The sequence below is a fragment of the Trichosurus vulpecula genome, chromosome 6 (genome assembly GCF_011100635.1).
Source record: "Trichosurus vulpecula isolate mTriVul1 chromosome 6, mTriVul1.pri, whole genome shotgun sequence".
NCBI classification, from domain to species: domain Eukaryota; kingdom Metazoa; phylum Chordata; class Mammalia; order Diprotodontia; family Phalangeridae; genus Trichosurus; species Trichosurus vulpecula.
In genome coordinates this window covers 270,712,628-270,783,350 of record NC_050578.1, presented here as the reverse complement: position 1 = coordinate 270,783,350, position 70,723 = coordinate 270,712,628, and the positions used below count along the sequence as shown (strand labels likewise).

Sequence of the window (70,723 nt, the reverse complement as noted above, 5' to 3'; positions counted from 1 at the left end):
GATCTTGGGAGCTTTCAAAGATTAGGAGAGTGAACCACCAGAAGCAAAGGAACATCTCCAAGCCCGCCTTCGGCCCGTGAGGCCACCCACCGGCCTCCAGATTTAGAGCTGGAAGGAACCTCAAAGGCTCCCCCAGTGCAACCAAGGTGAGGAACCACGGTGGGGAGATTAAGCTTCTTGCCCAAGGGCACACAGGTATTCTTTGGTCAGGAACATGTTTCTGTGGTCTGTGAGTCTGCTCACTAAGCCTTGGGAGCCCTCTGCTCTAAGCCCCTAAGGCTGGGGTGAAGGGGAGGAGTCCTTAGCCTGGGAGACAATCCATAGAGTTCCTGGAGTTCTCCAGCATCCCCTTCCTGCCTAATCATGAGGATCCAAGCAGCATCATTCCCACATGGAGCCGTCCAAATCGCTATCATAGTTTATTATTCCTCTTTTTCAGAGAAGGAAACTGGGTTAAATTCAAGACACTCCCTGTCCACTATCTCTTAATGGGCAACACTATCCCAAGCTTACACCCACAGTCTACACTCTTTCCCATTAAATGCTAGTTACACCACAGAGCAGCACAAATAGTGAATGGTGAGAAAATCCATCTATTTGAACAGGTAATGAATGGAAATAAAGTAATTTTTCTGATGGAGGGAAGGCTCCAGAAGCTGTAGGGGAGGGATTGGGGTAGTGTTGTATAGAAGGTGGTCCTCGATCTGAGCTTTGAGGTGAGAGGCAGGAGTGAGAAAAGAGGGTCTTCCATTGAAGAACTCTAAATCCTCCCTCAACTTCCATAAGACAGGAAGCTCCTTGAGGGCAGGGACTGGCGGTTAACACGGTGCTTGGCACATACTTAATACATGTTGACTGGTTGACTGTTGAAGGCACGACCATGCCTCCAGTCTCCCAGGTTTGTGATTTGGCAGTGTGAGAGTACCTCCAGGATTAATATGTCTGTTTTCTATGAGTTCCCTTGCCAGGCAGGTTTACTGAACACCCAATAACCCTGTTTGCCAAAGGAGCCAATGAGGAGCCCGCAGTGAGCCCAAGTCTTGCTCACTCCCAGATGCCTTTGCTGGTGTCTGCTGGCCAACCGTGTTGAGCTGTGCACCCCAAACGGGCCTCCACCAGCTTTGCGGGCCAGCTGTTCCTGCAGAACATCCTGCTTCTGTGTCCCACCTGGTCCTGGGAAAGGCTGCTGATTCTTTTTCCTGACTCCTCTCCAACCTCTGGGTTGTTGTTTTCTAGCATAAATCTCCTCTGCTTCCCCTGGGCTCCTTTGTACTTTGTACCGGGGGCGTTGGCACTAGTGTCTGGTTTTCCTCCTAATAAAACTCTTCTGCTTTCACCCCAGCTTGGACTCCTCAGTATTTCCGGCGGCTGGCTTCTCCGGCTGACAGCAGTATCCACAGTGCATCACTCTCTTATACCAGGAATTCAATCGCTTTTGCTCCTTTTGTTCTATCCCATCGGACGCCTTCTCTTCGTTGGTACAACCATGCCCTCATCCCTCTTCACCTAGATGGTTTGTAGCAGCCTCCTGAATGGCCTCCCTGCCTCATCTCTCCCCACTCCAGTCCCTCCTTCACACTTGTGGTGGGTGGGCTGCCCCACTTCCCCCCATCCTCTGAGGGTGGTCAGCATAGTGAGAATTTAACAAAGTGAGAGCAGGTGAACCATGTAGTAAAACAGAGGAGAGGGGAAGAGGGGCCAGGAAAACACAAGGCTGTTAAATGAGCGTGCCTCAAGCTCCCCAGGTCCTGTTGTGAGTGTTGTACAGACCCAGGCTGATGTAGCAGCCAGCATTTGATGAAAACAGCCTTGCTCTTCTGCCCACGGGAGACCCTCGCTTTGAGCTGGTGGCTGTGAGAATAGGACCAGGGAGGGGTCTTACTGGGAGAGAACAGAGAGGGCAAAGGGGGAGTCTGGCCACTGTCTGCTCCTGCCACCGGTGTCCTTGTTCTGCGTCCTTACCAGCTACGTTGACATAGCTCTTGCTAGTGCCTCATTGTATCATCTGACCCACACGTATAAGGTGGTCCTTGGGCTGGGCTTTGAGGGAAACGAGGGCTGAACTCCCTAGCGTGGGGATGCTGCCAAGGGGGGTTCCTTAACTGGAGGCATGACCGTGTGACTCCCCTGCTCAGCCAGCTCCACATTGTCTCTGGGATTAATTTACAAGCTATTTAGATTTCAAAGCTCTCCGCAGCCTCGTCCCAACCTAGTGCCTAGCCTCTTTGGACATTGCTCCCAGTCCCCAGCTCTGCGATCCAGCCAAACCTGTATTCTTGCTGTTTGTCACTCCCAACATGTCATCTCGCACCTCTCTTTGCATGGGCCATCTCCTATGCCTGGAATGGGCGCCTTCCTTTCCTCTGCATCATAGAGCCCCTTGCTTCCTTTAAGGTGAAGCTTAGGCACCATCTTCTAAGTGAAACCTTTAGTGACCCCCCACTCCACTCCCCCCCCATACTCTTTCTCTCAAACTACTTGTATTTAGCTATTTTTTAAAGTATTTGTTAACTTTATATTTATGCTGCATGTATTTCTATATGTACTTGTCTCTGCCCAACCCACCTCTCCCCACTCCTGGCCAGTAGGGATTGTGTTACTTTTTGGACTTGTATCTCTCCCACCTAGCACAGAGCCTGGCACTTAACAAAGGCATTATCTGCTGCTGGAGCCGATTGTTAAATTTTCAATGGGAGCTTATTTTACACCTTGACAAGTGCTACAAATCAGGGCTTAATTTGTTGTTTCACTGCTTGTCTAAAGTTAAAGTGATGGAAAAATGTTAATAAAGTATTTTAACTTAAAAAAAGCATATTTTTTGTTGTTTGGTTGTTTCAGTCATATCTGATGCTTTGTGACCCCCCATTTGGGATTTTCTTGGCAGAGACACTGGAGTGGTTTGTTGCCATTTCCTTCTCCAGCTTATCTTGCAGATGAGGAAACTGAGGCAACCAGGGTGAAGCGACTTGCCCAGGGTCACACAGCTAGGAAGTGTTCTAAGGTCAGATTTAAACTCAGAAAGATGAGTCCTCCTGACTTCATGCCAGGCACTCTATCCACTGCGCCACCTTGCTGCCTGAATAGCATTGGTTGGCACTTAAAGACTTGTTTATTGATTGAGTCTAGGCATAGGTTAGTCTGGGATAGAGGTGGAGGATAGAGTCCTCTGCGTAAATATAACTACCTTTTGGGTATGAAATAAAGATACAGACAAAGGAAGCTGGAGAGAACCGCCAGGCCTGGAGTCACAAAGACTCCTCTTTCTGAGTTCGAATGTGACCTCAGACACTTCCTAGCTCTGTGACCCTGGGCAAGCCACTTAACCCTGTTTGCCTCAGTTTCCTCATCTGTAAAATAAGCTGGAGAAGGAAATGGCGGAACGCTCCAGTATCTTTGCTGAGAAAATCTCAAACGGGTGTGACTGAGAGACAACTGAACAACAAAGGTACAGATATTCAATTTAAGCCTTCATGGTCATGCCGTTATTGTTGTTTTAAATATCAAGATAAAGGAAACAGCTTAGATGAAAAAAAAAACCCAGCAACAACAGGAAGAATATATAACAGTATCTTTAATAAATAGATGTGGGGGAGGGAAAGTGGGGAAAGAATAAAACTTTTGGAACTTCCCTCAATCCTTGAAGAGGTGTGAGTTCTATGTTCCAGACCACTGTGCTTTCTCCCCATCTCAGCTCTTTCTTTCCTTTTCCTTTTTCGTTTTCCTTCCTTCCTTCCTTCCTTCCTTCCTTCCTTCCTTCCTTCCTTCCTTCCTTCCTTCCTTCCTTCCTCCCTTCCTTCCTTTCTTCCCTCTCTCCCTCCCTTCCTTTCTTCCTTCCTTCCTTCTTTTCCTCCTTCCCCCCCTTCTTCCTTCCCTCCCTCCCTCCTTCCCTCTATCCTTCCCTCCTTTCCTTCCTTTCCTTTGCTCATCCTCATCCTCATCTTCGTTCTCCTTCTTCTTCTTGTTCTCGGTCTTCTCTCTCTGTCCCTCCTCTTCCCTCCTCCCTCCCCATCCGCTGCTATTTCTCTTGCCCTGAGCTCATTTAGTCCTGGCTGGGGTTGAGGATGCTTTGCCAATGTTGCTGTGACTTCTGTACTCCCAGTATTTTCCTCTCACTTTGCTCTCTCATAAACTGTGTAAATGTTTGTCACAATCCTTGGGCATGACTTCCTGGGCCTACCTCCTGGCTCTGCACAAAGCAGGCAGTGAATTTCCCCTTACTAAGGGTCTTTGAGCAAAACCTAGATGACCACTTGTTACGGATGTTGGAGAGGGGTGCTTGGCCAGGTGTGGGCTCTGAGACCCCTCTGGGCTCCAGGATTCTCTCTCTTCCCCCATCTCTTCCATCTCTCCCTCGCTCCTCTCTCTCCTCCCCCATCTTATCTCACTGTCCCCCTCCCTCTCTCCTTTCTTTTTCATTCCCATCTCTCTCTGTCTCTCTTTGTGTCTCTGTCTGTCTCTCTCTCTCTGTCTCTGTCTCTCTCTCTCTCTGTCTGTCTTTCTCTTTGTCTCTGTCTCTCTGTCTTTCTGTCTCTGTCTCTCTCTGTCTCTCTGTCTCTGTCTCTCTCTGTCTTTGACTCTGTCTCTTTCTGTGTCTCTGTGTCTCTCTCTGTCTCTGTCTCTCTGTCTCTCTCTCTCTCTGTCTGTCTGTCTCTCTCTCTCTCTCTCTCTGTCTCTGTCTCTCTCCTCCCCCCAATTCTGTAAGCCTCGTTGAGGGCAGGAACTAAGTCATAGCTTTGTGGTGTCTCTCCTGCTGCTGGTGGTATAGTAGCTGCCCAACAGACTTGCTGATTAATTAATCAATATTCAATCAATCCATATGATACCATGCCCTCCCTGATTCTCTCTCTTAATGCTGTAACTGGAGAAGCCCTACAAAGACTCAAGGACCAGGCTAAAGAAATCCTAGGAATTAAAGCAGAAAAGAATGTTAGAGTTCATCTAGTTCGACACCATACTTTTTGAAGCTGAGGCCAAGAAAGGCGGAGGGCCTCACTGAAGGTAAAACAAGGAGCTAGCAGCAGAGATACAGAAATAGGAGCAGGGTCCCCGTGTCTGTGGTGAGGTGAACGGTTGGTTTACCACTTGGCTAATTGGGCCAACCACATCCTTGTTTATGGCTTTCATGGAGACAAAAAGGTGACCTTCCAAAGTTTGAGAAGGGTTTGGCTGCGTAGGGGCTTTGTGGGTTAAACAGATTATATTTGTAGGTAGAGACAAGACACTCATAAATATTCTACCTGGGTTAAGAATGATGTATGACAGGCTAGCAACCAGCTCCATCTTGGTCGAACATGCAACTTCGGCCACATGCTGCACTTTTCAGCTGGCTCCTCACTAATTGGTTTCAGTAAAAACTGTATAAATGGCTTAAGAACAAAGCCATAGCACAGACATATCCCCCCCCCCACCAACTTGCTGTCTCACAAGATGCTATTACTGGGGGCTCCTGTATGTGAATCCCTTAATAAAGCTTGGACTGATCAACCAGGCTCTGTTTGCCTTTTCCCTTGGAATTTCTGCATTGCAAGTAGATATGATTGGGTACTTTGGTGTCCTTGTCCACAGCCCCCCTCCTCTTGTGAGCTCCACAGCAATGTGGGGGTCAGAGGCTCACTTTCGGTTGAGACCAAGGCTCATCCCTTGTGTTCTTGGTTCCTTGGGTTCTTGGTCGTGTTTGGTAGCTTCACCAGTGGTCATGGTGAGATAGATTCATGGGAAGTCTCTCCATAAGAGTTGACTTGGAGTAAAAATCCACCTGGGCTGCATCTTTGGAGTTGTTCTGAAGTGCTGCCATCGGTACACATCTGAGAACTCCAGACACAGCATTCTGATTTTGTTGCCAACTTGGGAATTGTGAGGACTCCCAGATGGGTCGTTAGAATCTGTCAGGTTGTTCTGCCAGCTGGGTTGGCTTCGGAGAGGACCGCATTTAGACTGAATGAAGAAACCAACAAAGAAAGTGGTTGATTACTATCTCTTCTTCTGTAGGCACGGTTTCCTTGGGCAGGTTACCCATTAATTACATAAAAGGATGTTCCTGGCTTACAGATTTGCTAGTGATTGAGGGGCCTGGTGTACCATATAGGGACACAATCCACCCTGGGCTTATCTTACCATCACTTTTCTGAGCTGGCTGTGCATGATGGGGTGGGGAAGTGGAGAATGAATTGCTAGATTATCTGGCAGCTGTGGCTTTCTCATGGGTAGGCAGGTCTGGCCTCTTTCGTAGTCAGAACAGGTGGAGGCTTAAAGGTATGACTTGAGGGATGTGTGAAAGGTCTCCTTGCCCAAAGGGGTGTGTGTGTGTGTGTGTGTGTGTGTGTGTAGGTACTGGTGATTCTTACATTACCCTGCTGGTATAGTGACTTTGGACTCAGAGGATCTTAAGACAGTGGGGCAGAGCTGATGACCTTGGTCTCAGGTCCTTCAGCTGAATCTAAACCAACTTCAGTGTTTTAAGATCTCATCAATATGGACCCTTCCCCCAATGGGGCAGATCCCATCCAATCTCCAAAAGGAATATACCCAACAATCTTTTAAAAAATACCTATTTTTAAAATAATATTTTAAAACCTCTAGGTCTTTTAGAATTTAGAGGCCTTCACTCTCCATATTTGGCACACTCATTTTCTTTGATGATAATCTATTTTTTACTCTCATGGGCAAATCCTTGTTGGTGATCTGCCATAGTTTCCATCCAAGTTGGCAGGGAAGGACAGCGATGGCTTAACGCAATAGTGTCAAACAACTAGGAACAGGGGCCACTGATCCATATATGAGAATACCGATGGGATGCTGACTTAATTTTAAAATGTAACGTTATATATGTTGTACTTTTATTTATTTTGTCAAATATTTCCCAGTTGCATTTTTATCTGGTTCCAGCATACTCCACAGAGTGTAGAGCCACCTCCGGTTTACCTTACAAACCCAATCACAAAGCATTATAGTGGATGATAGTGAATGACCATAAAGCTTATCTCCCTCGGAACCAGAAAACAGTGGAAGTGAAAGGGAGTCGGCAGAAAGTTTGTAGTGATGCCCAGCTAAGCCAGATCTCTCCAGAATCATTTCTTCTCTCTTCAAAAAAGTATAACTATACAAGCATTCAAATCTATAAGAAAGAGCTAAAAAGACATTACGTGACATTACAAGCTTCTATTATTTACAGCGTGTTTAGGGAAAAATGTGTCTATTAGCTTCAGCAAAGGCGCTCATGAAGCATCCTGTTTCCATCTGTGGCCCTTCTTCGTTGTTTTTCTTCTGTGAATTTTAGCCCCAGGTTTTGTTACTATTTTTGTTTACAGAGTTGAAGTCGGTGTGTCAGTTTTAGTTCCTCTTTCTCCGCTTTGCATCCCTTCATGTAAATCTCCTTTTTGTTGTCTTAATGATGTTTATAATTTGTTATGTGATTTTAATATTCTATTGTGTCCGTATGCCACAATGTCAGCCATTTTCCCAAGCATTAGGCGAATGGGGCTATCAGAGTTTTGATTTTTAATGAATAACACCGGCAGGAATGTTTTTGTACAGAGAGGTCTTATTTTCCTGTCAATAACATCCTCACGACATACACAGAAATGTAGAGAAGATGGTGGCAAGTCCGGGTGACAGATGATGGGTAGGAGAGGTGTAGAACCCCATGAACACAGCACCGATGATGCTGAGGCTGAGAATGATCTGAGGCTGATGAGGGAAAGTCTCTATTAGAAGAAAGGGGAGAGTCAGGGAAGGAATAAGCCTTCTGCTTGAGGCCCAGGGGACAAGGATAACGGACGGGAGGGAGAAGGAAGAGCTGCTCATTTTTCTTTGGCTTCCTTTCTTGTTTGTCAAGGAAAATAGAGGACTGAAGAGAATGACTGATAGGGATGTCATAGCCAAGCTGAGTGAGGGGAGAGAGAGGAAGCCCTTGGCCGCCAGTGAGGAGTCAAATCCCTCGGCCCATCTTGGGCTCCTGAAAGAACAGGCAGATGTTTGGCTGAGATGCTGCCAGTGATACTTGCAAGGTAACCGGAGAGGTTTGGACACAAGATTGGGGAAGAGCAGACGTTCCCCTGACTTTTTGGTGGGAGGGTGTTATAAGACTAGGCCTGGTGGTCTTGAGACCATCGTGACAATTTCCCCTTAAGGGAGGTTGTAGCTGGCAGAAATCTATGTACGGAGTACACTATTATAAGATTAGGCCTGATGGTTTTGAAGCCATCATGACAGTTTCTCCTTAAGGGAGGCTGTAAACTTATGGAACATACTCTTGTAAAACTACTAAACATACCATTTTTTGAAGGTTAGTACTGTGGTGTCCCCAAATAATATTTTGTCTACCGCCAATTTGTTTTCTCTCTGATGATAACTTCCCCAAATAATATTTTACCCAAATAAGCAATTTAGCCAGCTCCAGGGAGGCTAAAATCATAGTTTAAGAACTTCACTCTCAGAAGAGCACTTTGGAGACCCTTTCCCCTCCAGCGGGAGCACCCCTTCCTGCTGGAGCATCCCCTCCCCTCCAGCAGGAGTACCCCTTCCTGCTGAATGGACCCTTGTCTCTCTGCTCCCCAATGCAGGTCTGCCCTTATGTGAGTTACACTCTATGCTAGTGTGTACACCTGAGGTATATGTTGGGTGCCCTTTCCCTCTCTCCCCTTCCTCCTCTTCCCCATGGCTTGCAATAAAGCTTTGCCTCGAATTGGTTCCCATTGTCTTACATGTTATTCTCAGCACCCAAACTCATTTCAGGGTTGTTTCTCCTGACAGCCCACAGGCCTTTGTTAGACATAAACTGGGGACTCAGACAAGAACTTAACCTATTGTCAGCTGAACCTACCTTGGGGGAATGACATTATGTGCCCAGGTGTAGAAAGCAAGAATAGATAGGGAGACCCTGTGTCCTCCCAAGAGGCCTTCCCTTGTGCCAGAACATTGTCAACATCAAATAATTGGTGCAGGAAGCAGAGTTTTACAACAGGAGAAGGAAGAAAAGCAGAGTTTGCAGCTACAAGCTAGTGACTTTGGCTTAGATCGTGGTGGAAATTCTGAAATAACTCACTAAAGAGACTGTGAACTGCTGGAAAGGGAAGCCAGGATTACAGTGGCCCAGCACAGCTTTCTCGAGAACAGGTTCTACCGAGCTTTTCTTTTTTGACAGGATTATTAATCTAGTACGTGAGGAGAATCTGTGGACACTGTTTTCGTAGATTTTAACAAAGTTTCTGATGAAGTCTCTCAAAGTATTTTTGTGGATAAGATGGAGAAACATGGATTGGATGGTCCCAAGATTTTATGGTTTCAAAGCTGGTGCATAGGGCAGTTGTTAATGGTTTTGTTAATAGTTCAGTGTCATTGCGTCAGACTGGGTTCAGGGGTGGACCACAGGAATCTGGGCTTGGTCTGATGCGGTTTACTATTTTTATCAAGGACTTGAACTGAGGGACAGATGGAATGCTCGTAGTATTTCTAAGTGACACAAAGCTGGGAGGGGTAGCGAACGCAGGTCATCTGTGATGGAGTCATTTGCTGCTGCTACTATGGAGGCAAGAATGAGTAAGGAACTGATATCCCTTATTTAAGGAAAGTAGATAACCGCAGACTGTCTACACGAACCCTGACACCTCAAGATACTGCGCTGCGGAGGCACTCCTTCCAACTTTTCCCATACAGAATGGGGAGTGGGTTCTTATTCTGTTACTGCTGCTGCTGTCACCATCTCCCTAAATAGGCTATAAGCTTCCGGAGGACAGGGGCTGTTTCCTTTCATCTCCAGCATGTACCCCTGCATCTAGAATATCATAGAGGCTTCATAATGCTTGCTGAATGATTAGTGTACTAATTTAATCGTCCCTCTTACACTAGATATCTGACTAGGGGCACGTCTTTTAACCTCTCTAAACCTCAGTTTCCTCATCTGAAAAATGGGCCTCATGCCATGCGTGTCCTAGGACTGTTGTGAGGCTTCAACGAGAACATGGTGCTGGAGTGCCTTGTAACTTTCCGAGCACCTGCTGGCGTTCTGGGTGGGTGGCTGATGGGGCGCAGTTCCATGGAGATCTACATTCCCACCCAAACCTGTAGTCCAGATGATTCTCAGTTCCTCTATAAACTGGTTTATTTCAAGTTCTTGCCTTCTTTGTTGATTCTACCCTTGATTTTTTGGAAAAGAATGAGGAAACTGAGATTCTGAGCAGGAAAGTACCTGTTTCCTTTACTGGCACGACTGTTGTCTTACTTCAGGTGCTCATCAGCTCTTACTGAGGTCATCGCTAGAGGTCTCCCTGCCTTAGGCCTCCTGTCCATCCAACCCAGAGCTGCCCAAACCATTTTCCAATAGCACAGATCTGACTCCCTGTTCAATAAGCTGTGACTCCCTATTGTCAACAAAAGCTCCCCTGTTTGGCTTTTAAAGCCTTTCATAACCTACCTTTCATTGCTGGTCTGCATGGGTGGCATTCACCTCCCACCTCCGTGCCTTTTCCACCCTGTCCCTCCTGCCTGGAATGCCCTCCCTCCTCACCTCTCATAGAATCCTTCAGGATTCTGCTCTAGTACCACTTTTGACTTGAATGCTCTCCTGATCTACCCCCACCCCAATTGATGATGTCCTCTGTGCTTCAACTGCCTTGTGTTTATCTGCATGTATGAGCATGGCTCCTCTGATAGACTCTAAGCCCCCTGAGATCAGGGCTGTTTCTTTGTTGTTGTACCCTCAGTACTAGATACAGTGTAGTTGATTAGGAATAAATGCTTGCCGATGAATTGATGACTAAAGAGACTCGCTCACAGTCACTCAGGCAGTAGGGGTCTGAGCCAGGATTGGGATCCGGATCCTCTGACTAACTTCCTTGTAGCAGCCCATCAGCCGATAGTCATTTATTAAGAGCTGACTATGTGCCAGGCCCTGTGCTAAGTGCTAGGGATGAAAAAAGAGGCAAAAGACATTCCCTGCCCTCAGGGAGATTACAGTCTAATGGAGGAGACAAATACATACAAAGCAAGTTAAGTGTAGGATAAATGGGAAATGATGAACAGGGAAATGTGCCAGAATTCAGAGAGGCTGGGGAAGACTTCCCATTGAAAGTGAGATTTCATCTGGGATTTAGAAGAAGCCGGGGAGGTCAGTAGTCAGAACCGAGGAAGGAGAACAACCTTGTGAGTGATCCAGCAGAGAGATGATCACTGCATCGAAGAGGACACGTCAGGCAGTAAGGTGGAAGGATGCTAGAAGAGACTTCTTTAGATTAATAAATTTATTTTTAGTTTTCAACTTTCATTTCCACAAGATTTTGAGTTACAAATTTTCTCCCCATCCCTCCCTTCCCCCCCACCCCAGATGACATGCATTCTGATGAAGAGACTTCTTAAAGGAAAATACTGACCCTGGATGGCAGTCTCCATTGGCCTCCTCACAGTCAGAACATTGAGCTGGATGGACCTCCGGTCATGCCCGGGGCTGCTTAAGCCATGTTGGTGAGGCTGGCTGCTTGCTTGGACCTAGTGCCACAGTGCTGCTTGCTGACCTCCTCAGTGTTCCTAGTGTCTTGCGTGGGCTGGGGGAGTGGGAGTGACTGCCTTCATTTCAAGCTTATTGGACTGTTTGTGACCCCACTGGGGGTTTTTTTGGCAGAGATAGTAGAGTGGTTTGTCATTTCCTCCTCCAGTTCATTTTACAGATGAGGAAACTGAGACAAGCAAGGTGAAATGACTTGCCCAGGGTTACACAGCTGGGACGAGTCTTGAGGTCAAACTTGAATCCAGGCCCAGTGTTTTATGCACTGTGGTGCCACCTAGCTGCCACGGGGAGCCCAGTTCAGGCTTCTCTAGGGATTCCTTTGAGGGTGTGGATTAGACTAGATGCCTGGTGAGGTCCATTTCAGTTCAGACCTTGTGTGATTCCTTTGCTTCCCGGCCCATCCTGGTGAAGTTGTCATTGGGCAAAGCCGTAGAACGGCAGACACGTAGGAAGGGTCAGCAGACGTTGTAAGGATCACAAGCTATGGAGCAGAGAGGAATCTCACAGGCTAGCTAGTCCAGCCCATTTGTAGGGGTGGAAACTGAGGCTCAGAGCAGGGAAAGAGCCTTGGTTTTGGTGTCGAGGACCCAAATCCAAATTCTGCCTCCATGGTTTCCTTTAGTACCCATTTGACCTTCGACATGGCATTCTCCTCCTGGGCCTCAGTTTACTCATCTGTCAGATGAAGGAGGCTGGACCAGAGGACCTCAGTCTCCTGCAGTTCTGGATCTAGGAAGTGTTTCCTGATCCCCACCCTCCACCTGTCAGTGTCTGCCTTTCCAAAGTACCTAGTTCATATCACCTTTGTAGATTTTGTGTGTGTACTTGCCTTGAGGGCAGGGCCTGTAGGTGCTTAATAAATTCTTGATTGATTGATGGTTGGTTGGGTGGGTGGGTCCTATGCCATTGACACTGACATTCAAGCCCATCTTTACGCCCGGAGCCGGAGCAGGAATCTCCCCTGGCCATCCCAGACCATGCTGTGAACTGTGGCCCCATCAGCCACTCGCCAAGAACCAGCGGGCACTTGGAAGGTTACAGTGCACTCCCAGCTTCTTACTGAGGCCTCACAACAGTCTTAGGAAATGGATGGCATTATCCCCATTTTACAGATGAGAAAACAGGTTATTAGAGAAGTTAAATGACATGCCCGTAGTCAGACATCTAGTGTCAGAGGCATGATTCACTTCAGTCCACCAGTCAATTAGCAAGCATTTGTGAAGCTCCTCCTCTATTCCAGTCGTGGGGGTAGATGCTGGAAATATCAAGATGAAAAGTGGAGACAGACAAAAACGAACCAGTTCCTGTCCTCAAGGAGCTTATATTCTCCTGGGGTAGACAACAGGTATGCATATAAGGATATACAAAACTCTGTACAAAATGAATTTGAAGTACATTTTGACAGGGGTGGGAACAGCTAGGGGTCCCAGAAAGGCTTCCTGTAGAAGGTGGTGCTAGATCTAAGCTTTGAAAGAAACTAGGGATTCTCAAAGGCAGAGATGAGGAGGGAGGGAGGGCATTCCAGGCATGGGGACCACCACTGCAAAGGTCTGGAGACCAGTTTAGTGACAAAGCACTTGAGATATAACATCTCCTTTGATCTTCAGAAGAGCCTGTTGTGATGCTCATTTTTAAATGAGGAAGCCAAGAAGTCAGTGACTTGCCCAAGGTCACAGAGGGAGCTCATGGCCAGCTCATACCTTGAATTGTATGGACCTGCAGAAGGTGGCTTGTCCAAATCATACCTAATGGATGTTCCCCAGCAAATTTGTTCCCCAGCAAATGGTCATCTGGAGCCAGGTGTTTGAACACTTCCTGCTACCCCCAAGGCAGCTCCTTCCACTTTGGATCAGTCCACATTGTTCTGATCTCTGGAGAGTTTGAATTTTTCTGACCTCTAAGATGCCAGTTCTCATCCTCTGACCTTTTAACTTTCCCAAGGTCCCAGTGCCAGAGATGGGCAGAGCTGGGATTCAGTTGAAATCCTGAACCTGTCACAGTATGAAAGAACTCTGGGTCTGGACTCAGGTTTAAATCCTGGCTCGGCCATTTTCTAACTTGTTTGTAAATTAGGGCAAGTCACCTACCTTCCCTTGGCCTCAGCTTCCTTATCTGTTCTCCAACACTAAGATTGTTTATTATAGTTACTCAGTTTGGCTTCATTTTAACTTTTAAAAAATAATTAGAGCTACTTAGCAGAACTTTGCAACACATGAAAATGATTCTATCTCAAGAGACAGGAAATTACTAGATACCTATGACTGTGTGTGTTAGAGTAAAGATCAAAATCAACACAAAATTAGAGGATTAAAAACAAGCAGAGATGTCATGCAATTAAAAGAACTCCAAATTGACTATTTACACAAGTTATTAATGTGGGGAAAAAAATGGAAATGGATAAAGGAACAGACGTTGATATGGACAACCTCCATGTTCTAAGGAAGTTTCACTGATGTTAATGTTCCATGTTTTAATAAAAGGAAACTCACAGAATCACAGGATTTCAGAGTTGGAAGGCACCTCGGAGACATCAGTCCAATTTGTACCTGAACAAAGATCCTTTCTACAGTTACTTAGTTAGTGTTTGCTGATTGGTTCATTGACTCAACATTCCAGTGTCTGTTAGAAGACTTTAGTGAGGGAGAATCCTCGCCCTCCAAGGGCAACCCATTCTATTGTTGGAAAGCTCTGATTTTTTAGAAAAAATGTTCTTCGTATCTATAGCCTAAATCTTTTTCCTGTTCAACTTTTCTATTCTCAGACTTTTTAAAAATCATCTCAGGTCAAAGAGAACCAATCCAATTCCTTTTTCACGTGACAGCTCGTTAAATACTCAAGGAAAACTATTAAACATCCCCTAAGTCTTCTTTTCTGGTTCCTGTGACTGATCATAGAACAGAACAATGGACTTGGAATCAGGAAATCTGGGTCCAGATCCTTTCTTGGACACACACTAGTTTGTGACCCACAAGGGATTACTTAATCTTTCTTACTTAATGTGTAAATGGGCATAACCATTCACAGTGGGGTTGTTGGGATCAAAGGATCCCCTTTATTTACATAAAGTGCTTTATAAGCCTTAAAGACCTATGTAAATGTGAGCTGTCAGAAGCAGAGAAGAAAGGCATCATGGCAGAGTGGATGAAGAGCTGCCCTTAGAGCTAGGAACACCTAGGTTCAGGTCCTGTGCCTCTGCTTCACACCGGCTATACTTTCTTGGACAAACAGCCTAACTTCTCAGTGTGTTAGGCAAGTCTCTAAAGAAGAAGTGGCAAGGAAGATGCTGGCCTGCACGGGTAAAGGGAATATCTGATAGAAATTTGGCCCCTATCCCCATGAGCATTTTTGGAAATAATCTGGAGGCCTTTTACCACTGTGGTTAGATTGATTTGTATGGAAACCAGCCTATCATTGTCTTGAAATGGGTAGCCCAGCACTGAGCCCAATACTCCAGCAGTGGTCAGACCAGGGCAGAGGAGGGCAGGATGATTGCCTCCCTGGTCCCAGACAGGTTGCCACTCATCATTATCTAGGACCACGTTGGCTTTTGTGGTTTGTCATACCATGCTGTTAATCCATATAGATCAGGTGGCATTCTGTCTAGCCACATTTCCTCATCTGGTACTTGGGAAATTAATTTTTTGAACATAAGTATATACATGTACTATATACTATAATATAAGTATATTCATTTGCATATTCATTTAATAAGTATACCCATTTACTTTTTTGAGGATGGAGGGGAAGGGCTTGGCATTGTGCTAATAAGCATTTTTTACAAATATTACCTTGTTTGATCCTCAAAGCAACCCTGTGAGGTAGGAAAAGGGAAGGGAATAAGCATTTATTAAGCACCTACTATATGCTAGGTTCTGTGCTCAGTACTTTTTACAAATATTTGATCTTTGCAACAATCCCGTGAGGTAGGTGCTGTTATGATCTCCATTTTAAAGTTGAGTAAACTGAGGTAAGCCAAGGTTAAGAGACTTTCCCAGGGTCACACAGCCAGAAGGAATCAGAGGTGGGGCTTGAGCCCTTCCTGGTCTTTCTGACTTAGGCTTTTACCATTATTCTTATTGATTATTAAAATTCTGAATTTAACAAACACCAAATAAAACAAGAATTTCCAGCTACACAGTATAACAGAAATGAGGATTGTACGTGAAACTGCACATCTTAATCAGGCATAATTTGCTTTTCTTTTAAAGTATAAAATAAATTCAATATGTAACTTTCAAAGCTCTCCTACTTGTCTGTGATTCCTTCTGTTCCCTTCTGTGCATTTTAAAATGATTCAAAGACTGTCTTTTTTTGTTTTTTTTTCTTCTTCTTTCAATTTTCTTGATGGCTCCCTCTTACCTTCTCCCCTCCCTCAGAAAAAAAACAAAACAAAATCATATGTATAGTCAAGCAAATCAAGTGTCCACTTTGTGTCTAAAGAGGTACATCTTATTCTGCACCCTGAGTCCATAACTTTTCTGTGAGGAAATAGCTAGTCTGCTTCATTGGTCTCCTGGAACATGGTTGGTCATTGCATTGATCCAAGTTCTGAAGTCCTTTAGAGTTATTTTTATTTCCAGTGCTGTTGTTATTGTATAAATTGTCATCTTGGTTCTGCTCAGTTCACTATGCATCAGTCCATTTAAGTCTACAGATTTCTCTGAAAATGCCCTTTTCATTATTTTTATGGTCCAATAATATTCCATCCATTCGTGTATTATAGTTTGTTCCACCATTTCCCAGTTGATAGGCACCCCCTTAATTTCTAGTTCTTTACTATAACAAAAAGTGCTGCTTAAATATTTTTGTACATATTCGTGATTTTCATCTCTTTGGAGTAAAAGTCTAGTAGTGGGTAGCATTGGGTGAAAGGAAATGATGGTTAGTGGCTTTGGGGGCATAGTTTCAAACTGCTTTCCAGAAAGACTGTAGCAGTTTAGAGTGCCACCAACACTTCCTTAATGCTCCTGTTTTACTTCAGCCTTTCCAGCAACTGTCATTTCCTTATTTGTCATCTTTGACAACCTGATGGGTATGAGGTGGAATTTCAGTGTTGCTTTCATTGAATGTCACTCATTTTTCCTGGTTAGTGAGTTGGAGCATTCAATTTCCATTTCAGCAGCACTAAGGCTGTTGATACCTTGGATTTCTTTCTTTGAAAAGAGATTGTTCCTATCTTTAGGGAATGATTTTTATTCTTGTGAATTGCTATCAGTTGCTCATGTATCATAGATATGGGATTTTTATCAGAACAGCTTGCTATAAAACTTCACTGCCCACCCCCCTGCCCAGTTAACTATTTTCTTTCTAATTTTAACTGCATTGGTGTGTGTGTGTGTGTGTGTGTGTGTGTGTGTGTGTGTGTGTGTATGTGTGTGTGTGTGTATGTGTGTGTATGTGTGTGTGTGTGTATGTGTAAACTTTGTGTATGACTAAATTTTTGTATTTTATTTTCTACAATTATTTCTATCCCTTGTTTGGTCCTGAGCTGTTTTCTTATTCATATCTATTAAAGACATTTTCTTCCTTGCTTTTCTGATTTGATTATAATATTATAATCAAGTCCTTTTATGTCTAAGCAAAGGGTCCATTTGGAGCTTACTTTGATGTAGGGTATCAGATATTGGTCTATGACTAGTTACTAGTACTCTATCCACTGTGCCACCTAGCTGCCCTCAGGGTATCTAGCTGGTTAGATTTATGCAGGCTCCTTTCCTTTTTAGTTTAAAGTCACTTAGATTTTATTAGCAATATTTCAGACAATTCTGTTCTTACCAGCCCTTGTTGCTGGAGATAAAAGACAAACAATGAATCAGTCCCTGTCCATATCTATCTTGCACGGAGCTTATATCTATCTCTACACACAGACACAGACACACACAGACATAGAAACAGACAGACAGACAGACGGGGACACACACACACACACACACACACACACATACACATGCAGAGTACTTACAAAGTAATTCGGGGATTAGTAGTAACTATGGGGTAACAGGAAAGCCTTTCTGGAGGAGGTAATATTGATGGGGTCCTTGGGCCCTAATTCTAACATTTCTCCTTAGCCTCTGCTTGAGTGCTTGTGCCTAGACCCCAATTCTAAAGTCACATCTCTCCCTAGCTTCAAAGCATTGGCCCTAGCAGATTCTCTCCAGTTCAAGAGCAGCATGCCTTAGCAAAACTCTTATCTCTCTTCCTGATACTGCAGCCAGCTACACATATAGAATTTATTGGTCCAACTCCTTGTGTACATGCTAATTGGCTATGCACTGGGACATAACAATATTTACTACTTACTGACCTTCCTGATATGTATCCTAGACATAGTCAAATGTATACTCCCTTACATTCATCTTGTCTAACAAGACATTTGATGGAAGCAATCTGGATATCTTTAGCCAGCCCTGTCTGATGGTTGACTTAATGACGTTTCACAGTCAAAACCACACCCCCAGGTAGCCCTGTCTGGGCTATTTCTAAGTGACCTCTGGGTAAGATACCTGCGCAGTAGATACAAAAAGTGTACGTTCCTTTAAGAACTGACCACCCCTTAACCACTCCCTAATCCCACCCCAGAACACCTAATTGACAGATTTCACCCCCAAATCTCATATTTAAACTTTCCCTGTAGCCCTGTAAGGTTGCAGGTTCCCTAAGAACTCTTGCCCGCTGTAAAGAGTAATAAATCTTTGCCACCTTAACTTGAAGAATGTTTGAGATCATGAATTCATTCCAGATGGCCTCGACTTTCTCCAGTACTCGGGTCTTTGAGGAGCACTCCCTCTCAATGACCCTGTCTGGGAACTCCAGTTTTGGGGTTCCTGGACCTCGTCTCCCTCATCCCTCAACAATATGAGCTGGGACTTGAAAGCTAGAGATTCAAGAAACAGAGGTGGGAAGGGAGAGCATTCCAGTTGTGGAAAACAGCCAATGCAAAGGCCTGGAGGTGGGAGATGTATCATGTGTGGGGGAACAGTAAGTGGGTCAGTTTGACTGTAACAGATAATGTGTGAAATCAATTAATATGAAATAAGACTGGGAAGATTGTATCTTTTTAGAATGATCCAGGCCATGAAGGGCTTTAAATGCTGAACAGAGGTAATTGAACTTTGTCCTAGGGGTAACAGGGAGCTATGGAAGCTTCCTTCTCAAGCCAGGGAAAATCACTTTTGCAGCTATGTAGAAGACAGATTGGAGAGAAACAGATACTGGAGACTCAGAGATGAATGAAGTGACCACTGTAGCCTTCCAGCCAAAAGGTAATGAGGGTTTGAATTAGGGTAGTGGTCAAGTAAGGAGAGAAAGGAAGGGATGTGAGAGCTGTGAATGCCTATCTACCTCCAGCGCTCCTCTGAGGATCTGATATTGAGCCCCCAATATCATTTCTCCATCTCCTGCAGGGGCTCTTTGCCTCTATCTCACCCCCCCCCCCCCGCCACCTTCTTGTAGCAGAAAGAACTGTATTTGGAGCCTGACTACCTTGGGTTGAAATTTTAGTTCTGCTATTTGGTAGTTGTGTGACCCTGGCCAAGTCACTGCCCTTCCTCTAGACCTTCCTTTTGTCGTCTGAAAAATGAGGGGCTAGGACGAGCTGGAATCTGAGAATCATTTTCTTTTTTCTTTTCTTTTTTTAAAATTCATTTATTTATTTTACTTTATTTACTTCTTTATTTTTTTATTTTTAGTTTACAACATTCAGTTCCACAGGTTTTTGGGTTCCAAATTTTCTCTCCCTCCCTCTCCTCCCCGCCCTGGCCCCAAGGTGGCATATAATTCAATGTAGGTTCTACATTTACTTTCACATTGAAATTCTTTACATAATAGTCCAGTTGTAAAGAAGAATTATAACCAATGGAATGAATCAGGAGAGAGGAGAAACGAAACCAAAAAAGAAGGAAAAAAAAAAGAGGGAGCAAAAGTTTGCCTCAATCTGCATTCAGACTCCATAATTCTTTCTCTGAATGTATATAGCTTTTTCCATCATGAGTCTTTTGGAGCTGTCTTTGAACCTTGTATTGATGAGAAGAGCCAAGTCAATCAAAGTTAGTCCTTACAGAGAATGTGTATCTGTAATCATGTATAATGTTCTCCTGGTTCTGCTTCCCTTACTCAGCATCAGTTCATATAAGTCATTCCAGGTTGCCATGAAGTCCATTTGCTCATCATTTCTTATAGCACAATAGTGTTCCATCACATTCATATACCACAACTTGTTTAGCCATTCCCCAGTTGATGGGCACCCCAATTCTTTGCCACCACAAAGAGAGCTGCTATAAATATTTTTGTACATATGGGTCCATTTCCCACTTGTATAACCTCTTTGGGATATAGCCCTAGAGGTGATATTGTTGGGTCAAAGGGTATGTACATTTTTATAGCCCTTTGGGCATAGTTCCAAATTGCTCTCCAGAATGGCTGGATCTGTTTACAACTCCACCAACAATGTATTAGTGTTCCAATTTTCCCACATCCTCTCCAGCATTTATCATTTTCCTGTTTTGTCAGGTTAGCCAATCTGACAAGAGAGTTGTGGTACCTAAGAGTTGTTTTGATTTGCATTTCTCTAATGAGCATTTTTCATATGCCTATAGATATCTTTAATTTCTATCTCTGAAAACTGCCTGTTCATATCCTTTGACCATTTCTCAATTGGGGAATGACTTGTATTGCTATACATTGGGCTCAGTTCCCTGTATATTTTAGAGATGAGCCCTTTATCAGAGACACTGGTTGTAAAGATTTTTTCCCAGTTTTCTGCTTCCCTCCTAATCTTTGTTGCATTGGCTTTGTTTGTACAAAAGTTTTTCAATTGAACATAATCAAAATTATCCATTTTGCATTTTGTAACGCTTCCCATCTCTTGCTGGGTCATGAATTAAGAATCCCTTTCAACAATGAAAACTCAGATTTTGTGGTGCTAGGTGTTCAGAATGGGAAGCTTTGCATCTTGCTTTTCTCTTTAGATCTGGATTTTGGAGCAGTGGGTAGAGCACTAGGCCTAGAGTCAGGAAGACCTGAGTTCAAATCGGGCCTTAGACACTTGCTAGCTGGGTGATCTTGGGCAAGCTACTTACCCTCTGTTTGCCTCAGTTTCCTTATCTGTAAAATGGGGATAATAATAGCCCCCATCTCCTAGGGTTGTTGTGAGGATCAAATATTTGTAAGATATTTGCAAAAAGTGCTTGGCCCAGTGCCTGGTACCTGGAAAGTGCTGTATAAATGCTATCATCATCATCATCATCATCATCATCATCATCATCATCATCATCCTTACCCTCATTCCTCCCAGATAGGGCCTTAATGTCCCAGCGCCATCAGAAGTTATCAGTTGGTTCCCAACAAGGGGCCGTCCCGGGGGCACTTGAATCATTGTCTCCCAAATATGGAGCACCCAGCTGCTGGGGGAAAGGGCCCCTTGGATGACAGTGTTTATGCTCAATTCAACAAATCTTTGTTGTGAATCTACTAAGTACTTAGGCAGGCAACGAGGACTCGACCTCTGCCTTCTAGAAGCTTCCAGCGTGGTGGGGGAATTGAGAGACAGCCCCAGATCTCAGGGTGCGAGGTGGCTGTGTAAAGGAAGTATGGGGTAGTAAAGAAAGTCCTTGAATCTGCCTCTGATGTGGATTAGCTGTGTGACCCTTGGTTTTCTCATCTCTGGAATGGGTACTCACAACCCTCAGAGGCTCAAATGGGACAGTGAACGTGCGAAATCCCAATCACGCACCCAGAGAATATCAAGGCTGGGGGAGGCAACCATAGAACATAGAATGTGGAATGTCAGAGACGCTTTAGAACATAGAAGGTCAGGGCTAACAGGGACCTTAGAACGTAGAACGTGGAATGTCAGAGATGCTTTAGAACATAGAAGGTCAGGGCTAGAAGGGACCACAGATAGAACAAGGAGTGTCAGAGATGGAAGTGATCTTGGAACACATATTATAAGAGCCGGAAAGAACCTTAGCACAAAGAATGTCTGAGCTGAGAAGGACCTTAGAAGGTAAAATGTCACAGTCAGAGGAGCTTACTACTAGAAGACTCCTTGGAGCACATAACTTTGTTTCTGGGATGGATTTTAGAACCTGAGGCTTGTGAGGTCATCTGGGGAGGGGGAGGGCTTAGGGTGTCCAATTGATGTAGTGCTGGAAGGTTTTCAAAGAGGCAAAACATTTCCATTTCACAGATAACAAAAGTGAGGCTCTGAGAGCCCAAGTACCGGTAAGTGTCCGAGGCGACGTTTGGTCCTTTGGCCTAGCTCAAGCTCAGCAGGCTTTCCACTGGGCCGCTTTGCCTCCCAGATGGAAGAAACCTCCAAGGTCATCTCACCCAAACCCTTCATTTTACAGAAGGGGAAATAGAGGCCCGGAGAGGAGAAGTGACTTCTCCAAAGCTACAGCTGCTTCACGGCAGCACCCGGGTCTCCTGATTTCCGGCATGGGTTTTTTTTTCTGTTATACCAGCTGTGGGACAGTCTGGGACAGCCTGGGATAAACTTGCAGCATCTATGCAAACTGAACTGAGTCCAGAACATTAGGGCTGGCTTTGACTTCTGGTTATTTATTTGGTTGACTGAGCAAATTTGTTAGCGTGATCTATTTGGTTATGTCATTATACAGTTCCCAGAAGAGACTCGCCTCTGACCTTGCTCTTAACCTCTCTGGGTCTATTTCTAGCTGTCTCTTGGGAGTCTCTTTCCCAAGAAGTCTAATCTGGGAGCTCTCCCTTGGAAAGGCATCTGACTCATCAGAAGAAACATTCCCGTCTTGGGAGTCAAGTTTCTCTTGGTCCTCCAAGGGCTGCTCCATAGCCTACCAGAGACAGCCAGTTTGTTTATCTTCAGTACAGAGAAGGGGGGCCTCTAGCACAGGAGAGGACTCCAAGGATGCCTAGAAAGTCGTCTGGAGCTTTTCAGGGCAGGCAAGTGAGGAGCTGGGGGGGGAGGAGGGACCAGAGGAGAGAGAGCAAGTGTGGTTTATATACCTAGACAGGTTGGGGGACCTGGGTTCAAATCTTGGATTTGACTTTGGGAAAGGAACTGTGGCTCAGTTTCCTCATCTATAAAATAAGGTGTTGGACCAGATGACCCTGAGCCCCTGTCTGCTCTAGTCTGTGATCCTATGAAGTCACTTAGCTGTCCTGGGTCTCACTTTTCTTACTTATAAAGTGAGGGGATTAGACTAGTTATCCTCTGGGTAGCCTTCCAGTTCTAATCATTCATTCAGTAAACATTAGTTAAGCACCTACTGTGTGCCAGACACTGTGCTAATCTATCATGCTTTGACCTTATGCTGTCATTTAACCTTTCTGTGACTCAATATCCTTAATTGTAAAACGAGGGGAGAGTTCAGAATGAGACTTACATTTTAAATCCTGGCCAATGTGTTGGTTTGACTTGCTGACTGTACTTGTTAGAAGAGAGGTATGTGTGTGTGTGTGTGTGTGTGTGTGTGTGTATGTGTGTGTATGTGTGTGTGTGTCTTTATGTTTGGGGAGGTGGAGGACGAATCAGTTGACTGAGGCAAAGTACAAAAGAAGAACTAGTAGACATGAGGATTCTGTTACTGCCTCGTTCGTCTGACTGTACAGCCAGGTCTCAGATTACTGCACACCAGGACTCTCCCATTATTCAGATTCACACTCATCTTTTCATTAGGCTGGAACCAACAGCCTTCTTTTGCATAATCATAACTTCAGGGGGGCGGAGTCAAGATGGCAGCTGGAAAGCAGGGACTTGCTTAAGCTGTCCCCTAAATTCCTCTAAATACCTGTAAAAAATAGCTCTGAACAAATTCTAGAGCTGTAGAACCCACAAAATAGCAGAGGGAAACAGGTCTCCAGCCCAGGAGAGCCTGGATAGTTGCTGGGAAGGGTCTATCACACAGTGCTGGGAACAGAGCGCATCCCAGTGTGGGCCGTGCCAGGGCAGACCAGACTGGGAGTCAGTCAGCTGGAAAAGGCCTTAGGGCCATGAATCATTGAGCTGTGGCAGTTACCAGACTTCTCAACCCACAAACGCCAAAGAGCAGGTTAGTGGGAAACTGCAGGATTGAGTTCAGAGCGGTCTGGCCACTGAGGCTGCTTCCAGAGCTCCAGTGTCAGCTGCTTCCTGAGGCCCTGGCTTACATGGTAGGAGGAATCTAGCAGTGAATCAGAGTGGGAGTGCAAGGAGTGCTTTGTGGGCACAAAGGCAGGTTCTCTTGCTGTGCCCTGCTTGGATCTAGATTGCGGTCCTGGTTGGCAGTTCTTGGGGGAGGAGGAGTGCTGCTGTGACAGAGCCTGGGGTGATGGTAGAGTAGAAATAGCTCTGAAAACAGCAGTGCTTGGACCCTAAAGCTTGGGACAAAGTACTCTCTACTCTACAAGCAGGCATACCCTGACAAAAAGCTCGAGAGTCAAGTAGTTGGCTGGGAACATGAACAGGCAGTGAAAACGAGCTCAGACTTCAAACTCAGACTCAAACTCAAACTCTAGATTCCTTTTTTGTGACAAAGAAGATCAAAACATACAGCCAGAAGAAGTCAACAAAGTCAAAGAGCCTACAACAAAAGCCTCCAATACTTAGAACTTCAAGTAGCGCCGTTTTGGATGAATGTGGCCATTTCAATGTTCACACTAATCAGGACCTAACTGCATGTTTTGAAAAACGAACTAAGAAGTTCACTGTCTCATAAACAATTTTTTGTTCTTTGTATTTGAATGTTGGTGACCATTGATGAATGTTAAATTATTTACACAGAGAAAATATTAAAAACATCATCATCCATATGGCTCTTCATGACCCCATTTGGGGTTTTCTTAGCAGAGGTACTAGAGTCGTTTGCCATTTCCTTCTCCAGTTCATTTTGCAGGTGAGGAAACTGAGGCAAACAAGGTAAATGAAGTGACTTTCACAGAGTCACACAGCTAAGAAGTGTCTGAGGCCAGAAAAGGAAGATGAGTCTTCTTTACTCCAGGTTGGGCTCTCTGTGCACTACGGCACCACCTCGCTGCCCCCAAACTCCCATAATCCTATATGAAATCAGTCAATGATCAGCAAGCATTTATTAAACACCTATTGTGTGATGATGTCTAAGGTCATTTTCAGCTCTAACTCTATGGTCCTTTGTGAAATCAGTCAACAAGCATTTATTAAACACCTGCTGTGTGCCAGGCACTGGGAACAGAAGGAAAACAATGAAAGCCTTCGGAATCTGCTCGGTGACATTATCGGGAATTTGCTCAGGCCCACGCTTCTACCCATTTTCCCCCACGCTGGACTTGTGTTTCCCTGCTCAGCCTTGTAGAAACAGGAAATGATCACACACACACACACACACACAGAGCCAGCAGGGATGAATGGATCAAGTGAGGGGTTTTGAGGATGGGAGAGACCTGGGCATCAACTGGAAATGAGGGAAGTAGAGGGGATGGTAGAGGAGGCAGTCTGCCAGAAAAGAGTCAGTGGGATGTGATCACCTGTGCGCGGAAGGAGGTTTGCCTTGGCGAGGAGAAGGGCCATTTCATCCTTAGAGAAAGGGCTGAGGGAGGCGATCACAAGGCATGTGAGTGATATGAGGTGAGGAGGAGGGAAGAAGGGGGGGCGGGTCTCTGAAAATGGCCCTATTTTTTTCAGTGAAATACGAGGCAAAGTTCTTAGCTGGGGGTGGGGGAGCCATGGGAGATTTGAGGAGGGATGGGAAGATTTGGGAGAACAGCTTTGGAGAAGGAGAGGGTGAGTCCAGATAATGGATCTAGCTTGGGAGGGCTAATACCCTCTGGGAAAGAAGAGTCCTGGAGCTGGGGGAGGCAGTGGCACTTCTGGGACAGTGGGTGGTGGTCTTTTCTCTAGGCTTGGGGCTGGACTCTGGCTTGCCCTGGTTGGTGTGTCCCCATCCAGCCTCCATTCCTCTGCCTCTTTGCTGATTGGTGAATTCCTGCTCAGTATGGCTGTCTCTTGAGAAGTCTTAGACAAGCTGCCCACTTCACTTCTAGCTCATTCTCCAGTCTGTCCCATCTCCCCACCAGCTTCCTTACTGCCCCTCCTCCCCCCCCAAGACTTTTGAGCTCCTCTTTATGTTTTCTGTACATATTACGATGTAATCTCCTTGAGAGTAGGAATTTCCTTGTGTTCTTCTTTTTCTATCCCCAAAGCTTAGCAATCAATGTACACAGTAAGTACTTAATAAATGCTCTGTCCTGCTGATTCTCTCTCTCTGTCTTTCACTGTCTGTCTCTTTCTGTCTCTCTGTTTCTGTCTCTCCCTTCCTTTCTCTGTCTCTCCCTCCCTCCTTCTCTCTCTGTGTCTATCTCTTTCTCTCTATCTCTCTTTTTTTTCTCTTTGTTTCTGTTTCTCTCTCTCTCTGTCTCTGTCTCTCTGTCTGTCTCTGTCTCTCCTTCCTTCCTTCTTTCCTTCCTTCCTTCTTTCCTTCCTTCCTTCCTTCCTTCCTTCCTTCCTTCCTTCCTTCCTTCCTTCCTTCCTTCCTTCCTTCTTTCCTTCCTTCCTTCTTTCCTTCCTTCCTTCCCTTTCCTCCTCAGAGCTTAAGTGACTTCCCCAAGGCCACACAGTAGAATCATATGATCTTTGATCACAGATTGAGGCATCCCTAATGTCCATTGTCCTCACCTTACAGAAGGAGACATGGAGGCCTAAGGGAACAGAAATAGGTTGAGATGGACCCCAGGTCCTCAGACTCCAGATCCAGGGCTCTGAACAACATGGCATGGAGCTAGTAGTTGGGGCATCCCCTTCTCAATCTCTGGCCTAGCTCCCAGACTGATTATCGGCCATGAGTTTGACTCAGGGAGCTACTTGGATGCTCTTCCTTATGATTTCTTGGCTTGCCCTGGGTGTCTCTCCATGAACTACCAGGAAGCAGGTCTCAGAGGTTAATGAGTATCTGGCTCTTTTTATGGAAGGAACTTTGAACCCTGTGATGATCTGAGTGTGCTATTATGCCTTTGTCAGGCTTTGACTGATTGACCAACAAGGTCAGTGACCCCTTTCCCTCTGTCCCATCCCAACCTGAGACACAGGGGCTGAGCAGCGCCCCAGGGGACCACTGGCAGGCCTAAAGCAGAGACCTGGCTTTCAGGATAGCAGTATGACCTTGGACAAGTCACCACCATCCCTGGGCCTCAAGTATTGCCATCAGCAAAATTGATTAGATAGAGGATAGTATCAGGCTTTGGAGCAGGAAGGGAACATAGAGGCTGTCTAATCCAACGCCCTTCTTTTCAGATGTGGGAACTGAGACCCGGTGAGGTCGAGTGACTTCTCCAAGGTCGTGATCTCTAAGGGCCTTTCCACCTCTGATCTGTCCTGAGAAGGAGAGAGAGAGGAAGGAGGAGAAGAGGAGAAGGAGGCATCTGCCTCACTGTTACTGTGAGAAAAGCGCCCTATAAACCCCAAGCACCAGAGAAGTGGGAGTTATTCTTAGAAGCAGGAAAGAAAGGGCGTCTGCCAGACTATTTAAAAAAGTGTTATTGAGGCCTTTAGTTTTTTACAACATACTTATTTCCTGATATATTTCCCCTCAACCCGGTTGAACTCTTAACGCTTAAGCCGAGCCTCGAAGGCAGTGAGGGGTTCTGGGAGGCTGAGTGAGGAGAGAGAACATCCTGAGCCGGGGGAGAGCTGTGCCAAGGTGGGAGATGGAAGGTCGTCCCTGGGGAGCCTCCATAGACCAGCTGAGCTGGGAAAGGGGGTGCTGGGAAGTCGCTCTGGTGAGACACACAATCTGTCTTTTGTCCTTGTGTCAAGACAGAACCACTCAAGTTTCTTGAGCTTTAAAGTGATATTGGTTTGACAGGTTTGGATAATGGATTAGAGACGAGAAGACGCTGGAGGGAAGGAGATAGGCAGCTTGGTGGTTCAGGGGATAGAGCACTGGGACTGGAGTCAGGAGGACTTGAGTTCAAATGTGGCCTCAGACACTTCCTAGCGGTGTGACCCTAAGCAAGTGACTTTACCTTGTTTGCCTCAGTTTCCTCATCTGTCAAATGAGCTGGAGAAGGAAATGGCAAACCACTCCAGTATCCCTGCCAAGAAAACCCCAAGTGGAGTCACAGACTCGACTGAAATGACTCAACAACGTGTGTAGGCATTATGCTACTGTGCTATGCTGTACTGACAGGAGGACATGTTGACAAGACTCGGCCACTAACTGGGTGTAGGAGGTGAGGAAGAGTGAAAAGTTGAGAATGACTCCAAAGTTCTGAACTAACTGGAAAGATGGTGGTACCCTTGACAGAATTAGGAGACTTAGGAGGAGTGGTGAGCTCAAGAGAAAAGACAATGAGTCCTTTTGGGGGCAAGTTGAATATTAAATGCCAATAGGACATCCAAGTAGAGATTCCCAGAAGGCATTTAATAAACATAGGACTAGAGGTCAGGAGAGCAGAAGACTGGCTATGTGGATTTGAGATCTATCTGCATAGAGATGCTCAAGAGAGAGAATGTTGAAGAAGAGTCCCTGGGACAGAGATCTGGGACACAGCCACACCTAGAGTGGGATATGGATGATGATGTTACAAAGGAGATTGAGAAGAAACCGCACAATCAGATTTGGAAGGGACAGTGGCAGGCATGGAGTCTAGCCCACGGACTAACAGAATCCCCACCATAAAATCACTACCAAGGGGCCATCCAGCCTCTGCCCAAAGACTTCCAGGGAAGGAGCCAGCCCAACATCACCCACCCTTTCCTTACTCCCAACCTAGTTCTGCCTGTGAGATCTTCTTTGTCACATGAAGAGCCACAGAATGGCAGGACTGAAGGGGCTTTGGAAACAAACCACTTTCTGAATGAGGCAATGTAGGCTTAGGGAAAAGAAATGACTTTCCTAAGGCCACAGGGCCAAGCAGCGTCAGGGCTGGGTCTGGACCTCCTACTTCCTTCTGGCCCAGGACCTTCCTCTTTCCCTTTCCTGGAGCACCAGGTGGCCAGTCTCCTCAGCATACCCACATTTTTGGTTTCATTAAGCTTCTCCAATTGTACCCTGCATAACCAGGACCACATTGCTGGAAGGGAAGTGGTTGATGAAGGCCTCCAGGCTGCCATTTTGGGCAAGATGAAAGAACTGTTTGCCTGCTCCCCTGACTCATGCAGTTCACAAAAACCCATAGCAGCTTCTTGCAGTGACTGGAATTGTGACTGGCCTTTGCATCAATCAGTGTCTAGTCTTTCAGAATTGTCTTTACAATATTATTATAAGTTGTTCTGTTTCTGCTAACGTCACTCTCCATCAGTTCCTCCAGGTCTTCCTAGGTTTTTCTGAAACCATCCCTTTCATCATGCCTTAGGGTGCAATAGTTTTTCTATAACAAAAAGAGCTGCTACAAATATTTTTATACATATGAATAATCCTTTCCCCTTTCTTTGATCACGTGGCAACTTCCTCATTTTTAGATAAAGAAATGGAGTCCCAGAGAGTTCAAGTGCCTTGCTCAGTTATCCTGCCCCCTTCCTAGGAGACACATTCTAGGTATATGTGAATGTTCCATCTCCTCCCTAGCACTGGATTTAAGAGTTGGAGCTCTGTCACTTACTAGTTATAAGACCTTGGACAAGTCTCCCCTCTGCCTCAGTTACCTCCTCTGTAAAATGGGAGAGGTGGGGCAGAGGTTAGACTGGGTGACCCCTAAGATTTCTTCCAGTCCTAGAGCCTGTGGTTTTTCCAGATCCTGCCCATAGTACCTCTGAATCTAAATCCTGTTCAGGCAACAGCCCTGACTCTGCATCCCCCATTGGTGCCTGTTCCAGACTCCCGTATTCCTTGTTTGGGTTCTTCTTTTTCCACTTACTCCTTTTCCCACTAAATTGAGTCATGTTTGTATCTTTTCTCCCTGTATGGACTTTGAACTCCTCAGGGACAAGGTTCACCTCATCTCCTCCTCTGGGTTTCTCCCTCAGTGTTTAAGTACTTAATAAATATTTGTTCATTAAATTTTGTCCAATAAATCTCCAGTCAAGAGGGAATAGTGCGGTGGGGTCGTCTGTGTAAAATGTGACCGGAGACAGGAGAAGGCCTGGCATGGCGTGCTGTCAGGGAGAGGAATTAGCCGTGTGAACCAAAATGTTCTCTGTGGTTCTCATTTTTCACACCAATGAAAGGAGAGGGGTTAGACCAAGAGCCCTTCCCAGGGCTGACCTTCCTTGACCTCTCATTGTTATGGAAATGTTTTGTATGACTTCATGTCTATAATCACTGTACTATTGCTTGCCTTCTCAATGGTTGGGGGATGGGCTGGAGGGAGGGAGAGAGAGTCAAAAGCTTTAAAAATGAATCTTCAAAAGATATCAAGCCTATATTGGCTTCTTTGCTATTCCAGTCATTGGTTCTGGTTTTATCTTCAGAGGCCAAACAAAACAAACCTGTTTCTTCTTCCCTGTGGTAGGACTTCAAATACTTGGAAGACAACTACCTTCAAGTCTTCTCTAGGCCGAGGTCCACTTGTTCCTTTAGTCCCTTCTCCTGTGCTATGGAACCAAGGGCCTTCACCAACATGGCTATCCTTTCCTGGAATACTAACTCTAGGGAATATGGCCCTAAAGATTCCGCCTCTCAATTTAAGCCCAGAGGAGACACTAGAGTCATTTTCTGCCTTTTACTGGAGGACGCCATAAGACAAGAGGGACCTGTGGAGAGAATAAGTCCATCTTTTGAGGTATGAGGCTCTGAAGACTTAACTTGTCTTAAACCCCCTTCTCCATCCAGGTACCAATGGGATGGAGACATAGCAGACGGAGTGAATTCTGATAAGGGAACTGAGCATAACATTTCATCTTGGATTTACTGTCATTCATGCCAAGTAGACTTCACCTCCTCCTGTGCCTGTTACGGGGAATTTGAGTGGTGAGACCATGAGGGTTTCCTAGGATTAGCAGCCAGGCTTATAAGCTCAGCTCAGGAGCAAGTGCCTTACTAAATGTGCCCAGAGCTCTCCTGCTTGGTGGTGGCACCTGACCTGGTAGGGGCCCTGGCAGTACTTTGCAGTTCTCTTTCCTAGAGTCAACAAGGAGGAAAGGCCACATGTGGTGGTACCTGCCTATCGTCCTGGGGAATCTGAAGCTGGTGAATCTCTTGAACTGCAGTAGGGCTAAAGCTGATTGGGCATTTCCACCAAGTCCCACACAAGTATGGTAAGCCTGGTGGGGGAGTGGGAAACCCTTTAAATTACACCAACCTGCCTAGGGAGGAGTGAACTGACCCAGGGCAGAAATGCAACAGGCCAAAGCTTCGGGACCCATCAGTGGTCAGCAAGAGAGGGAGGCCCAGTATCCAAAAAACCAAAGAACAAAGACCAAGGGGGAGAGGTGGGGAGGCTGGAGGAAGACTGGGACCAGGACACAGTACTTGGAATTTATATTCAGGTACAGAAATTGCTAGTTACCCCACCGTTCAACTCTTTCCCACCCTTCATGCTTCCTCCTTTATTCAGATCAAGTTTTCTCAATGACCAACACAAGGGAGGACTGAGTGCCGGTAGTGGGGGAAAGCTTCTTGTCTGTGGTTCATCAGAGATTTGCCTGTTCTCTCTTGTCATCATGAATCACATCTTCATAAGTTGGAGGAGGAGTGGTTGGCTCAACAGTGTGCTCTAGGGGCAATGTGCCAATTGAGAAGTCATCTGTCACCTGAGAAAGAGAGATAAGGTCAGTGTAGTGATGCTATTCACTGCCTCCATTCTTGGGTGGTGATCCTAGGAAAGGAAGGAAGCAGATGAGGACTCAGGATCATTGATCTAGAGCTGACGGCACTGTGCGAGCCAGCTGGTCCAGTCCCTTCCTTTTACAGAACAGGAGACTGAGCCCAGGGAGATGGGGGGGGGGAATTACTCAAGGTTACATATAGTAAATATCTGAGGGAGGGATTTGAACTCGGGTCCTTTGACCTCAGGTCTTATGCTCTTTGTACTATACTGTATCTCCCCATTTCACAGAAGAGGAAACTGAGGCACAAGATCACACAGGTAGTAAGTGGCAGGCCTAGAATTTGAACTCAAGTCCTCTGCCCAGAGATGCAGGTCTCTGTCACTGCTGTGATGTCTCCCCCAAGAGGACTGGGTTCTCATCCAGATTCTGTGACAGATTCACAGCATAACCTTGGCAAGTGCCTTCTCTTCTCTGGGCCCCTGCTTTCTCACTTGTAAAATGAGGAGGCTGGGACAGATGGCCACTGGCACAGTGGAGAGAGCCCTTGAGTGCTGGAAATTGTCAACATCGGGTGGTCTCTAAGCTTCCTTCAAGCCCTGAAGGAGTCAACGAGTCCACCGTTCTCCATCAGCATCTCTGTCCCCATGACATCCTTTGCTAGACTCTGTCCTTCCACCTTTCTCCTAATCATCTCCTGCCAACCCTTCCATCACTAAAGTAAAAGTTACACTCATGCACCCCGATGCAGGGCATCTGCCTAGAGGGCTAGGGAATAATCAGCGATTTCGAGGTCATTGTTAGAAGAGAGGCCGGGAAATAGCCTGGCACCATGGGAAGGGGTTCCAGTCTTCTCTGGAAAAGTTGTGAGAGCGTAGATGTAGAACTGGAACGGGCCCTCCTCCTTTTACAGATGAGGAAACTGAGGCATACAGGGCAAGTAATTTGCCCAGGGTCACATGGCTAGTAAGTCAAATATGGGATAACACGTCTATCTAAAACTGCATTGCAAATCTTAGAGCACTCTGTTAACGGTAGGGATCATTCTTATTAATTATTAATTATTATTATCATATCAATGCTAGCAGTTATTATTACTGTTGTCTAAATGAGATTTGAACTCAAGACTTCCCGGCTCTCCTTCCTGTCCCTGATCCTCTTGGCCCCTGTGATGTTATCATTAGAGCCGTAGACCATGCTGGCTTTTTGGCTGCCATCTCTCACGGTGAACTCGTCCTGAACTTTCAGAGCCCCACCCACAACTGCCCCCTGCCACCCACAGTGGAGCTCACCTCTGATGACAGGTGGATCCTGCACAATAAAATCATGGCGCAGATGAAGGCAAAGAACTCGAGGGCAGAGAAGATCAGCAATCCCAGCTCAAGCCTCTGCAGGTGCACCTGCAATGAGAAACAGCACCCTTGCTGTCTCACCTTAGGACCTGTAAGGTGCTTTCCTGACCATAACCCTGGGAGCAACATGGCGTCATCGTGGATGTTGGCATCATCCCCTTTAGTGCATGAGAAAACTAAGGCATGGAGAAGCAAGTGGCTTGCCCGGGGTCATGCGGCTAGTGAGGCTCAGAGCTGGGGCTCACACTCATGCCTTCTGATGCCAGTGAGGCATGGTCAAAGGGGAGGGTCTGTGGGATGCCTGTGGCACAGCTGGCCACCAACACCGGGCTGGGTTTAGTCAGGAAAGAGGGAGGATGTGGCTCAGTGTTTGCCTTTTAAACCTGGAGAGGGTAAGGACGGAGAGAACAGGAACTCCTCGTGCCTCTTTCGGTTAAATTGAATGTTTCTGCAGAAAATTAAGCAAATTTCAGAGCCCTAGTTAGGGGACTTAGAGCAAAATATCTTTTCTTGCTGATTCATCCTTGTCAAGTTTTCATGTAAAACTGGAGTCTTGGTCTTGTTTATATGTTTGTTCACAGTGAAAAGGGAATGATAAAAAAAAATGGAATGAGTTTAACACATTCCTTGTGCAAGCCGCCAGTAGGGGCTCCCTAGAAGCCCCGAATGAGCACAGATCTCCCAAGCCACGCACATCCTGCTGCTGATCCCAAAGGGTCATGAAGCATCTGCCCAGAGGACTGACCTGAACTTTTGGGGGTAATGAGGAAGAAGGAGCAAGAGCAGCCCGAAAACCTGGGAATTTGCTCATCCAGCTTGGACGTTACTCTACTCTGTTGAATCCCCTGGCTTACCCAACAGAACTAGGGAATAGGATAAAGAAAGAAAAAAAAAAACAGCGAACTGGAGTTTCTGTGTTTTAGTCAAGGCTTGGACTGCCCAAGGTCACAGACCTAGAGCTGAAATAACCATCTAGTCCAACCACCTCGTTTTACAGATGGGGAAACCAAGGCTCTGGAAGTTTCAGAGACCATCTACTCCAAGATTGAGTGACCTGCCCAATGTCACACACTTAGGAAATTGGCATAGTGGTCTAGTGAGATGAGCCAGAGGACCTGGGTTCACGTTCCACCTCTGATACTTACTGAATGAGGAGGAGTAGATGGTGCCTAAGGTCATTTGTTGCTCTGACGTTCTGTGATAGCAGGTATGATAATGTTGGCTTTGGGTCTCCTGGCCCTTCTCGCCAAGAGAAAGCCCAGAGCAGCACAGATCAAGGGTCCCCAGATCTGGGCCCAAGGTCTTTCTCTTCCTCTCAGGTCAGTTGACTTTCTGTTTCTGGGGGGAATTGTAATGGCAAGCAAAGTGGGACTATTTGCTGTTTTATTTTTTTGCAATGCTTCTCAGAATTAAGGCAATCAAGTGCCTTTGATTGAGTCTTGCCTTTGTTTGACTCTAGAGTCTTTGATTGAAACAAGAGTCTTTGATGACCTGCTTAAGTCACAAGAAAGCCTAAGTCACATGAGTTTGAGTCACATGGTTGTGGCACCCTCTGACCTTGAAGAAGTGTATATATACTCTGAGGTTAGCATTTTGTTTTGGGGCTCACTCATTGAAAGAGTGTTCATGTGACTTGGCCAGACGAGACTCTGGGTAGCCTCTAAGGATGCCCCCCCTCCTTGCCCTGGCTTTGAGAACCCAGATGTTGGTGCCTCTCTCTCTGGTAACTATGTGTGCGTTACTATAGACAGACAGTTAGAAGCCCTGTCTATTGATTTGTGTTATTTTCTCTGTTTATATAATTTCTGCTTCTAATTTCTATTTGTGTTTTCTCTGAAGTTCAGGGTGCTGACTTTCCCCCCTTAACTAAGTGAATGATATATGTATGTTTAATTAAAGTAAGATTGTTAACCTCTTAAAGTTGCTTTCTCTTAGAAAAGCAGATCAAAGAACCTGTGCTAGCAGCCTTCCTGTGTGCTGGTGTTATTGATCTTATACAGACACAATAGCTGCAAGTAACATTGTTGTTAAAGGAGTATACTCACCGTGGAGGTGGGGTAAGGTCTCCAGACTGGGCTTTCAAAGGAACACTCCCAAAATAAATCCTTAATGAAAACAAAGATCCCACACAGTGAGCAGAAGCCATCCACGATGCTCACAACCACCACCAAAATCTTCTGCAAGGGCCGAAACAAAGAGAGCCAATGTTAGGAAGTCAAAGATCTGGAGGCTTGGCCTCTACTCCAGATCCTGACTGGATCTCCATTTGTATTCTATATTCCCTTATTTGTAGAAGGAAGAAGTTGGGCTATGTGATGATCTCCCAGCTCTGCCATTCCACATTCTAGGTTTTGCAGCCCTCCCAAGTTGGACAACCTTAGATTAATAGTCTTAAGTTACCAAAATCTCCTCCTTTTCCATGGTGTTGTGCCTGGTAGATCGTGTGAAAAGGATAGATGAGGGAAAGAGGGAAGCAGCAGCAAGTCTGAGCATTCCTAAATCTCTGGACTAACTGATCTCCAGCTCCATTTTCCTTACCGACCTCATCAATGGTCCAGAGGAGTTTGAGCCACATTGGAATGTGTTGAGCAAATCAGCCCCCTTTCACATGCATACAACATCCAAAGGATGGCTTTACCAAGAGACACCATAGATGAATGGAAATGACCTGCCCTATCCCAAAGAGATTTCACTCCCTGGCCCTCTATTGGAGAGACCTTCCTTTGGGTTAAGACCTTCCTTTGTGCCCTGCTGCAAGGGTCATTTATGAGATGGAAGGCCCAAAGCTTCACTTAGGCATTGCCACTGTAGTGGGGCTGAGTCTCTGCCTTTTCTGGGGTAAGAACACAGGAAAAGGAGGCTAGGTGCTGAGGTGTAGACAGTGCACCAACCACATTCTTCACAGTTCCCTCTTGCAGGGTAGGTGTATACTGTACTTCTCCAGTCAAATGGCACATCAGGCCTCCTTCTACCATCCTATGCCCATTTTAGGTAACTGGATAGAGATGCTCTCTTGGGAGAGGGGGAGGCTAAACCAAAGCAAACCAAACATTCTCTGGGCTAGACTAAGTATGGGAGGTCCTTTTGTACTCTCTGGCCTTTTGGGGCTCATCCTCTCTTGGACATTCGATTCCAATCATAAACACTACTCAAGGCTTGGCAAGGAACTCACCAGCTTCATTTTGCTCCTTCTGTCCATGGTTATCAGCAAGGCTCCTGAACAGAGGAACTGTGGACCAGTTGGAAACAATGAGGGAAGTCATCAGAGGCCCCAGGGTGAACTCATCACTCCCCGTCCCTCCCAAAGGTGGGCACAGGGCCTAGGGCCATGTCACTTCTAAGGTTGCTTTGCCATTGGCCATGTGGCCTTGGGGTGTGCAGGGACACACAACCCAAGCTCTTTGTACCTGGGAGAGGCGGTGTGCCCCATTGGGAAGCACCCTGGATTTGGATGAGAGCTTATCTGCCGTGTATTAGCTGTGTGACCCTGGGCAAGTCACTTTATCAGTGTCCTGCTTTCTCTAAGATTGCAAATTACGGATAAAATGCTGATCTGCCTCAGTGAAGGAAATTTTCACACTGAGAGCTGAGTCTAAATTGATGAAATCAGAGGCCTGCCTTCTCCTCTTCATATAGGTCCCCAGACTTGGAAGTGGGGAGATACCCAACCCAACAGGATCTAATTACCAACATGTCTCCCTGCCAGCTTTCACTTTACAGATGAGGAAACAGACCCAGCTGGCCCTTCCCTCCACGATACTCACAAAGAATGCCCCCCAAAATGGGTACCAAGACTTCATCGCAACCAGGTGGAGATTTTTCACAGCGATGGCCAAGTAGGTCCCTATGGTGATATGGAGCAAGGCATTGACGATCTGAAAGACCTGGGGGCAAAGAATGGGATGGTCAGCTCAGGTCCGTTTACAAGGGGGCTGGGGACACGTGGAGCTCACATTCTGAACCTGGCACCTGAGAGAGAACAATAAGCGATCGTGTCTGATAGTAAGCAGGGGGTCGGGGTCACTGAAGTCCCAGGGACTAGCTCTGGACCCTCATTCCCCCTCCTCTTCCTGCTGGCTCGTTGAAACAAGTCACACTGACAGCAGATTGGATCTCCTGCTAATCCTCCTTGTCATACAGCCCCCAAATTCATAGGAAATGAGCAGCTTCATGGAGCCAAGAGAACAGAACTCAGAGGCTGGAGTCTGAGAACTTTATAACCTCTAGTCTTGGAGAGGAGTCTGGAGCATTGAGGCAGTAAGTAATTAGCCCAGGGTCATGGGGACTGGAATCTAGGGCTTCCTCACTCTGAGGCTGCCTCTTTAACCGTCCTCAGTGCTACCTCTCAGCACAGCACTGATGAGTAATGGTAATTATTATCCTTCAGTGTTAGATGGCCCAGAGGTCGCAGAGTCAGTCTATTACTAACTCTGGGGTGGGAGGCAGGCTCTACTGAAGCTTTTCTGTTTCAGCTTCTTCCAGGCTTCCCATTCATTCAGTTACCAGACAGATTAGGGATGGGGGTGGGGAGTGGACCTCAGCGTTCTCCTCATCCAGTTCTTACCTGAGAAGGAGCCCGGGTGTTAATGTCCTGTCCAGAGGTCTTTAAGAAGACTTGGAAGACACCCACCGCCTCTAAAGGCAGGTTGAACCAGCTTTCATTGTTAGGGAGTTTTTCTTCTCCTCCAGCCCATATCTGCCTCCTCGTATGGTTCTGCCTTCTGAGGCCAAGCAGCGTGAGGATGCCCTTTCTGGAAGACAGCTCTCCTTTTCCCCTAAGCTGGGATTCTTTAGCTGTTTTTTTTTTGTAAGGATTCCTTTCACTCTGGTGAAACCCACTGACCTCTTCTAAGAATAATGTTTCTAAATGCATAAAATCAAAGACGTGGGATGATAAAGAAAACCAACTATAGCAAAATACAGTGATTAAATTTCTTTATTTAAAGCTAAGTTTGTGGAGCACAGGTTAAGGGCCCCTAAGCTTTCTGATTCCTAGGCTAACTACTTCCTGCCTGTCACTCCCTCAGTGGCTTTCCTACCCATGCCCCTGGAAATGGTACAGTTCCTTCAGGAATCACCACCAGGAAAAAACAAAACTTACCCCCAGCTCTGTGAGAGGCCCTGCCTTCCTCCACATTCCTCGGTGTTTGTCTTCTTGAAGGAAGAATCCCGAGGTCGGAGTTTTGCCCTTCCAGTTTTGACCCGGGGTGTTCTCTTTTGGATATACCGTGCTAGCAGGTACCACCAAGCCCCCGGCTTCACCAGTAACTACATACACATTCTGTTCGTCAGCTGCCATTGGCCCGGTGCCAAGGATGGTGCCCTACACCGAGGGAAGAAACCTAGTTAGTGTTACTTTTCTTTTCTAAGCTCCAGGACCACATTTGGGATGTGAGGAAACACTTCACAGAGTTGCCATTGAAGTCTTTTATGTCAAGGGCTACAGGAGGAACCCCCAACTCTTAAAGCAGCTTGGACCTTTGCCAGCGGTGTGTATCTGTGTGTGTGGTGTGTGTGTGTGTGTGTGTGTGTGTGTGTGTGTGTGTGGTCAACTCCACCTCAACATACTCCAGTCCTTACCTCATTTTAGTTGCTTGGAGACAATCTGGCAGAAAAGACCATGGGCAGCAATTTCAGCAGAAGTAATGCTTCATAGAAATCATAGCTCTAAGAGACTTCTGGAAATGAGTTTCTTTTGTATGGGAAAAGCTGTCCCTTATTCTAGGGGTAAGGTGAGGAAAGTGGGAACTCGGTACTGGGAAAGGGAAGACCATGTTGCCGAAACAAGTCTCACTCGTTTGTTGAGCTATAGCCCAGTAATACCCTAACCCATTCAATGACTTAGCCAGGGGTGGGGAACCTGTGGCCTGGAGGCCCAATTGGTGCCAGCTGAGGATGGAGTCAGGGAGACTGCTTTTATTAGTTGGATCTTCTGTGGGATCTGGTAAGGCCTTATACTTTCTGGATGGGCTGGTTTGGGGTGCTGCATTTTGAAACTGGTGGCCACCCCACAACAGACAACATCTTTGTTGATCGAAGGTTTAGAGCAGGGTTGGGGAACCTGCTTCCTCGAGGCCATATGTGGCCCCCTAGGTCCTTAAGTGCAGCCTTTGACTGAATTCAAACTTCACAGAACAAATCCCCTTAATAAAAGGATTTGTTCTTTAAAACTTGGACTCAGTCAAAAAACTGCACCCAAGGACCTAGAAGGCCACATGTGGTCTTGAGGGCACAGGCTCCTTACCCCTGGTTTAGAGGTTAGCAGGATGTAGGAGGAACAGCCTCCCAAGTCCCCAGCTCCATGCTCTGCCTGGTTTTTCAGTCTCTGGGGTTTTCTTGGCAAAGATACTGGTTTGCCATTTCCTTCTCCTGCTCATTTTGTGGACGAGGAAGCTGAGGCAAACAGGGTGAAGTGACTTGGCCAGGGTCACACATCTGGGAAGTGTCTGAGGCGGGATTTGAACTCATGAAGGAGTCTCCCTGATTCCAAGCCCAGAGCTCTGTCCAGTATGGTGCCACCTAGCTGCCTGGTACAGGGAGTCTAAAGCAAATAAACTGCTTCCTCACACCACTTGGAGAATGTCTTTTGAGAAGCATGGGACATGTAGGTCTTGGACTGAGGAGTCCCTGGGTTCACAGTCCGACTCTGATCCTTATTCTACAGTCATAGAAAAAATAACCAACTCTCTGAGTTTCAGTTTCCTTATCTGTGAAATGGAGGTAGTGTTACCAGGGAGATAGAATGAGGTTCAAGGATTAATCTTGTAGTGTTTGGAAACAGTGTTGTTTCAGGTGTGGGAATAAGAGTCGCAGAATTTGAACTGGCTGAGACCATATAGATCTTGCCCAGCTCCTTCACTGGGGCTGATGAGTTGATGGAGGCCAGTAGAGTTGAAATGATTGGCCCAAGGTTGCAGGTAAGTGAATGGCTGAGTGAGGATTTGAACCCAGGTCTCTTGAGGCTCAGATCTTTTCACTGTGCTGTGCAGCAGATTGGTTTGTCTGTGGGCACAGGCCTTTTAGGAGACCCTGCTGCAGACAGTAGGAGGGCTCATGGTGTTATACCAAGAGCGAGTGAGACACTCCACAGAGTATAAGTTTTAAATGGAGAATTTATTAGCTGGCATCCATTCAGGGATAATCATCCCAGATCAGAATGGCCCCGCATTTAAGTGAAAAAGTAGTTTATATAGAAAATACAGGGTACAGTGGTTAATTATCGCTTGAAATGTCATTTTGCAGACTCGGCACGCCTGTACCTTTTATGACCATGATTAAAGGAACCTCCTTAATAGATTGTAGATACAACATATCAGATACTGACCAAGTGTCAACTGAAATTACAACCCAGGATCCCTGTCTCCAACTTGCCATAACTCCCACAACAAGGAAGGCTCAAGATAACGCAGAAGTCATATAATTCAAGATAATGTCTAGGGCCGAGGCTTTCAACCTTAATGGCCATGGACAGACCAAAGGATGCTCCAGCTTAGTCTGTTGACACAAGATAGAGACATCTCTGAGCCCACTCAGTTAGACAGAGGAAGACCATTAGGCATTAGGCTTTTTCTGGTAGTTAGCTTACATTCCTTGGAAAAGTCTTGGGGGGCCAGGACACTTGCTGAACGCCAAACAGCAGGAGCTCAGTCTGTTTTTCTTATGCAAACTGGGGTTTTGAGTTAGGGGCTGGGGGCAGGGCTTTTCTAGCAATAGCTGGCTACTCAGGTATCACAATGGAGGCGGGAGAATGAGCAGGATGAAGACGGATGGACAGAGGGACTTGCATCTGAAAGGCATCTGCCCTCAGGAGGAAGGAAGGAAGGAGGGTCAGTCAGTAATCAGAGGGACCATAGGGCCTAGTGAGGACGGACTGGGATCGAGGGTAAGTGCATTCTCTGGGGGCTGCCGCAGGTCTCAGCATCTCCTTTGGGTAGGAGTAACAGACTTCATTGGGGAATCATGGGAGGAGCATTGGGCTAGGACCTGAGGCTAGCTTTGAGGCCTACTCTGGTTGGCCGTGTGACCTGGACTGAGTCACCTCTTCTCTGGAGTCTGAGCTCCTTTATCCTTAAAGACCCTGCCAGCCTGGGGCTGTTGGGAGAAAAAAGCACTTTGCAAATGTCACCTCTCACTGACCTCTGATTGTGGTTTAGGAATACCCCTTTGGCCAATATTCAAACCATCCCAGTGTCTTTGCCGAGAAAACCCAAATGGGGCCAGGAAGAGGCAGACACGACCAAACCACAGAGATGTCTCTCACGTCTGTCCTGTTCTGTCTGTTGACACAGTGGCCAGCCTAGGACAGATCTTATTAGCTCCATGTGGATTACTGCAGGAGTCTTTTTTTTTTTTAAGTAGACTGGTTCTCCCTCTCACTAGCCTAGCTATGGAGAGGCTGCCCACAGACCTGGTCCCACTTGATCTGCAGTTGAGCTCGACTGGCTGGTTCACTCCTCCTTAGCAACCTGCCTTCACCCCCACCCTCTACAAGAATAACTAATGCAGTGTAGACACCAATTGGCTTAGTCCACTTTAGCTCAGAACTACAACCAAGAGATCCAGCCTCGGTCTCCCCAGTAGAGGGATTACACGCACGCCCCCCCCCACCTGGTACCTTCTGATTGGTTTCCATGCCTCAGATCCTTCCCCTCTTAGCCATCCTTGCCACAGCTGCCAAAGGGGTTTTCCTAAAGTACAGTTCTCCCATATTCAATAAAGTCCAATGAGTCCCTATTGATGCTAGGAATAAATGTCATTTAATCTTTATCCCATCCTTTTAAAATGAGTATTATTGCATAGATTGTACAATGTGTGCACTTATTTGTACAGCAGAACATCCATGTAATTTTAAATAAGTGTATATACACTTACAGGGAGGGGTTCATGCTTCAAAATTTTTTTGCTAATAGAGATGCATGATCAAGAAAGTTTGGAGACACTTAAAATGGAAAAATAGCTTCGGTAGACCTGATGAATGACCTTGGACCAGTCATTCCCTCTTTTCTGGTCTGTTTCCCTCTCTGTACAATGAAGGGCTTTGCCTAAACTCTGTAAGCTTTCTTTCAGCCCTGCTTTCCTGTGGTCCGTAGTGTGAGGGCTCTCCCACCCTGTGTCCTGTGGCCTAAGGGCCCTCTCAGCCCTGATGGTCTCGGAAGCTATCCCTTGGAGCTTTTGAAATGGCTACTCACTCTGCCTCGGGCTGATCAGCTCTCAGCAGGCTTTCTGCTCCCTCCTCTCACCTGCTCGAGTCAAAACAACGAGGTTCTTATGTTAGACTTTGGATCCTTATCTGCTATGACTTTCGATTCTTGTTCCCGAGGCGCCCTTCCTCTGTAACTGCAGGTGCTGTACCAAAGTCCCCGTTAGCATAAGTGATGGCGGTAGATGATCCAGCAGCATGGCTTCTGCCTGTCTCCTCACTCAGGCAGCGTTCCTCTCTCGAGCAGGGTGGATGGGTAGGGTCCCTTGGATTGTAGGCCCCTTGAAGGTTCGAGTAGGATTGAGGAGAGCAACTATGGGATACCAGGACCTTATGGACTGCCGATGTCTTATTTCTTTTGATTTTCTTTTTTCATTTTTAATTCCTTCCATTTCTCTTTCTTCTCTTAATGCTATAGTTAGCATTTTTAATACAGTATTGAATAATAGTGGTGATAGTGGGCATGCTTGCTTCACCCCTGATCTTATCGAGAAGGTTGATTCTTTTTAATTTAAAAATAAAATATACTTTATTTTTATTTTATTTCTAATTTATTTTCTATTAGAACATAGGTCCTTTCCAAGCTCTGAGCAAAATACATAATGATTGCTTAAGTAATAGTCCACTTCTTTTCATATTTTATGGTTTCTAAAGCATGTGTGGTGCTTAGTACAGGTATATACTCCAATACCCATCTTACGGATGAGAAAGCTGAGGTTCAAGTCACATAACTATTAAATATTAGCATTAGGACTTGAAGCTCAGGTCTTCTGACTTCAAACTGTGTGTTCTTTCTGAGTGTTCTGCTTCCTGATCAGTGTCTAGGACAACAGATGCGTGTTGATTTATTCAGTGTGGAACATCTGCCCCCGGCTCCATTTCTATCATCTATATTGCCTCTATGATCCTCTCCTCTCCCTCATCACATAGGTGCCTAGATCCAGATTTAGAGTCCAAAAGTTAGCCAGTTGAACCTTCTCATTTTAGAGGTGAGGAACCTGAGATCACACAGGCAGGAAGCAGCAGACCTGGGATTTGAACCTGGCTCTCTGACATTAATACTAGCCCTTTTTCCATTCATGCCCGACACGACTGAAGACCGTCAAGGTCCCCGTGATCAAGGCCCTTTTCAGCCCCTCTGATGAAGCAGTGATGAGGAGGCAGCCAGAGGCCTGGGTGCTGTCACCAAGTCATTTAGGTGTCTTCCTAGATCCTTCCCTCCTTCCAGAAGAAAATGCCTTTGTCAGAGATGGTGACAAAGGAGGGAATTTGATGAGTCCCCAGTGGGGACCGCTGCATCCAGCAAGGCTATCTAGCTGCATTTGAACTTCCTAGATGGGAGCCGGCGGCAGAAGCCCTCAGGCAGCTGTTGGAGCAACTGTTGCCAAGAAAGCAATTATCTCCTAGTGGTGATTTATTTTCTGTTATACTACAATCCTTCTGGGGTGGAGATCATGACTTTTGTTGCATAGCCACGGAGAGGAGACTGTTGCATGTTGGAAGGGATAGAGCCCTCAGACACCAGTTCAGATCCCCCTTTTTTCGGATGGGGAAACTGATGTTCTGAGAAAAGATGTGCTCCTCGGTGGCTGGGGCAGGGCTCGACTGCAGCATGAGGGGCTCTGTTATTGTGGTAAGTGTAATCAATAACTTAATGTCTTGAAAAAGTGTTATTCTGCAAATTGGAGTGATTTTTAAGACCTTTCATATTATTTCTTCTCCTTTCTTCTCTAGCTGGTGTAATTTTAAAAAGTTTTCTTTCCTTCCTTCTGATGGGGCATTTAAAAGACACCCCTTTTCACAGACATCTCGTTGTCTTTAAAGACACAAGTAGACTAAAACAATAAAAATAGCAAACAAGTAGCACCTACTATGTGCCAGGCGTACTTACTATGTGCAAAATACTTCATAAAGATTGTCTCATTTGATCATCAAAATATCCCTGGGAGGTAGGGTCTGTTATTATCCCCATGTTAAAGATGAGGAAACTGAGGCAGGCAGTGGTTAAGTGACTTGTCCAGGGTCACATAACCAGTGAGTACCTGAGCCCGGATTTAATTCACGTCTTCCAGGCCCTGTGCTCTATTCACTATACCACCTTGTTAGCACCCTGTCTAGAATCTAGTAAAACCAAAGACCACTGCCAGCAAGGTCGATCACTTGTTCTTGGTGCTGGTCAATGAATGAGGAGAACTTTCTTTTCATTAAGGCAGCTAGATGGCCCAGTGGATTGGAGCACTGGACCTGGAGCCAGGAAGATCTGAGTTCAAATCTAGCCTCAGTTCAAATCTAGCCAGAGGCCAGAGAAAATAAGTGATTTGCTCAAGGTGTGTAGGAGTAAGCAGCCCTCAGAGACAGGTTTTGAGTCTTGGGCCTCTGATTCCAGATGTAGTGTTCTTCTTTTCTTTTATTAAAATTGTATTTTTTTCAACTAACAAGTGTTTTATTTTCTCCTCCCTACAAAGAAACAAAACCCTTGTAACAAATAGGCATAGTCAGGCAAAACAAATTCCTGTTCCAGTGTTGCTGGAAGAGACCTTGAGATCACATGTCCAACCATTTTACAACTAGGGAAACTGAGTCACGGGGTGGGGATGGGCTGCCTCACAAACTGGTCAATGGATATCTAGACCGTGTCCCAGACAGCTCGACCCTAACATCAATCTTCCTTGTTCTGTGTCTTCCATCAGATCGTCAGATCCATCCTCAGGGTGAGTCCCATGTTAATGGTGTGAAGAGGAAAGGGCTGCCTTCAGAGACGATTAGCTCCTTCTCCTTGGAGGCCAGGTGGCCACTTGTCAAGTGTGTGATAATGGGAGCTCTTCTTGTCTTTTGGATGGGCTAGATGGCTGTTGAGATCCCTCCTATTTTGTGACTGTGTGAAATCTATTCTTTCTCCTTTTCCCCTCTGTGCCTCCTTCCTCCCCTAGCCTGGCAGGCTTGCCATCCAGCAGAATGAACTTCTGGTGGGATTTGCAGAAATTCCAGCTTTAGAGAGCAGCAGGGTCTTTTTTGGTCCTCCTTGACCACTGAGACCTCTTCCCCAGGAGTGCTAGGCAGCCTAACTGCTAAGGCGAGGCCCCCTAGCTAGCGAGCAACAATCTTTCCCTTTGGCTGGTTCCCTGGCCCAGCCCAGCTCAGCCCAGCCCAGATGAAGTGACTTTAATGGGGGCCTCTGTGATCAGAACCAATGGGACTGTTCCATTGCCTGCCAGGCCAGTAAGTGCTGGAGGCAGTGTGGACCAGGGAAAGGGTGGTGGATTCTGGAGGCAGCTGGTGAAGAAAAGGAGAGAAGGTTGAACTACATTATCTCCGTAGTCCTCTCCAGCTTTATAAATCATGAGCAGAAGCGTTAGACAAATGGAGAGGCCAGACGTGCTAGGGCCTCTGTCCCTAGAGGTCACTGAGAAGGTCGCTTCTCTTCTTCCTTTTATATAGGAAGACCAGGGTAGAGGGAATGACCAGGATGGTCTATGGAGAGAAAGCGCAGGGCCAGGGTCAGGGAACTGGGCTGGAGGCCCCTTGCAGGGCAATTGAAGAGGCCCTTGGGGAAGCTGAGAAGTCCCATAATTCTTGAGTAACTCTGAGTGGCCAGGTGGCTACAATCCAAGTCATATGGCAGGCTTACAGATAAGGCCACTTGCCTGCAAGGCCCGGGGGCTGACTGGGGCAGTGCTAAGGTGGGGTGACCTATGAGCTGATGCTGACCTGTGACCTTTATGTGCCACCAGAGGTCCATAAAAAGAGAGTGGTTGGAACAACATTTAGGAAGAAAGAATGGTCAGGCAGGGGAGGAGGAGAAAGGGAAGAATGAGGGAGAAGTGTTGTAATGATGGCTGAAGGGTTCAGCTAGCTAAGGCCTGGGCACCGGCTCTTGGGCCCCAGGATATCAAGCCAGATAACAAACTCTTCTGTTACTTCTCCAGTTCTTGCTTGGTGGGACGTCCCAAGGCCTGGTGACTGGTGATCTGGGGCAGGCAAAGGGAGGAGAAATATAGAGAGAACCCCATAATGAAGGAAGAAATAGAGATAAAGGCAAAGGAGAATCCTGAGGGAGGAGACTTGGATGGAAAGTGTTCTGTCTGAACTTTAAGGTATAATGCTTGTGTATAATGGTGGTTGGCGGGGTTTTGTGGGAGGGGGTCAGTAGGCAGCCGGTGATTGGGGGCCAGACAAAGGGGTGGCTTAGGGAGGGGTTGGATGGGCTGATGTCTGTGTGTATCAGAACAAGCAGGGCAGCAGTCCCTGCTGACAAATCCCATAGCCTCCTTAGCCCTTGGTTTCTTCATCCCTAAAATCAGGGGTTTGAGCAAGATGGCTTTTGAAGTCCCTTATGGCTCCTGGTCTGTTATCTTGTGGAGGACTGATGTCGTAGCTTCTCAGGAGGCGAGCTGGTTTAGGTGGAGGGTAGTCTTTGCTCTCACAGCTAGGACAATAGAGTACCTTGGATCCATGTTGGACAACGTTGATCTCTATTACCCCAGGATGCCAGCTTTCTGGGGTAGGGAGAAGAGGAAGGTCCAGGCTGGACTAGGCTGGACCACCCAGAGCTGACAGAAGATGGAGGCAGGGGGAAGAAGTTGGAAGAAGAAAGGGAAGAAGGAAGAGAGGAAGGGGGGTCTTAGCTCAAACCCATCAATTGGGACATTTTCTTTGGGCCTGGATGACCTCTCCCTACATGTACCCCCCACCCCTGTCACATTTATCCAAATAATTCTAATCACAATTGGGAGTTTGAGCCACAAAGTTTATTTCCAATCATTGATACAGTCACATACAAACACAGACAGACAGCCACAGAATCTGATCATCAGCAACTGCCCCTGCACCTACCAGTGGCCAGAATTACCCTACAAGGGCCCCCAGCCCAGCTCCCTGGGCTTTCTCTCCATGGACCATTCTGGCTTCTCTCCCACGCCTGGGTCTTTACAGGAAGCAGAGAAGGAAGCTTCTCAGCCACCCGTAGGGACAGAGGCCCTCGAGCTTTGGCCTCTCCACTTGTCAAAACTCCTCAGCTCATGATTTAGGCTCATGAAACTAAAAGCTGTGGGGATGATCTAGTTCAACCTTTCTACTCTACAGAAGGGAAAACTGAGACCCAGAAAGGGGACATTACTTCCTCCCTTCGTGATCAAGCACGTTTTTCAGCAGATTTCTGATTTGAGGGTCAGAGTAGGAAGGGCAGCATTCACGTAGCACCCTGTCTGGGGCCCCTCCCTGAACCAGGTCTAACCCTTTAGGGCCAGCTACCCAGAATACAACTACCACAATTCTTCCTCTGTTTGAGAAGTCCGGGGATGAGGCTGTGCAAGGTAAGAGGGCTGAATACGATGGTCTCTAAGGGGTTTTCTAATGCAATCAATCAATTAATGTAGTGGAATCTGTTCTTATAAATATGGCAGCCTGGGACATTTGAGAGGCCAGCGAAGACCGCTGAACGACTGGGATGGTGGGAATGGGAAATGTAGGTCTATTTTAGGTGGCATCAACAGGGCAGACTGGTAAAAGGAGGGGTTTATGGCATGAATCATACTCTTAAAACATCAGAGCGGGGAAGGAACCTTGGAACAGATATAATAACATTAGTGTTTATACACCACTTTAACTCATGCAAAGCTTTGCACTAGCTTACTTGATCCTTGCAACAACTCTGTGCTATAGGTGCTCTTGTGATCCCCATTGTACACATAGGGAGACAGGCTGGGTGAGGTTCACTGACTCTTGCAGAGTCACGCAACTAGAAGGTGTCTGAAGCAGGATTTAAACTCGGGTCCTTCTGACTCCATGTCCAGCACTATATAACCCATCACACCACCTAGCTCCTGGCATGTCAGAGCTGGCAGAAACCTTGGAACGTAGGATGTCAGAGGATTTAGGACCTAGATTATCAGAAGGAGCCTCAGATGTAGGCTTCAGAGCCATAATGGGAATGCAGAATATTTGAGCTGGAAAGGGCCTTCCAAGGCAGACTGTCAGAGCTGGAGAAGGTCTTCTCTTTCCCAACCCTTCCCCTTCAGAGGAGGAAGTTGAGGCAGGTCATCTGCCCCAGATCTTACTGAATTAGAGGAGCAGCTGCAGCTTAGGCTGGCATCTTCTACCTGCTGGGCCAGTGTTCTTTCCACTTCACCATCCTGCCTCCCCGTGTGCCATGGAGCCCAGAGAAATGGCAGAACCATATGATTCTGCCCCTACTGGCAATCTTGGGAAAGAAGTGACCAGGGCCCAGGAAGGACACTGTGGATGGCCATCACCTTGAGTGGCTCAGCTCCCGTTCCATAATAGCTGAGCCAGTGCGGCACGAGGCTGGCTGACCTGACACAGACATGGGTGGGGGCGACAATTGAAGTGGAAGACAAGGAGGGTGGGCCCTGGGAGAGCAGCTCTCTTCTACTCCGAGGTTTCCTTGGAAGTGTAGGCCACGTTGTCATAAGCTGGGGGTGGGGTAGCTGCTGGGCTGGGGATGTTGAAGTCTGTGCTGAAGGCATTTGGCAGGAAAACCATGGACTGCTGGAAATAAAGAAACGACATTGCGTTACTATCCTTTCTTCATGCTCATGAGTTAGTGCAAGAGCTCCCCCTTGTGGCTGCTGTAGGCTTGTGAATGTAGAGCTGGAAGGACATTAGAGGTCAGGTCCAACCCCTGCATTTTAACAGATGGGGAAACTGAGGCACAGAGTGGTTGACTTACCCAGGGTCACACAACTAGTAAGTGCCCAAGGTGGGCTTTGGATCTGGTTCTTCCTGATTTCAAATACAGCACCCCATGCTGCTTCCAGGCTGAAAAGTTCTCTCTGTCTCTGTCTTTCACTCCCCCTTCTTTTCTCTGGCTCTGTCTCTCCCTCTCTTCTCTTTCTGTCTCTCTGTCTTTGTCTCTCACTCTCTTCTCTCCCCCTTCTCTTTCTGTCTCTCTGTCTTTGTCTCTCACTCTCTTCTCTCCCCCTTCTTTTTCTGTCTCTCTGTCTTTGTCTCTCACTCTCTTCTCCCCCTCTTCTCTTTCTGTCCCTCTGTCTCTATCTCTCCCTCTCTTCTCTCCCCCTTCTCTTTCTGTCCCTCTGTCTCTGTATCACTCTCCCCCTCTTCTCTTTCTGTCTCTCTGTCTTTCACTCTCCCCCTTCTTCTCTTTCTGTCTCTGTCTCTCCCTGTCTTCTCTTTCTCCCTCACTCTCCCCCTCTTCTCTTTCTGTGTCTGTGTCTCTGTCTTTCACTCTCCCCCTTCTTCTCTTTCTGTCTCTGTCTCTCCCTGTCTTCTCTTTCTCTCTCTCTCACTCTCCTCCTTCTTCTCTATCTGTCTCTGCCTCTGTCTGTCCATCCCTCTCCCTCCCCACTCTCTCATCAAGCCACCCCAGCAAACACTTATTTGCTAATTGAGCGCTTTCTGCGCACCAGACACTGGGTAAGCTCTGGGGATACGAAGATAAGAAGATAACCATCATGCCCTCGATGAGCGTCCATTTTGTGGGATGAGGAAGCAAACCCAGGCGCAGATAAATCAATGCAAATATACACATTTGGAGCCCACTTGGGATTTCCTGCAAGAAATTTTCAGGTAAAAGTATTTCATACAAAGAAACTTCTGGGTTGGGGAGGGGGCCACCGTCTAGGAGAATCATCAGGAAAGGCCTTTGGTGGGAGGAGGCGGCAGAAGCGCCGAGCCTGGAGGGGAGGATGGGAAACCATCACCGATGATGCCGTGATAACAGCGGCTGAACATCAGCAGCTTTTAAGAGGTCTTGTGATATTTTGTGGGCCGCTAGGTGGCTCCATATGGTGCATCGAACACTGGGCTTGGAATCAAGGAAGACTCATCTTTCTGAGTTCAAATGTGGCCTCAGATACTTACTAGTTGCGTGACCCTGGCAAGTCACTTCACCCTTCTTGCCTCAGTTTCCTCACCTGTCAAATGAGCTGGAGAAGGAAATGGCAAACCACTCCAGTATCTCTGCCAAGAAACCCCAAATGCAGTCATGAAAAGTCAGACACAACTGAAACACTGAAACAACAGGATTTCTAGTGTAGACGTCCAAGAGACGATTGGACATGCAGGACTAATGCTCAGGGGGTTAGGACTGGATAAATATATCTGAGAATCATCTGCGTAGAGAGGATCATTGAACCCGCAGCCGATGGGATCATAGTCTTGAGTACAGTGGGTATCTGACTCAAATAGAAATGGCTGCTTATCGACGTGGAAAACCATAAATTAACATCATCTGTGTTGTACTGAATTTTTATTTATTTTGTGAAACAATTCCCTATTACATTTTAATCCAGCTCAGGCTGCACTTGGGAGTTTTGTTGCCCTAAGTCTGGGAGAAAGAAGGCAAGAGAGCCCAGGACAGAGCCTTGAGGGATGCCCATAGTTAGTAGATGTGACCTGGAGCAAGTCCCCCCCACCCAAAAAAAGAGATGAAAAGACGTGATCAGACAGGGGGAGAAGCCAGAGAGAGGCGTGCCACAGAAACTGGGAGAGGAGAGAGCATCCAGGGAAGGGTATTGACCGTGTGAAGGGGTCAGGAGGGGTCAGGCTGGAGAAAAGGCCAGTAGATTTGTCAATTAAGTGAGAGCCAATGAGTTTGGAGAGAGTAGTTTTCGTCAAATGCTGGAGCTGGAAGCCAGAGGTTGGACAGATGAGCGAGAAAAGAGTAAGAGGGCATAGGGGCTGGCCTAGATGGTCATCCCGAGGCCCTTTCAGCTCTGAGTTACAGAACTTTGGACCTCATGTCAGCCCTAGTTCATAGGTGAGCAAATAGAATGGAAAGTAGAAAGAGGCCCATTGGTAGGTTTGGAGGAAAAGGAAGTAGATTCAAAATCTGGCCCTGGTTCTTATTGCTGGCCTGGCCTTGGACGTGGGTCTTCACTGAGCCTCTGGGATTGTTATCTTTTCTAAAGGAAAGGGCAGAAATCTTCCCAGCATACCCTCCACCCTCACCCCAAAAGTCCAACAGAAACCCCAAAAGGGACCGAAGCACTCACTGTATTGGTGTTGGAGCGGGTTGCCTGGCACCCGAAATAGGTGGCGATAACGGCAATGAAGAACTCCAGGATGGTGAAGATGGTCAGCACGGCCAGATAGCCCCGGCCCACATCCTGCCAATGCAAAACCACACAGTCACTGAAATACTTAAGTCGCTGATGGCTCAGAGTTGTGAGGAACTCTAGAACATAGCACATAGAATGTTAGAGCTGGAAGGAACCTTAGAGCATAGGATGTAGAGTGTCAGAGCTAGGAGGGACCTTAGAACATAGAACAGAGAGTGTCAGAGCTAGGAAGGATGTTAGAACATAGGACACAGGATGCCTGTAGCTGTGAGGAACCTTAGAATGTAGGACATAGAATATTACAGCTGGAAGGAACCTTAGAACACAGAATCTAGTACATCAGAGCTAGAATCTCAGGATTGGCATGGACCTCATCCCCCTTCCCCATAAGTGGTCTAGCTTCTCCCTGGAGATCTCCAGTGACTGTACCACCTCACTGCCTCAAAAGGACATAGAATATCACCTCCATAATCCCTCCAGCAGACTGTTATCTGGAGCCAGAGGGCCGTCACCTGGCCTGGAGGGCAGTAATAGCTCAGGTGAAGTTTCTGACCCCTTTTCAACCTAGGCTACGTCTCTTTAACACTTCAAGGGGCAACACCCCCAAACAACCAACCAAAAACCCATGCCAACCTGTTTGGATAGAACACTAAACTGAGTTAGGAAGATCTGAATTCAAATCTTGCCTCAGACACTTACTAGTTGTAAGACTTGGGTAAGTCGGTTAACCTCTTTCAGTTTCAGTTTCTTCCTCTTATCAGCTCACCTGCCCCTGCAACCTTTGCCTGGGATAAGAAGTGTTGGGTGGAACCACAGCAGAAAAAAGGGAAGGTAAATAAGGGGCGGGGGATAATTACTTGACAATTGTCCTCTGATGGTTCACTTTCTGCCCCCATAAAATGAAAATGACTTGACAATTGTCCTCTGATGGTCCACTTTCTGCCCCCATAAAACCACCCAGAATCCTATCACATCACCATTGGAAAATTACAAATGGAGTAATATGAGAATGTCAAGGAAGGCAGGATCTCTTCTGGCTGAAGCAGGGCTGAAGGAGGCAGGGAGGAGGTGGCGGTTGAGGCTGGGCTTTGGATGTCAACATGGAGAGATGGGAGTGTTGCCACAGGAACCCTCGGAGTGTGTGTTTGTGTGTTTGTGTGTGTGTGTGTGTATGTGTGTGTGTGTGTGTGTGCTACCTGTCTGGCTTCACAACGCCCTACGCTTGACTCACCCAGTTAGTCACCCCAAAGTCCATCAGCAGGATTGCCGTGGCAGCAAAGGAAGCGATAATGTTGATGATGTTCATCCCTAGGCTGCTCTTGACCTGAAGAGGAGAGAAGAGATGAGGGACCATTCTCTGTCCTGGGACCAGGAGAGGGGCTCTTGGGGCCCTCACAGGGTTCCCAAACCACCAGATGGCTGAGGAGGAGCCCAGAGAAATAACAAAACTGCCTGGGAATCATTTTGCTTTTCAGCCAAAGTTCATTCCTTTCTTCATCTTCCTAAGCTTTACTGAGGCTACCACCGTGGGCCACCAGGCCTGTCATTTCCGGCTACCTGTAGTATCCTGAAATTGGAAAATGGTCAGGCAATGGAGGCCAGTGTTGTGGTCTGCCCGTTTGTCTGCTTTACTGGGCCTCTTTTTCCTCAGCAGGACCTCCGCCAGCAGCTGGGGCAAACACATCCCTTTTAACTGCCACCATGCCCTTGGTTGCCAGTGCCAGGGCCATGAAGATTGCCCTGAAGCTTTACTCCACTGCTAGAAGGGCGAGCTTGGAGCTGGTGACTCTTATCCTACATTCGTGTAGCTTCTCTTAAAGTGAGGCCTTCCCTACATTTAAGAATAAGAATTGCCTCAGTTTTCCATCACTACACAAGAGTAGAGGGCCACAAGTTTCACTGTCTGTCTTTGGGTCATCTGCACAAATCACCCCCCACCCCCTTGCCCTGCTGTTCTTTGTTTTCAGACTGGAGTGGGAGGAGAGTTTGCACTCCGTCTTCCCCCTGAGCTGAGCTGGTTCTACTCTGACGATTCAGTGAGTTTGACCAATCCCACCTCCAGGCGCCTTTGAGGACAGCCAGTGTTAGGACTCACCAGACAATTAGTGTGATGCTTTTCTGCAGCCACTGAGAGGGATCCGGAGATGACGAACTGTGTGAGGAAGATGGTGACACCAATGATGGTCAATACACCAAGATGCCCAGCTACCAGGATGGGCCAGTGGGAATTTGGGCTCCTCCAGGTGTCGGAGAGAGGGATGTACTACCTAGATTCCCCCTCCCTCACAGGCCCAGAAGCCTGTGTGTTGGCTCTCTGCAGCTTCCAGGATAGCAAGCTTCCCAGGGTCTCTGGGCACCCTGGTCCCCTTTTATCTCATCATCTGCTCCTACTGCTCCCCCCATTCACTGCTCTCTTTAGGTGATGGAGCTAAGGCCTGAAGCAATGCCCTCAGGCTGGTGCTCCAGGGATTGGCCCCTCCTTCTTTACTTTTCAGAGGCTTGGGCCTCTCTGGGGCTGACTTCTGCCCCCCAACCCCACCTCTTACTGAGGACAATGTGCAGTGGAGGAAAGGGTGCTCAGCCAGAAGGAAGAAGACCTGGTTAATATCTCTTGCTTCTCCACTTACAAGAGAAAAATAATGCCTAAGAATGGGCCTTAGATTGGCCCAAAGTCAGGGTGAGAGCTGGGACTTGAACCCAGGTCACCTGACTCCTCATACAGGATTTTTCTGTGTTTTTGCCGAGCTATGCATTGCCGAATGGCGACATGACTCCAGATGGATTGGAAGGCCAGAGTGGGGAGGGCCAGGGACTCCTCAGTCCTAGCTTTGCTCTCTTATGTCTCTCAGGCTAGGTATAGCTGTACTCCCTGGACAGCAGCGCCTTGGCTCTTAGGTATATTAAAATCCTGCCTGGCTGGGAAGGGAGAGGGCCCTGAGGGGAAAATAACCTTCCCCCTACACAGGTTTCATCCAAGCCCCGCACCCCTGCCGCTGTACTCACACACACCCCTCCCCAGAAGGGGATCCCTCCATCGATGAACAACATGCCGATGTAGCCCCTCCGAAACATCAGCAGGACGCTGCCGAAGCTGATGTAGATGAGGCCGATCAAGATCTGGACCGTCTGCCGGGAGAAGCACCAGAATCAGGGATGCCTGTCCTCCAGCCCCGTGGTTTTGTGGAACATTGAAGTTCAGGGGTCTGTCTTGACCAGGCATCCCTAGCTTCCCTCCTCCAATAGCCCTTCTGGCCCATGATTCAATTCCACAAGTATATACTAAGTGCTGGGCAGGGCCAAGTACCAGGGATGCCAAAACAAAAATGAAAGCATCCCTACCCTCAGGGAGCTTAATTCTAATGACACAGATAAGTAAACTCAAAGCTTACACGAAGTAATTCCAAGAGAGCTCATTGGCGTCTGCAGGGGGGAGGGGGGGCCAGAGAGGGGCCATGTTAGAGAAGGCCCTAAGCCTAAATTTGAGCTGGTCTTGCAAGGCAACTTGAGGAATTCTACAAGGCAGAGGGAAGATGGCTTCTTAGCAAGAAAACAATTACTCCAAGTTCCTAATTTGTAAACAAAGCTGTGTTGGCTGGGGGGATGGGCATGTAGAAAAATTATTTTATCAATTTTCATTTATTCATATGATTCAAATGTAGCTTTATGTGGCTAGAAATGGTCTAACCCAGAAGCTTACTGTAGAGGCCAGGCTGGTACTCCAGACACCTCCTGGGGAAGCCCATAGCTGAAGAGGGTGTTTGTATCCCACCTAGGGCTGGGGTCCACCCGATGCTCATGTTTGGGGTTTCCCAGATTTGAATGTTTCTGCTTGCTGATATATACCTTGATGGCCCCGATTGGGGGCCTGCCCCTCCGCCATTTTGCTCAACTGCCTGTTCCAGCATGTGGTTCATGTGGTTCCTCTTGTCTGAACCCTATTTCATGTAAACCTCCAGAGAATGGACAAGCAGCTACCCCTTTTTCTGGCTTTCTACAGAACAACCAAGTAAATTTCTTTCTAAAATGGTTTCAGATTTTGAGGTTTGTTCTCAAGACTAACAGGCACCAGAGGGAAGACGCAGAAGATTTCAGTTTTGGTTCTGGCCACTTGCTGGACAACTTTGGGCAAGTCCCTTCCCTCTCTGGGCCTCCACTCCTTCATACAGAAAATGGGGGGGGGTGTGGGACTAAATAACTTTGAAAGTCCATTCCAACTCCATATGTCTGAGACTATAGGGACAACTTCTATTTTTGGTCTTAAACCTATCCCAACAAGGTTCATGGTGTGTGTGGTTGGGGGAGGGGTTGGGGTGGTGGAGCTGAGAGAGCTGGTTTGGGATGGTTCCCCTTGCCATATGCTTTCGGAATGGATAGACTTAGATAGATATCAGCCTTTATTTCTATAGACTGAGGTCAGAGTGAGGAAAGGGCAGTTTGAGAAGAGGACCACAGAGAATGGATGCTTGGGTTTGCTGGGAAGGGGGAGGGGAAAGCACAAGAGTTGGCCTTAGATAGAAGAGCTTTTGTGTGGAGGATGTTTAAGGTTGATGTGTTTGACCCTAGGAGGAAGAATTAGCCCCAAAGGCAGAGGTGGGGGTGGGGTTATAAAGTGGCAAAGTGAGGCTCTATGTCAGGGGGCTCATCTTCCAGTTATCTGAGAGTAGAATGAGCTGCCTCAGAAGGCAGTGAACTCCCCATCACTGAAGGTCTTCGAGCAGAGGCTGGGCTCCTACTTTGTCAAGGATGTTGCGGTGAGGATTTTCTTTCAGATATGGGCTAGGATAACCAGACACCGGGGTTCTGGCCAACTTTGTAATCCATCATGCTCTTTCTTCCCAGAGAGTCCCCTCAATCCCTGTCCTTGCCCTCAGGAAGCATCCCCCTTTGCCCCCCACCGAAGCCCAAAGCAGACACTGAGGTGGGGCTTACCCCTAAGGCCTTGGGCTCCCCATTCAGGAATGTTTCACCTGGTGGAAGTCTCTGATGGGGCACATTCCCAGGAGGCTGTGACCCTAGTGGTGGATCCTCAAACTGCAATGTCCCCGGAGACTGGCACAGGGTCCTGGGCAGCATCGCTGGGCCTGGCCGGATACCACTGGCATTATTTGGGGGGATGACCACAAACACCCCATTGGTGGCAGGGGCTGAGGTCATTGTGGCCACAGAGGCTGGAAAACAAAGGGTCAAGTAAGAGAGGAATCTTTACCCCCGTGATGAAGGCACGGTTGGCTGCTGGGGTATCGTAGAAAGAGCCCTGGGTCTGGGACCAGAAGACTGAAATTTAAGTTCTTCTCCTGCTACTGGCTCCCTCTATGACCTCGCCACTAAGAGCCTGGGATTGAGGGCTTGAAGGGTCCCGGAGCTCAGCTAGGCTAAGCCCTTCATTTTACTTGTTCAAAAACACACAGACAGTAAGGTGCCCAGAGACGGCAGGAGGCAGAGAGTTCAGGGAGCACCTGGTGGTCCAATTTTGAGGGAATATAATGTGTGAAGCGACTGAAACATAGGCTGGGTCACCTTGTAAAGGGCATTGGTTGTCCAGCCGAGGAGTTTTTCTCCTCCCCTGCCCCTGCCCCCACCCAAGGCAGTAGGAAGCTGTTGGAAGTTTGGGGCACAAGTTCAACCTGGGCCTTAGGAAGCCTTCTGGGAAATATCAGAGAAAGACAAGATTGTTCTAAGGAGTAATAATGGGAATAATGGCTAACATCTTTTGCAAAGTGCTGGGTAAGTATCACCCCATTTGTATGTTTTTCCTTGAAATGTTTTGTCTCCCAGCAGCCCTGGAAGCCGCTACTGATTATCAGGAGGGCTCAGCGATTCAGGGGAAAGCGAGCTGGATCGGGAGTCGGAGGAGTTGGTTTTCTTGGTGCTCCAGCCGCTTTGTTGGCCTTGGGCAAATCCCTTCCCTCTCTGGCTCTCAAGTCCTCTCGTGTACACAACCTCCAAGACTCCTCTCAGCTCTAAAACTATTACTCATTTTTGTAATTAATATAACGAGCATATTATGACCATGCTGGTCTCATTTCCCCACCTAACTCATTCGAGCCCTTTCCTCAGTCTGGAGGAAGACCCCCGTGCAGCTGGATGAGGGTGGGCCGTCCCAAGACCTCCACCTGGTTCCAGACCTGCAGGGTGAGCTGGTGAGGCTTGGTAAGTATCTCTGGCCCTCACCCAGAAATAACATACTTTGGAGACTGTGAACTTTGTTTTTCATCTACTACCCACTATTCCACCTATGACTAACAATTTCCCACCTGTTTTTCTCTCAATTTTCACCTGTTTTTCTCCCTGTCCCTGTGTTAATCCATCAGTGGCCACATGAGAGAAATTCACCCCCAGCCTCCACCTCCCACTTTCTCCTGCCTATCTTCTTTGATCCTTCCCCACCCAAGTCCTACTCCCACCCTGCTGTTTCACTGTGCCCCCTGCGATTCCTGTTCCATAATGAATAAGCTTTCCTTCATCCTGAACCTTTTTTTCTCACACTCTTTCTACTGCTAGCCCTCCCTGACCCTCCCTGATGATTGCCTCCCTGACCATCTCCTCTCCACCACTGGCTGACCCTGCACTCCTATGTCCCCCTCCTCATCACTGGCCCTGGACCAGGAGTCAGAAGACTCCTTGCTCCCCACTGCTCCTCCCAGGCTCGCTGTTTACCAACATCACTCAGTATTCTTTCCTCCTTTGAAATTCATAGTATTAATTCCTTTTTTTTTAACCTAATCCAGATAATGGTGGCTGTCTTATTCTTTCTCAAGGAGCTCAGCACCATCCTTGTGATCTTCCTCTCCTTGTCTAAAACCTGCCTTTGTATTAGAGGATTCCCACATGTACCCACCAAGTCCCTAACCTCCCAATTCTTCAGCTTCTTTAAATCCCATGATCCACTCCACCCCAACCACAGAGGGGGATGTTCACCCACTAGTTCTCACCATTACCCAAGGCTGCATTTTTTTTGAGGGGGGGAAGGCAGGGCAATTGGGGCTTAAGTGGCCCAAGGTCATACAGCTAGTAAGTATGTCAAGTGCCTGAGGCCACATTTGAACTCAGGTTCTCCTGACTCCAGGGCCAGTCCTCTACTCATTGCCCCACCTAGCTGCCCCTGAGAGCTGCATTTCTTAGATGTAAAGCTCAGACATTCCTCTAGTTGACAATCACCTCCTATCATTCCATCTCTTCCTAAGACTTAGTCCACAGACCTTTGATCCCTTTGCCTCTTTGTACTTTCTCAGGCTTTTACCCTGTTCTACCTTTCCCTTCCCTGCTTTTATAATCTTAATCCTATCATTAGCCAAGTCAACTCTACACAGTTCTCTCCCTTCTTATCTTATCACTGATAAATCCCATGTCAGACCTCAGCCCTGGTTTACCAAGGTGGTAGCTTCTAGTTCTGATGGAACTAGAGGAGATCTTCCAACTGTGCTGGCTGGTGCATTATAAATTCACAGTATCCATCTTCAACTGGGCCCTCATTGCCACAAGGCAATTCTTCTATTCTTCCCTGGTTAATTCCTTAGGGGCGGCTAGATGGCGCCATAATGCACAGAGCACCAGGCATGAAGTCAGGAAACTCATCTTTCTGAGTTCAAATCTGGCTTCAGACACTTACTAGCTGTGTGACCCTGAGCAAGTCACTTCACCCTGTTTGACTCAGTTTGACTTTGTCAAATGAGCTGGAAAAGGGAATGTCAAACCACTCCAGTATCTTTGCCAAGAAAACACCAAATGGGGTCACAAAGAGTCAGATACGACTGACACAATTGAACAACAAAAATTAATTCCTTATCTCACTCCCTACCAAAAGCTTTTCCAAACCCCTCTGCTCCTCAAGATGTACACAACCCCACCTCCCCTCTCTCTCAGTGAATTTTTGACTAGAGTTAGCACTGGGGGGAGGGTGGGGAAATTGGAAGGAGGCAAAATAAATGTTTGCTAATTTTAAAAAGTAAAATAAAGTAAAATTATATTTAAAAAGAGGAAATTGAGGTCATTCAACATGAGCTCCCTTTTCTCCCTTTCTCTTTATCTCAAAATCCCTTATCTTATCCCTTTTCTTGCCAAAGCCATTCCCTTTAAATTTGTCCTTAATACCATCATACCATCCCCCATAGTCTTTTCTAGCAATCTACAACCTTGATCCTCTCTCTCTCAATCTCTGTCTCTGTCTCTCTCTCTCTGTCTCTCTGTCTCTCTCTCTCTCTCTCTCTTTCTCTGTCTCTCTCTCTGTCTCTCTCTCTCTCTCTCTGTCTCTCTCTCTGTCTCTCTCTCTGTCTCTCTCTCTCTGTCTCTCTCTCTCTCTCTCTCTGTCTCTCTGTCTCTGTGTCTCTTTCTCTCTCTCTCTCATCTTCTCCCTCCCTTCTTTTCTGTTCTCTCTCTCCCCCCGGCTTCTTCACCACTGCCTTCAAAATTGCCCATTTCTTCCCATCCTCACTAGACTCTATCCCCTCAAGCTCTAAGTCTACGTCTTTTTCCCCTATCTCAGTCACATTCCTGCTGGACAAAGCTATACTCACTGTTTCTATTCCTTCTTCTCTCACCTACTCTACAGCCTCTTGCAATCTGGCTTCCAACCTTATCACTTAACTGAAACTGCTTTATGCAAGGTTACTAGTCATTGCTTAATTGCCAAGTCTCTTAATTTTTAGTCTTTATCCTTCTCAGACTCTCTGTTGCATTTGACACAGTTGATCAATCCCTCCTCCTGGATGTTCTCTCTTCCTTGGGCTTCTCCTGGTTCCTGTCCTTCCTGTCTGACTGCTCCTTCTCAGTCTCCTTTGCTGCTTTATCAGGCAGACCCTGCTCCCAAAATGCAATTGTTTCCCAAGGTTCTATCCTAGGCCTTCCATTCTTCTCTCTCCATACTCAACTTTGGTGACTTCATCAGCTCCCATGGGTTTAATCATCACCTCTGCACCAGTGATAGTATGTAGATAGTTCAGTGCATACGGTGCTGGGCTTAGAGTCGCGGAGATCTGAGTTCAAATTTGGCCTCAGATACTTACTAGCTATATGACCCTGGGTAAGTCACTTAACCTCTGGAGAGGTTATGCCCCTGGAGAGGGAAATGGCAAACCTCTCCAATGTCCTTGCCAAGAAAATCTCATGCACATTATTGGTGTTCTATGGTCTCCATGAAGAGTAGGACACGACTGAATGAGGAACAACAACCAGTGATACCCAGAACTATACATCCATCTTTTCCTGAGCTTTAGCCCTTTATTACCCCTTGGATACTCCAGTTTGCATCTCCTGGAGATTCTCCAAACTAAATGTATCCAAAACCATACTTGTCATTTCTCCCGCACTAGCTACCCCTCTTCAAAACTTCCTATTTCTGTCAAAGGCACCACCGTCCCTCCAGTGTCTTGGGTTCAAAATCTCATCATTATCCCCAACTCCTCACTCTCCCTCATCCTACAGTCAAATCAGGTGCCAAATACTGCTGTTTCTTGCTTTGCAACATCTCTACCATTCAACCCCTTCTCTGTACTCATACAGCTGCCATCTTAGTTCAGGCCCTAATTCCTTCTTGTCTAGATTATTTTACCAACCTCTTCATTGGTCTCTCTGACTTAAGTCTCACCATTTCAGTACATTCTACACATAGCTATCAAAGTGATTTTCCTTAAGTACAGATATGACTTCGCCACTCCCTTACTCAATAAACTCCTATGGCCTCCTATTGCCCCTAAGATAAAACATAAATTCCTCTGTTTAACTTTTAAAACCCGACCTCACTTCTCAAACTTATTGGCCATTACTCCCCCTCCCACATTTTGTGATCTGGCCAAATTGGCCATCTCTGTTTGTTACTGACTGGACTTCATCTCCTTTCTCTTTGCCTTTGCTCTGGCTGTCCCAGATGCCTGGAATGCCCTCCCTCCTCACCTCTACCTCGCCTCTTCCTTCAAGACACTGCTCAATACCAGCTTCTATAGGAATCCTTTCTTGATCCCCCAGTTACTAGTTCCATCTCTTCCAAACTATCTTGTACTAAATTATTTTGTTTTTAGTCTCTTTACACTTATTCTGTGCATCCTTATATAGATCTCCGTTTTCTTCCTTGTCAGAGTGCAAGATCCTTGTGAGTGTGGTGTTGTGAGATTGCTTCATTTATTGCCTCTGTATCCCCAGCACCTAATGTGGTGCCTGGCACACAGTAGGTGATTAATAAGTGCTGGCATTGTAAAAGTGGAAGTGCTTTGGAAGAGTTCTTTGCTGAAAGCTGGGGATGTGAGTCATGAGACGGCCGTAGAACTGGGCCATTTGTGAGATGTTTGACTGAAGGCAACTATACATATGTGGAGAGGTTGAAACAGCGTGGTGAGAGAGGGAGTCTCCTCGTCTGTAAAAGGATGGTGGATGGCCCCTGAATTCCCTTCCAGAGAGATATAAGGAGCTCGATGGGAGTGGAGAGAAGGGACACCACCTGTTCTGAAGGGGCCAGCTGTGGTGCGGCAGAAAGACCACTGGATTTGGAGCTAGGGGAATGGGATTAGAATTCAGTATTATCATTTTCCACTCCCATAAGTGCCTTCATTTCCCTGAGACTCAGTTTCTTTGTCTACAAAATGGGGACCTTCACTCCCTACCTGTTAGGACTAAGGAAATCACTTTGTGAGCCATAAAGGGCCTTCTACATACTGGTCGTCTCTCTGCCCCTCTCCTTCTCCTCCTGGCCTTCCATAGCTCAGGGATGGCTCTCAAGGACAGATGGATGCTAAGTCCTGAGCTCAGCCCTGGGCAATATCAGTCTGCTGTGGAGGATACAGCAAGATCTGGGTTTGAATCTTACCTGAGGCATTTACTAGCTTGGACTCACCTCCATGCCTCAGTTACTTCTCTGTGAAGTGGGAATAGTAATTACACCTGCTCGATTATTGTGATGATCAAATGAGATGCACGTGCAAAGCACTTTTCAGACCTCTCTATCCATATCAACTATTATTATTATTCATTTTTGACTGGACCTGGGACTTCATGGGTATAGGTTCCTCACGTGAGCAACTTTCCCCAGCCACTAAGCTCTGGTGTCTGTGGTGTTAATGTGATTAAAGATCTCCCCCACTCCTGAATCCCATTAAGAGGTCTCAGGTGGAGCTAGTTAAGGGAAGCTTGATTAGGGGAGGCTTGTTTGTAGGAAGGCCCACACCTTTTTGCTAATTAGGTCACAAGGATTGTGAAGCCCTCTGGCTCTAAAAAGGGTATATATACTAGTCGTTAAGCTCTCTCTCAGAAGGAGAGGAAGTAGGCAAGCAGACAGGTAAGATTCATCAGTGAGTATTTATGGGACGGCCCCAGTAGAAGGGAAGGTTATGGGAGGACTTGGCTTCTTGCTGTGATATTGTCTTTTAATAAGGTTTTTTTTTTTTTTTTTGCTGTTATAATGAAGTGGACTTGCTGGTTCTGGGATATAATTGCTGCTGTGTTAGATTGGAGTTATTGGTTTAGGGATTTGATCCTCCGGTGTCTGAAAAAACGGTTTACTTCTTCCGCCTTCTATATGGAGAGTATTCTGTGATACAGACCTATATAAGCGTATTCATGGTCACCATCAATATTGTGACACTTGCCTTATTGAAGAAAAGTAAGGAACCTGCATTCAAATCCTGGCTCTTCCTTGCTGTGTCACCTGGGAAAAAATCTCTATTCTATATGATGTCAGAACATCTGAATCAAAGAAAATAAGAAATAAAAATGAAATAATAAGGAAACAAGTCACTTGCCCTCTCTGGGCTTCCTTTTGCTCCCTGGTAAAATGAAGATGCTGGGCTCGATGGTCTCTAAAGCCCCTGCAGCTTCAAATCCCAATGTTCTAGGCAGAACAGCGAGGCTGCCTGATGAGACCAAAGAACAGAGAAGAGACAGTGGTAATGCTGCCTCCACTCATTTTTGAAGCATTCACAATGTGTCAAAGCAGTTCCGTATTTGTCATCTCCTTCGATTCCTCGCTGACAGCCCTGTGAGGAGCCTGGGCTGGACAGCTCTGCATATCTCCCTCTCCTCATTTTAAAATGGGAAGAGACTTACCTAAGGCCATGCATTACACTGGGGTTAGAACATGACTCCTTTCACAGAGGTATTCAGGCATTTGAAAAGAGTTACCCCAACTTTCCAGCAGGAAATAGAGGAAGGTGGGATGGCCCTGGCAGTCAGAGAACTGAGCTTTAAGTCGGGAAGACCTGAGTCCAAATCTGGCCTCAGACACTTAGTGTGACCCTGGGCAAGTCACTTAACCTCTGTCTGATCAGCTGTAAAATGGGATAATAATAGCACCTGTCTTCTAAGGTAAAAAATTGTGAGGATCAAATAAGAGTGTTTGTAACACACTTAGCACAGTTCCTGGCACATAGGTGCAATAGAAATGCTTATTTCTTTCTCTCCTGCCCTCCCTTTCCATTAACCAGCTGTGGGATTCCTTGGGCCTCAGTTTCTTTTTCTGTATAATCAGAGGGTTGAACTAGACTAGGATCTCCAAGGTCCCTTCTGCACTCATGTCCTGTATCCCTCCCACTTCTGATATTTCTGTTGTCTCTTCTATGGCATAAGCGGATGGAGTGCTGGCCTTGCAGGTAAGAAGACCTGAGTTCAGATCTCACCTCTGACACATGCTAGCTATGTGACTCTGGCCAAATGGCTTGACTTCTCTAGGCCTCAGTTTCCTCATTGTAAAATGAGAGAGTTGATTCAGATGGCCTGTAATGTCTCTCCCAGTTCTCTGTCTATAATCTAAGATTCTATAGCCTAAGGTGGCTCTCAGGCCTGACATTCCCTATTCCAAGGCCCCTCCCAGCTTTGACATTCCTTATTCTAAGGTCCCTCTCAGCTCTGAAGTTGCCTGTTCTAAGGTCTCTTCTAGCTCTACTATTCCATGTTGTAAGGTACCTCCAGGCTCTGACATTCCATGTTGTAAGGTTCCTCCAGGCTCTGACATTCCATGTTGTAAGGTTCCTCCAGGCTCTGACATTCCATGTTGTAGGGTTCCTCCAGGCTCTGACATTCCATGTTCTAAGGTCTCTTCCAACTCTAACATTCTATCTTCTAAGCCCCGGCCCCCAGCTCTAACATTCTATGTTCTAAGACTCCCTCCCATCTCTGACTTTCTATATTCTAAGGTCTCTCCCACCTTCCATCTCTGTTCTAAAATTGCTTCTGAAATCTGGATCAAATAAAATAACGTATACAAAGCACTTTGCAAATCTTGAAGCACTATACAAATTATTTTATTCTTGGTTTATTATTCTCTATTCGAAGGCTCCCTCCATGAGAGCACAAAAACAATCTATGTCCTTATGTTCCAGAGTTCCTGCCAGCCCCCACATTTTCCCTTCTCTAGTTCCTTCCTAAGGTTCCTCCACCTCTGGCAAGGCCCGGCACTGACATGCACTGGGTGGCTCAAGGCAGTTGCTGGCAGTGGCTGAAGAGCTGTCATGGGCAGCCCATGGGAGGTGCCCAGTGGTTTTCTGGGAAGTCTGGGCTGAATATGTCCTATGGAGGCTTAGCCTTCCCTAGACTGGTTTCTGTCTTAGAGAACATCCTTATTCATGAAGGAAAGAGAGAAGAGAGGAGAGACAGCCATGCCCTAGTTCACAGGTTGTTACTAACTTGGGAGGTGTGACCAGAGTGGAGAGAGAGGCTGTGAAATCACAGCTTACTTTGCTAACACATCTGCAGGAGGAATCTGGGGAGCGCGGGGGCCACAGAGAGCATGGGGGACACGGGGAGCCTGCTCTTTCTGGTCCCTCTAAACCAGGGCTCTCAAACTCCCCATCTGTTAAGGGCTAGAAGCCTGAGGCCAGCAGAGCTGCGCCATGTGCGCTGAGCTGGGATTCAGGAAGACCCATTGGAGCCCTTCCTTCACTACTTCCTTGCTTCTCTGAGGGCCACTTTCCTTCTCTATAAAACGGACGCACCAATAGCAACTCCTTCATGGGGCTGTGGAGAGGATCCTGTGAGAGGAGACCTGTAAAGCACTTGGCGAACTTCCAAGTCCAACATAAATGGCAGCTTTTATTTTAGGGGATGAAAAGCCTTTGGAAGAATTCAGATCAATTGACCAAACCCTTATGAAGTGGCTACTGTGTGAAGAGCCTGTGCTAGGAAAGAATAGGAAAGAGGCCTTGACTAAAGAGACCTTGGGACAAGGTGTGAGATATGAACACCATGATATGTTCTGCTGGACCAGTGGCAGCTGAGATCTTGGACGCTAACTTTGACTTCACTCCTTCCCATAGAGTGTATTTCTTGGTTGACTCAGTTCTGAGCTCTGGCTTCCTTCTCAGTGAAATGAGCATCCTTCCTCCCACCCAAAGGTTCCCTGAATTAGGAAGGTGAGGTCCATCTCCTCTATGTGCTTTGTGGTGCAGTGCCCCTCCCCCCACCCCAACCCCAGTGGTCCCGGAGGAGGTCTGGGGCATTGATTCCCACTCATTGGCTGCACTACACAGGGGAAAGTAGTTGCCTTCCTTTGGCCTCAGTTTTCCTATCCATAAAATGGGAAATTTAGACTAGGGCAGGGGTCCTGGACTCATTGGGCAGCCTGGTGAAACCTATGGAATCATGCTTTTAAATACATCAAATAAAATGCGTGGGATTTCAGTAATAATTGTACTGAAATAAAGATGACATTTTTTTTATTCCCATCTAAGTTCACAGATTGGATTGTTTCTGACAGGCTGTGTCATGTTCCAAGGAATCTTCCAGCTCTGAAGGTCTCAGAATCCAGGAGCCTCAGATTCTAGGGGTTAGGGGATTGTTCCATTTTAACAGGGGAGCCTCAGTCTAGGGGGCCTTTGCTTTCCTTGTCCTGTGAAGTGAGAGCCCCATCCCTGGGACTGGCCAAGGCTTGTCCCCCAGGACAAATGGACTTCATTCACCCGGGACTTGTGGGCGTCATACAAACACAGCGAGACAGAGCTGGTGGGGCTTTAGACCCTGGAATGCCAGCCCTTCAAAGGCCCTTAGAACACAGAGCATCAGAGCGGGGAAGGCCCTTAAGATACCGAGCCTAATGGCCCAGTTGGGAGAGAATTTCAGAGCCGGGAGGCACCTTCACTGAGAGGGCAGCAACCACCTTGCCCAAGGTTGCAGATGAGTTAGTGGCAGATACCCCAAGTCTCCTGACTCCTGGGTCGTTGCTCCTCTCTCTGGGGGATGCTGCTGCCTGACTGGCATTTGTCAGCTGGCTTCTTCCGACACTATTTCCACCTCCACTGCCACCCATTCACTTCTATGATGGTGGGATATGCTGTCCCTCAGGAAGAAGGCAAAGTCCCCCCAGATAGTTCATTGAGGCCAATGTTAGAAGGGGTTCTTTGAGGGTTGGGATCTAGTCTAGGAGCTGTGCAGGTGTCCCGATCCCATTCCCTCCCCTGCCTTCCTCCCTAGCTTCCATAAACCTCTTTGCTCTTCACCATTCCAATATACAGAAACATGCCTCTTCTAGCTAGATCCCTAGCCAGCACAAAGCGTGAGGACATTATACACCTCCCAGGAGTGCTTCTGGAGGGCTGGGGTTAACCCGTTAGCTGGACAAGGGATCCCTATTTCTTCCCATCCCTCTTCCCCAATTAGTCCATCTACCTAAAGAAATATTCAAGAAATTGGGTACTCACAGGGCTCTTGGATGCTCACCCAGCCGCTTCCTTTGCCTTCTTTCTCCACTTCTATTCAGTCTCAGCTTGGAGTTCACACATATTCATGTGAAATGCTTTTTATTAGTGTGGGGCTTGAAAATGTGATTCTGCCCACTTTTCTCCTTTTCACTGCTTCCTGGGAAGCTTAAAAAAAAACCAGACAACTTTTTTGGTTCATTGGGGAGGCAGTAAGGTGCAGTGGATAGAGTTCTGGGCTCAGGGGCAGGAGAACCTGGGTGTAGACCCTGCCACTGACACTTACCAGCTGTGAGACCCTAGGCAAGAATCTTCATCAGTTTGAGCCTTCATTTTCCCATCTCTAAAATGGCAGTGTTGTCCATTATACTTCTTAATGCTGTCATGAAGCTCTACTCAGGTGGACAACAACCATTTTACTGTATGCCATATGCTATTCTAAGCTTCAGAGTTACAAATACAAGCAAAAAGAAAGATTGTTCCTGCCTTGCGGGGAGGGCAGGAGTGGAAGGAAGGATTCACAGGAGAACTTGGTATTAAAGGCCAGAGAGACAGGAACATAGGAAGAGAATGAAGCATGACCAGGCTAGGCCATCACCCAAATGTAGGGCTTGAAAAGAACTCACCAATGGAAAAAGGGATGTGCCAGGGTGGGAAGAGCACTGAGCCATGGTGGAGGAGTCCAGGGTGGTAATGTCTGCAAAGCATTTGTGACCTGGCAGGTGCTTAAATGTTGATTATTATTATTGGTAGCAACCTTCTGGGCCCTAAATTGGAGCTAAGGATGGGTCAGAGCAGAGAACCACAGAGCATGAAGCCTGGAAGGAACTTGAAAGATCATTTTTCAAATGGAAACATTGGGCTGATCCTCACACAGAGAGTTACAGTGGTTCCAGGGCTGGATTTCAGCTTCATCATTTGAGGAAAATGCCCAAGAGTTAGAAGGTGCACTTGCTATAGACTGACTCCCTCTCCTGCTAGAAAACACCTAGAAAAGAGGATTCAAGGAATCTTTCCGGGGGGATGAATATACAGAGGGAGCTTTGCCATGTGTATGAGGCTATGGGTTACAAATGGAGAATTCCTCCTTTTTTTTTTTTTTTTTGAAGTAAGCCTCTATGCAAAATACCTTTGAAATGTATGTGCCTAGAGCAGGGGTGTCCACTCTAGCACATTGGCTGAAAAATGACTGGCAACATGCTTTGGAGGAATAGATCCAGGGTCAGCTCTTTCTTTGCAAAGTTGTGAAGTGGATCAGTTCACAATTCTACCAACAATACATTAGTGTCCCAGTTGTTCATATTTCCTCAAACATTTATCATTTTCCTTTTCTGTCATATTAGCCAATCTGATAGGTGTCAGGTGGTACCTCAGAGTTGTTTTAATTTTCATTTCTCTAATCAATAATGATTTAGAACATTTTTTCATATGACTATAGATAGCTTTGATTTATTTTTCTGAAAACTGCCTGTTCACATCCGTTGACCATTTATCAATTAGGGAATGACTTGTACATATTTGAGAAATAAGGCCTTTATCAGAGGTAATAATGCTGTAATTGTAATGCTGTAATAATGCTGTAAATTTCCCCCCCAGTTTTCACCTTTCCTTCTAATTTTGGTTGCATTGGTTTTGTTTGTGCAAAACCTTTTAAATTTAATATAATCAAAATTATCCATTTTATATTTTATAATGTTCTCTATATCTTGTTCAGTTCTAAATTCTTCCCTTGTCTATAGATCTAACAGGTAAATTATTCCATGTTCTCCTGATTTGCTTATGGTATTATCCTTTATGTCTAAATCATATACCCATTTTGACCTTATCTTGGTCAGTGTGAGATGTTGGTCTATACCTAATTTCTGCCATGTTGTTTTCCAGTCTTCCTACCAGTTTTTGTCAAATAATGATTTTTTTTGTCCCAAAAGCTAGGCTACCTTCCTTCACATTTTTTTTTTCATTGATTCCCTTGATATTCTTGACCTTTTGTGCTTTCAGAGGAATTTCGTTACTATTTTTTCTAGCTCTGTAAAATACATTTTTGATCATTTGGTATGGCACTGAATAAGTAGATTAAATTAGGTAGAACTGTCATTTTTATTATGTTGGCTCAGTCTACCCATGAACAATCAACATTTTCCAATTGTTTGTGATCTGACTTAACTTGTGGGAAAAGCGGTTTGTAATTGTGTTCATATAGTTCTTGGCTTTGTCTTGGCAGGTGGACTCCCAAGTATTTTATATCATCTACGATTATTTCAAATGGAATTTCTCTTTCTATCTCTTGCTGTTGGACTTTGTTGGTAACATATAGAAATGCTGATGTTCTATGTGAGTTTATTTGATATTCTGCAACTTTGCTAAACTTGTTAATTATTTTAACTAGTTTTAAGAGTTAATATTCTAATGGGAGAAAGACACATAAAATGGAGCTGAGAAGGTTGGTGGGAAGGGATAAAAAGAGGTCCTGGAGAGGGTGCATGGAGGCTGTCAGAATGAGGAGGGACTAGTTGGGACACTTCCCCAAAATGGAGATTTGGGGAAGAATTCACCAGTTGGAGAAGGGGCCTGACAGAATCAGGAAGTGGTTGAGGCACGGTGGTGTCTTCTTGGTTCTGAGGCCAACTCTTCTTCCACTACACCACGTGACATACATACTGATTGTATGACTCTGGGAAAGTCACTTAACCTCTCAATGCTCTAGGGAAAACTTTTAGGACTATAAATTGTAGAGAAAGTGTTTCATAGGCTAGGGCTGACCAGGCCAGTCTGGTGGCCCATGTGCCAGATTGCAATGAATGAGACATTGCTAGGTCATTCAAAAGGTAATCAAAAGAAGTTTAGTTAGCCCCTGGTGTGATGGGGGAGGACATCCAGAGTGGGGAAAGGGCAGTATTCATTGAGGATTCAGCCTTGATCCACCTGAGTGTGGCTCTCTTGTGCTGGTGTTGGCCATTCAGCTGGTCTTATAATCCTGAGGGAGGAGCTCCATCACCTCCTGTCCTGGCTATTTTTAGACTCAGGTGACCAGAAGGCTGCATCATTAGTCAGAATCATAGTCTCCTGAGTCTATTAAAACTCAAGGACAGTTTCAATACTTCAGTAAAGGATTGGCCTAATTGGCATGGGGCGGGGGGGATGACACATTTTAGGACACTGCCCCTACCACCTTGGTCAAGAGAGTTTCCTTGTTTGTTTGTTCTCTGGAAATCTCAGGCCCTGTGCCCATCTCTGTCCCTATCCTGGTCTTTTGTATAGACTCATTTGAAATGTAAGGTCCTTTAGGACAAGGATAATTTCATTTTTGGTCTTTGTATACCTGGTGACTGGTAGGCGCTTAGTAAATGGTTGATTTATTGATTTGTCATCACAAAGCTGGGCGTGTATTGGAGTTTGAGTGTTGATGTTCCCGTTCTAGGGAAATTTACATTTTCTTTTTTTCCTTTTTGTATAATGATTTTTTTTTATTAAGATTTTTTATTTTTAGTTTACAACACTCAGTTCCACATGATTTTGAGTTCCAGATTTTCTCCCCCCGCCACTCCCTCCCCAAGATGGTATGGAATCCAATATATCTTCTACATATAACTTCGTATTGAGCTTATTTACACACTAGTCAAGTTGTGAAGAAGAATTATGGCCAATGTAATGAATCATGAGAAAGAAGAAACAGAACCAAAAAAAAAAAACCCCAAAAACAAAAACACAAGAGGAAAAAAAAGGAGAGCAAACAGTTTGCCTCATTCTACATTCAGACTCCATAGTTCTTTCTCTGGATGTAGATAGCATTCTCCATCGTGAGTCCTTTGGAGTTGTCTTTGCACCTTATATTGCTGAGAATAGCAAAGTCTATAAGGGTTAGTCATCACAGAATCCATTTATCGTGCTGGTGTATAATGTTCTCCTGGCTCTGATCCACTCACTCAACGTTATGTCGTGTAGGTTTTTCCAGGTTGTTACGAAGTCCATATCATCCCCATTTCTTATGGCACAATAGTATTCCATTACCTTCATATACCACAGCTTGTTCAGCCATTCCCCAGTTGATGAGCATCCCCTTGATTTCCAATTCTTAGCTACCACAAAAAGAGCCGCTATAAATATATTTGTACATATGGGTCCTTTTCCCGCTTCTGTGATCTCTTTGGGATACAACCCTAGAAGTGGTATTGCTGGGTCAAAGGGTATGAACATTTTTATAGCCCTTTGAGCATAGTTCCAAATTGCTCTCCAGAATGGCTGGATCAGTTCACAACTCCACCAGCAATGTAACAATGTTCCAGTTTTCCCACATCCTCTCCAGCATTTATCATTTTTAGCCAATCTGACAGGAGAGACATGGTACCTAAGAGTTGTTTTGATTTGCATTTCTCTAATCAGTAGTGATTTA

General features: G+C 46.4%; 2 protein-coding genes across 2 annotated transcripts; both read right to left on the bottom strand.

Moving 5' to 3' along the window:
- Positions 1–30,998: 30,998 nt before the first annotated feature.
- On the bottom strand, positions 30,999–37,784 carry MS4A10 (membrane spanning 4-domains A10). The gene is made up of 6 exons (XM_036765286.1): positions 37,587–37,784; positions 36,250–36,369; positions 35,658–35,714; positions 34,531–34,662; positions 32,426–32,533; positions 30,999–31,118 (listed from the first exon to the last, which is right to left on the bottom strand). The coding sequence occupies exons 1-6, from the start codon at positions 37,782–37,784 to the stop codon at positions 30,999–31,001; spliced, it is 735 nt and encodes a 244-aa protein (XP_036621181.1).
- Positions 37,785–48,071: 10,287 nt separating this feature from the next.
- On the bottom strand, positions 48,072–55,882 carry MS4A15 (membrane spanning 4-domains A15). The gene is made up of 6 exons (XM_036762389.1): positions 55,652–55,882; positions 53,726–53,848; positions 52,818–52,874; positions 51,954–52,046; positions 50,657–50,770; positions 48,072–48,188 (listed from the first exon to the last, which is right to left on the bottom strand). Exons 1-6 carry the CDS (start codon positions 55,874–55,876, stop codon positions 48,072–48,074), a joined length of 729 nt encoding a protein of 242 aa, XP_036618284.1. The 5' UTR covers positions 55,877–55,882.
- Positions 55,883–70,723: the final 14,841 nt, after the last annotated feature.

Bases quoted from the DNA above. Each gene is read 5' to 3' on its own strand.
- MS4A10 (XM_036765286.1), bottom strand. From the start codon at position 37,784: ATGGCAGCTGACGAACAGAATGTGTATGTAGTTACTGGTGAAGCCGGG. The intron at 36,370-37,586 runs GTAAGTTTTGTT...CTTTGCCCCCAG, and splicing joins GGCCTCTCACAGAGCTGGGG to GTCTTTCAGATCGTCAATGC. The intron at 32,534-34,530 runs GTGAGTATACTC...TTCTCATTGCAG, and splicing joins GACCTTACCCCACCTCCACG to GTGCACCTGCAGAGGCTTGA.
- MS4A15 (XM_036762389.1), bottom strand. From the start codon at position 55,876: ATGACCTCAGCCCCTGCCACCAATGGGGTGTTTGTGGTCATCCCCCCA. The intron at 53,849-55,651 runs GTAAGCCCCACC...TTCTCCCGGCAG, and splicing joins GGGAGCCCAAGGCCTTAGGG to ACGGTCCAGATCTTGATCGG. The intron at 50,771-51,953 runs GTGAGTCAAGCG...TTGCATTGGCAG, and splicing joins ACTTTGGGGTGACTAACTGG to GATGTGGGCCGGGGCTATCT.